This window comes from Phoxinus phoxinus, assembly GCF_949152265.1.
Source record: "Phoxinus phoxinus genome assembly, chromosome: 7".
Taxonomy (NCBI): Eukaryota; Metazoa; Chordata; class Actinopteri; order Cypriniformes; family Leuciscidae; genus Phoxinus; species Phoxinus phoxinus.
In genome coordinates, this window is record NC_136882.1 from 31,984,774 (window position 1) to 32,040,884 (window position 56,111).

At 37.5% G+C, this 56,111-nt stretch overlaps 3 protein-coding genes across 3 annotated transcripts; 1 reads left to right on the forward strand and 2 right to left on the reverse strand.

Annotated features, from left to right (window-relative positions):
• Window positions 1-9,284: 9,284 nt before the first annotated feature.
• On the reverse strand, window positions 9,285-11,105 carry LOC307001232 (general transcription factor II-I repeat domain-containing protein 2-like; the record flags this gene model as incomplete). Its single annotated transcript, XM_079617455.1, has 1 exon — window positions 9,285-11,105. One exon carries the CDS (start codon window positions 11,103-11,105, stop codon window positions 9,285-9,287), a length of 1,821 nt encoding a protein of 606 aa, XP_079473581.1.
• Window positions 11,106-16,023: 4,918 nt separating this feature from the next.
• On the reverse strand, window positions 16,024-26,209 carry pofut2 (protein O-fucosyltransferase 2). Its single transcript, XM_079619620.1, has 9 exons — window positions 25,923-26,209; window positions 24,775-25,025; window positions 23,298-23,442; window positions 21,727-21,837; window positions 21,526-21,592; window positions 21,254-21,379; window positions 20,825-21,005; window positions 18,084-18,207; window positions 16,024-17,410 (listed from the first exon to the last, which is right to left on the reverse strand). The coding sequence occupies exons 1-9, from the start codon at window positions 26,096-26,098 to the stop codon at window positions 17,257-17,259; spliced, it is 1,335 nt and encodes a 444-aa protein (XP_079475746.1). The 5' UTR covers window positions 26,099-26,209; the 3' UTR covers window positions 16,024-17,256.
• Window positions 26,210-26,803: 594 nt separating this feature from the next.
• Window positions 26,804-55,656, forward strand: hibch (3-hydroxyisobutyryl-CoA hydrolase). The gene is made up of 14 exons (XM_079619394.1): window positions 26,804-27,001; window positions 27,541-27,583; window positions 27,926-28,057; window positions 28,153-28,237; window positions 28,342-28,422; window positions 28,504-28,556; window positions 37,954-38,032; window positions 44,184-44,329; window positions 46,913-46,999; window positions 49,467-49,525; window positions 51,046-51,127; window positions 53,589-53,708; window positions 53,862-53,895; window positions 54,534-55,656. The coding sequence occupies exons 1-14, from the start codon at window positions 26,970-26,972 to the stop codon at window positions 54,647-54,649; spliced, it is 1,149 nt and encodes a 382-aa protein (XP_079475520.1). The 5' UTR covers window positions 26,804-26,969; the 3' UTR covers window positions 54,650-55,656.
• Window positions 55,657-56,111: the final 455 nt, after the last annotated feature.

The window sequence follows — 56,111 nt, forward strand, 5'->3', positions numbered from 1 at the left end:
GGCTTTAAATGATATGTGTTCCAGAAGCAGAGAAAGATGTCTGCAGAACAGTGTTTAGTTTAATAAATCCAAACACAATTATGTTAAATTTATGCACAAGTAAAATTGTGCATAAAAAAGGGGGAAATGGTTTAGAATTTGCTGAAAGCCATCGCACAGGTGGACAAAAGTGTGCTTACAAGAAATGTTTTCAACAGGAAACAGGGAAGATGCAGCAGCATAACAACAAAAGAATTAACTATTTGACATTTGTTTTTCTTTACAGAGGATGTCAGGATGGATTGCATCAAACAGAACTGATTCTGTTCCAAATGTATAAATGTTATTTTGTTAACATGAGCAAAGTGGGTTGAGTGTGTTTCAGGGGAAAAGGACTCTGAGAGCAAGAAATTATCTGGTGATAATGTTTCAGGTTGCCGATTTCACAGGTCACATCAAGAGGGACGACCGGCTAGACAAGCAGTAACTAACAAAATCACTTAAGGTCTTCGTTCGCAGGTGACAGCAGAAAGTAAATGTTTTATTCCAGTGGGGGTACGGTCATGATCTAAGGGAAAATCTTGTTAGAATCAGAAAATGATTGGAGAGTGTGAGACCTGAGTCCAAACTTCTCACCTTAGACTAAACGAACAAACACATGACAACGCGAAGAATAAAGTGAGGGATCAAAGGCTTGTGTTAGTAACAGCATCCATTACGTACGAGGGAGAAAGACGATTTGACCAACTAATGGTTTAGCAGAAGAATCTGTTTTGTGATGATGTTGATGATTTTATTTGATTGATTCAAACTAGGTATTGATTTGATTGGTGAATGTAGAAAATCTATTAATTGATGTGTAATAAGCAAAAAAGACGGTCCATAATGGAAATATTAGAGTAAATTTTGGAAAACTACATTGGTTAGAAGGATGAACAAAATTATGCAGACGATTCGAGTAGCGGAAGTTACAGTGAAATGTATTAATTGAGTTAAGATATGTTTTTGTTTTTCTTTGTTTTGTTTTGTTCTGTTTTTGATTTTCTTTTGTTTTTTCTTTCTGAAGACGATGAAATATAAAAAGGGTTAAAAGCAGCAATCATGCGTGTTATGAGATGACGTACAAGGACAGGATTTGAAATGAGGGGTTTTGTTATAATTTTTACTATTTTGTATGTTTATTCAAATCAACCAGGGGTGTTGAATTGATATGGTTTTCATACTATGACAATCTATACAATTTTTTTGTTTATACTGGAGTGAATGCGGGCCCGAATTCGGGAATGTGGTGACAGAGCTTACCCATTTAGCCCTGCTTCAGTTAATATTTAATTGCTTGATACTTCAACAAGGTTCAAGTGATCAATTATATGGAAAATTGTTTGTTTTGTTTTTCACAAAATGTAATGCATAAGATTTTTATTAAGTTTTTAGATCTAGACTGAATGATAACAGTGTATTGCATCCAGTAATTGTTTGTTTTGTTTTTCTTTGGATTTACTTTATCAATGAAGTAATGATTTGTCTGACCAAGTTATTTTGAAATGTATGTCAGTATTTCTCATTTTAACCGAAGTATAACTATTTGTATTATCAATGATGATTTTGAAACTTTTCTGAAACTTATTTGATTTTTGTTTATTTGTATTTTGTCCATTTGGCTTGCAACAATGTTTTGGACATCAATTCAATTGAATCTCTGTGCTTGCACTGAATATTTTGCTGATACTCTTCATGAAATGGTGTTTTAAACCAGCAGTTGTTGTTTGTTGTAATGCAATTTATTTAAATGTTTCCAGAAACAGTGTAAGAACTTGTAAAGATCTTCTTTTATCAATTCCTTGACCATATTTGTAAGTACATCAATTTAAGGGCTTTTTGCCGGAAGACTAATTTCAATCTGACCATATCAATCCTCTGACCAATGACAAATGACATGTGTCTGCTTTTGCTGTTCATTGTGTTAGATTGTCTTTTAAATCACAGGATCACTGCTACCGAAGTTCATATCTTGTGTTCTGGTTCAGAAAGAGACAGCTGCCAGACTGCTGTCCCACTCGTTTGCTCCCAGATTCAGTGCCTGTTCTTGTGCAGGTATTCGATGGATGATTTGCATAACGGTGCAACCCAATTTGATAGAGCCTAATCCTGCAGGGCTGGATGGGGAACAAAGACTGAACAACTGACAAACTGTTTTGCTACAAGCTTGGACGAAAAGTCTGAAGATGTCACTTTTGAACTCCATGTGTGTGGCCAACGGGACCAATGGGAAATTGTAGGATTGAAAATAATCCAAGATATTTGAAATGAACAAAGACATCTGCTTTACTGTTTTTGACAACCTATTTCCATAATGACAATTTGGAGTCTGTAAAGGCACCGAGGTGCTGATAGTTCCAAACTTTGGTACAATGGGGAAGTTATAATTATCTGATTGGTCAGTTTTGAATGTCTAAAAATTTGGGTTTTAGTCACATGGTCACGGAAGGGATAACAGGAAGATTTAAATGAAAGGTAAATATGATGAAATGACTTAAAATTGTTGCATTGATTTGGGTTTTCAGAGAATGAAAAACAGGGAGAAATTGTAGTGGCAATTTTAATCTTTTCTTTGTTTATTTTGTTTTCTCAATGATAATATATGAATGCCATGTGTTCTGTATTTTGAGCTTTATGTTGTAACGCTGATACAGCTGTATGGGTGTGACACTGAGAGGACCCCAGGCTGGGGAGGGGTAAGGCGACCATGGGGGTTCCTTTGTTCCTGCCCCCTGGGGTGGGTGTTTTAAAGAATGCTTTTGATGAGAACATTATAAGACTCCAGAAAAACAGCTATCTGGGTCTCACTCTGCCTGCATACTGGGCTGTTAGGGTTGGTGGGTTTCACCCTCACCCTGCAGCTGGCCTGTGTGGCTAGACTGGGAACTATTCTGCAGAATAAATGTATATTTTCTTTTAAATACAATTTGAATATTGACGTCTCTTTTGCCTGAGAATGCTGCGTTTGTTAAATATTGTTTTGCCACAACACGGCCAAATCCAATATGGCCGCTGCCCGAAAAGGGTTCCGGCTATAACTTTTGAACCACATGAGCTACAAATACAAACTTGATATCTTTTTCAGCTTAATTGATCAAGGGAAACACATAAGAATATTAATATGTATGACCCGGTGCATCTGGACCCCTTATTTCTCCAATTCCAATATGGCCACTGTCCAAAAAAGCAGTTTTGACTGTAGTATGGGGCCTTACACCCCATTGTTCGCACAAATTCATCTACAAGCACCAAATTTGGCACAGATGTAGCTGAGGGAATGCTGAAATGATTTAGCCAGGGCGCTCGAGCCAATGGTCCCTGAGACCAAGATGGCGGCCAAATCCAATATGGCCGCCGCCTGAAAGGGATTCGACTATAGCTTTTGAGCCAGATGAGATACAAATACAAACTTGATGTCTATTTTGCCTTTTTTACCATTGTAAACCCATAGGAATACTTACATTTATGATTGGGTATATCAGGACCCCCCAAATTCCCTAAATCCAATATGGCCGCTGTCTGAAAAAGGGTTTTGGTTAAAAAAATTTAACCAATTTTTCAAATTCGTCAAGTGCGTCAAATTCGCGCCTGCTGCGTCTAGTTATACGCTTGACCACTTTGTGTCCATTCGCGCGTCAAGAGCGAAATTGACGTGCGTAAAAACATAAGTTTGAAGCGAAATTGACGTGCGTGACACCGAAAGTTTCAAAACCCGTTGGCGGCCATCTTTTTACAAGATGTGTGATGTTGATAGATAATTTATCTAGAGAGTCACCGCTCTGTATTTGCTCTGGAGAGCAGAACTGTGGCGTAGGGATCATCGTCGCCGTATTTGTATCCACCAGACCCTTCGGAGGCGAACCCAGTTTGGCGAGTTTTTCACCATTTGCTCCAGGAGCTGCGCCTGGTTGACGGCCGCTTTCAGCGGTACTTCAGCCTGTCCCGCCCCCAGTTTGATGACCTGCTGTCCCGCATCGGAGCAATCATAATCCTATGTCACTTTATGCCACGTGAAGCAAGCAGGCTCCTGATTGGTTAACGCGGCGCGAATTGACGCAGAAGTTCAGATTTTTCAACTCGGGCGGCAGACGCGAATTTGCGTCAAATGCGTGAATGCACAAAAAGCACTATAAAATCATTCCCGCGTAACGCGGCAGACGCTCAATTCACGCATTTGCGCGAACTTGACGCACGAAAGAGGCGTATTCGCGTCTACTGCGCCGCACTCTACGATTTTTTACGCGCGTAATGCGTCTTTGCATTGACTTAACATTGAAATCACTCGTGCCTGACTCGCTATTCGCGTCCGGTGTGAACGCACCATTAAAGGTTTGCTTAGCATAACAAAAAAACAGCAATAACAGTGAATTCTCATGGTCTCTCACATGAATTATCATTATCACTCACAATCACTGGATCTCTCATCGTCTCCACCATCATTGTTTGTACAAGCACCCTCACATGCACATATAAGTGTTACTGGCGTCTCCGAGATTAGTCCAGTAAGGTTCCCAAGTCTTGCTCGTAGAGTCCCGATACCATCCCATGCATTGAACTCTGGGATATCTTGCTGGACAGCGGTTGCCTGATTCCAGTAGAAGCTGGCCTGCAGCAGTGCTCTTTTGATGTGCTGAATCAGTGCAGCTTGGGTGGGAAGCAGGTTATCGAGAAACTTGGTACCACTCGTGACTTCTGGGGACCAAGATCCTTGCTGATTTCATGAGCAGGAATGTCCCTATAGTTTTTTCCACCTGCAAAGCATGTGCAAAATACAGGCCCCATCATGTGCAAAATGCAGGATTATTCTTGTATCTGCTTCTGGATGATTACAAAGCTGAAGGGCAGACATGTCATACTGTCATATGTCTGTTGGAGAGTACAGCATCTTTCTTGGTGGAAAGGAGGAGTTTACCTGACATGCCATGCTTGGTTATCTCTTCACTGATATATCCAAATAGTTTACTTTTTCAGGAAGTCACTGTTCCAGTTACGTTTTGGAATTGGAGTTCTCCAATCTACTTTAGTTCTTGATCCGGTTCCTCTACGTTGGTGAGTTTGTGTTTTGAGTTCTCCTCTCAAACACAATATCCAATAGCGTGACAGATTCATAGCTCATGTATGACCTCACAAACCCAGTAATATTGGTTTTAACGTAGTCATCGAATGTTTTTTCAGTAGTTGGCCGGACCATTTGGACCATTACAGCACCATCAAGTACAACTACAGTTGCATCTCTAGCTGCTACTATATGGGGTTTTTTTTCATCTTCATGCATTCAAGAATGTCTGACTTTGTACCACTGCATAAACGGCCCTGGTTGGAAAAGCTGGGTAGGATTAGTAGGAAGAACAATGGCGTCTTCATTGTGTCGTTTACATACTGCGCGTGCCAGTGACTGCTTCACTTCCATGATTAGTTTATAAGACACAGAGAGCCCTTGTGCATGTGCTTCATCGATGTCCCCTTTCCGGCGTCCACTTTCATGCAATTTGAGGTGACAACAAAGTGGAAATGGCATCTCTGGGTCCTTGCTATGGCGTATTGCATCAGTCTTGGAGAGTTGTCTGTTGCAGATATATGCATTGTACTTCTGACATTGGGTGATGAGGCATGCTATTTTCGTTCCCCTTTTTCGGACAGTAGCCAGATTTTGATTTGGGGACTTTGAGGGTCCACATATACCCAATCATAAATAAAAAAAATTTGTGTGTGTGTTTCGCATAGCCAGAAAAGGTGAAGTATATATAAACTTTACATTAGTATCTCATCTGGTTCAAAATATGCAGCCGAATCCACTTTCAGGTGGCGGCCATATTGGATTTGGCAGCCATCTTGGTCTCAGGGACCATCGGCTTGGGCGCCCTGGCTAAATCATTTCAGTATCCCCTCAGGTACATCTGTGCCAAATTTGGTGCTTGTAGATGAATTTGCGCGAACAATGGGGTGTAAGGCCCCGTACTACAGTCAAAACTGCTTTTTCAGCGACAGGACAGCGGCCATATTGTAATTGGAGGAATAAGGGGTCCAGATGCACCGGGTCATAAATATAAACATTCCTATGTGTTTCCCATGATCAATTAAGCTGAAAAATTTGTAGCTCATGTAAAAAACACCTCAATACACCTACACCCATACATGCAAAGAATAAAATTGTCATTACACTGGTTGTTGTTAGATTTTTAATTATAATATTATAATTAAATTAATTATATTATCCAAAGGTACTTCAGCTGGCAAACCATTAAAGGCTTAATAGTCTATTTAAAGGGAATGATTGTGGTGGGGAGTTTGCTCAAAGCCTCAAACTATGGCAGCAGTAGCGAATAGTTGTTCTAAAAGACGACGCCGTCTGTGGAGTGCTTTCAAAGGACAGTGAAAGCATACTGTCAGTTAAGTCCTATTTGGACGCTAATTGTTTCTCATGGGCTCGTACGGTATTTAAAAAATTTACAGGGGTAAGTCGTTTATTTTATTGCCGTCCGAATCCATGTCAGTGTTTTCTCACCCAACCCATGTAAAAATCCCTGGCAAAATTACCTACTGTTTTTTGACAAACAGTTCATATGGTAATTTAATTACCGTCTGAATGCACATCTCTGAGTTTATTCAAAACTCACTGTTTAAATCCTTTTTGATCACTGCCGAGCACCGTACATAAGATGTAGGCCTACACTTTTATTACTGAAATGCTGGAAAGTATTTACAAGAACAATATTTCATCGCAGCTCCACCTCAGCGAACAAAAATGGGAAAGAGAATAAAGCACGTAAAAAATTGAAATGGTTATTGTGGCAGGAGTATATGATACAATTTTAAAATATGTAGGCTAGGCTATTTCTGAATTGCTTCTATTAGTTGGGGGCACACAAATAGGTAATTTCGCGCAAATTCATCTAAAAGCGCCAAATTTGGCACAGATGTAGCTCAGGTCATACTGAAATTATTTAGTTAGGGCGCCGGAGCCAGCGACCCTCGGGGCCAAGATGGCGGCCAAATCCAATATGGCCGCTGCCCCGAAAAGGGTTCCGGGTATAACTTTTGAACCACATGAGCTACAAATACAACCTTCCAAAATCCGAACGTATGAATTAGCCTAATTGAACACTGTCTGACTGGGTGTATTAAAACTTCAGAATTATATTTGTATATAGACCTGCAACAGTGATAAGGTAAAAAACATGTTGATATTGTTTGTAAATATTTCATTTTTACCAGTATTTTACATTGTTTGTGAATATAATAATAAAATGCGACTGATATAAATGATCTAATGTGTCTGTCGAGATTCGGCCCACATCTGGTACACGTGGATTCCACACGGCCCAGATGTGTGCCGGATCTGGGCCAACACTATGTTGCTGTCTGGGATATTACATGTCACTATACATTTAAAAAAATATATTTTTACGAGCCTGGCCAGCTTTCGCGCCTGACACGTCTATTACAGTGTGTATTACACTATAGTATCCAGCTGCAGACCCGCAGCACCACCATTTTCAGAACCCCAGCGCCAGAACCGGAAGTAAGGGGCGGAGCTTACGTTCTAACCCCAGCGCCAGAACCGGAAGTAAGGGGCGGAGCTTACGTTCTAACCCCAGCGCCAGAACCGGAAGTGAGGTGCTTACGTTCTAAACCGAGTAACGCGTTTTGGAGCATAATTTGCTTAGACACGAAACGGTATACTTTTATTACACACGAAACGTCATACTTAATACGTATGTTATAATGATACAGGTACAGAAACATTGGGCTTCACCATATTTTTAATATCGTGGTCCGTTATATGCATTTATATTTACTATGGTTCTTTTTTTATAATAATTTTTACAATGTATTTACCTACATATTGTAAATACAGTTGTTATGATAACACATTTATTTCTATTTGTATATAGGACAGTTAAGCTGTCATTTGTAACTATACAAGAATATAGAAACTATTTAGCTATTTTAGTAAAATGTTCTTATTAAAGTGGTACTACTTACAAGCAGGAGTATGTTGTTTGTGCACCACAAATTGACACTTACCAATCAGGTATTTCAAATAATTGTAAACTAGCATGAGAGAAAATGCCACAAACTATTGTAAAGTGACACATACCATTGTTAAAGTAATTATGAAAACTGTCACCAATCATTCAGAAGTGTGCTGGACCTTGACACTGGCTTTTCACAATGCAGAGTAGTGTACATCTGTAGATCCTATATTATAATGTGGATACAGCAAGTCAAATATTTGAACAAAACATTCGGGAATCTCCAGAAGGAATATATATATTAAATTAATTTGTAGTTATTGTAGACTAATCCCCAATGTTTAGTCAATGGTAGCTTATAAAATGTATACACCTTTTTCAGTAAGCAGAGACAGAAAAGAGACTCAACAAATATGTAAGTTAAAGTAATGAATATTTAGAATAAAAAAAGGAAAAATTACATAAAAGCAGATCATCATTCATTCAGCGCTGTGTTGTGGTTGCGCTGTGTCACGTGACAAGCAGTGACGCGTCACCATGAAAACCATAAAGTAACAGATTCGAAATAACGGTCGCCTTGAAAAACTCACGCTGGGGGGGTCAATTAGAATATTTTAAACTTACGTGTGAAAGGGAACATTCTTCAAATTAGTGAAAATTCTGTCATCGTTTACATGCTTGTCTCATTGTAAATAACTAAAGCCTATAGCCTATAGGCCAGGGGTGTCAAAGTCAAATGGACGGAGGGCCAAATAAAAAAATTAGCTACAAGCCGAGGGCCGGACTGTTCGAATGTTCATTGAAAAATTTTTAAATGACGCATATAGTCTAGTGAACCTAATTGAACCTACTGAAAACCTAACAAATATATTCCAATATGATCAGATAAATAAAGCAATATTTTCTTATGGCTCTGTCAGTAATCTTTAATTTTCAACAGACACAAAAGACAAATTTCCTTTATATAAAAATCCCCATAACATGAACATTAAATGAAAGAAACCGGTATTCAAGGCACCATCAGTAGCCTATATTTTCTATTTTAGCAAAAGTGGGCTAAATTTACTTCAAAGAAAAAAACAATAATAGCAATTTTCTATCATCCACTCAACTGAAATATTTTTAAAATATAATTGGATTGAAATACAATAAAATAAAGTGCAAAAATCTATTAATCAAAAACAACACTTTGTTTAAGGAGAAGTAACATGCAGTGAAAACAAATATTAAACTTTAACTTTTAAACTTGAACTGAGTAAAAACTCTAAATATGTGATTGCACAGTAATGTTCACTTGTTTGAGGTTGAGGGTGATACTTGGTGGTGTCCCATCTTTTCCACAAGTTCATCAATGTTCGGGGTAAGGCTCTGAGCTGAGGAAATCCTCAGAATTGAGTGGAGGTGTTCAGCAGTAAGTCGACTTCTGTGTGATGTTTTGTTCAGGTTCATCAAAGAAAACAGTTGTTCACACAGGTATGTGCTGCCAAACATAGACAACGTTTGAGCAGCCTGGATGCGCAGCTGGGGCATTGTGTCGGGGAGGAAACGGGCGAACTCCGCAGCACCCACTGCCGCATATTTTGCCCTCAGTGCATCATTGCATTGGAGGTCAATCAACTCCATTTGGAGGTTTGGTGGTGAGCTTTCCACGTCAACAGCAAATGGGTTACCGAGCAGTTCCAACCTGCTTTTTTGTGCTTCAAAGTCAGCAAATCGGCGTCGAAAGTCAGCGGCAAGCATACCTATTTTATCAGCCAACTGTGCGCTCGGGAACGCACTGGTAGAGAGCTTCTCTTTCATGGTCTGGCAGCTGGGAAAGTGGCTCAAATTTTCTTTCCGCATCTGCGTCTCCCACAGAGTCAGTTTGGTTTTAAATGCCTTCACTGTACTGTACATATCAGAGATGACATGATCCCGACCCTGCAGCTGCAAGTTCATTGCATTCAGATGACTCGTAATGTCACACAGAAAAGCCATTTCACACAGAAACATTTCGTCTCGGAGTTGTGTTGTGTCTTTCCCTTTGCTGTCCAAGAACAGACAAATCTCCTCACGAAGCTCGAAACATCTTTGAAGCACCTTTCCCTGGCTTAGCCATCGCACCTCTGTGTGATAAGGCAAATCACGATGCTCCGTTTCTAACTCCGTCAGAAATGCCTTGAACTGGCGGTGATTCAAACCTTTGGCTCTGATAAAGTTAACTGTGCGCGTGATGATGCTCATTACATGCTCCATTTTCAAGGCTTTACCGCACAACGCTTCCTGGTGTATGATACAATGATAAGCTGTCAGCTCACCTGTCGCGTTTTCCTCTTGCATCTTTTCCCGTATCTTCGCCACCAGTCCGTTCCTGTGTCCACACATCGCAGGTGCTCCGTCGGTTGTCAAACCCACGAGTTTTTCCCAAGGCAGCTCCATCTCATTTACACATCTTGACACCTCTTCATACAAATCATGCCCCGTAGTTGTGCCATGCATAGGACGTAAAGCCAAAAACTCCTCTGTCACGCTTAGGCTGGAGTCCACTCCGCGGATGAAAATTGACAACTGGGCAATGTCAGAAATGTCGGTGCTCTCATCCACAGCCAAGGAATATGCAATGAAATCTTTTCCCTTTTTCACAAGCTGCTCTTTTAGATTGATGGAGAACTGGTCTACTCTCTCGGCAATGGTGTTTCTGCTCAGACTCACATTTAAAAAGAGTTGCCTTTTTTCTGGGCAAACTTCGTCACAAACTTTAATCATGCAGTTTTTTATGAAATCCCCCTCCGTAAATGGCCGGGCTGATTTAGCGATCTCTTCTGCCAAAATAAAACTGGCCTTGACAGCAGCCTGGCCTTGTGATTTGGCTTTTTTGAACAGAGCCTGTCGAGATTTGAGGCCTCGTTTTAATTCCTCTGCCTTTTGTAGCCTTTGTTCCATGTCCATATTCTTGTTTTTGTCCGCGTGTTTCGTTTCATAATGTCGTCTCAGATTATACTCTTTCAGTACCGCCACACTTTCTCCACACAGAAGACACACAGGTTTTCCAGCTACCTCCGTGAACATATACTCCGACTCCCACCTTGTTTGAAACCCCCGGTTCTCAGTGTCCACCTTCCGTTTTGCCATTTTTGATGGGTATCTGAAAGTTAATTTTACTGTGATGCTGACGACTGCTGTGCCAATAAATATTGAAATGAAGCAGCCTACTGCTCGGTGCGTCACCGTTGCATTGTGGGAAATGTAGTATTGGTGCGTGTAAAAGATCTGCGGGCTGCCGGCTTGCTGCGGGCCGGTTCTAATAATAAATCAAGATCATCCCAGGGGCCGTAAAAAACCTTCTCGCGGGCCGGATGTGGCCCGCGGGCCTTGACTCTGACATATGTGCTATAGGCTGAGTCCCAGCGCAAGCAGCAGCGCCTCATTCGCTCAAGCTGACCATTCAAATGGGAAACTCACAAATTGAGGAACAGTTATGTTCATGCACAGCAGGGTAAGTGAAATGTTAATATAAATTATAATCCAATAATTATAAATCAAACAGCTTATCCATACATCTTGTGGAATAACACTAACAACGGGAGAGCCGCGATCGGATTGGGGTAACCTTAAAGTTACTGAGGGGTAGTAAGCCGTCGATTAACAAAATGCTTAAATATATTTTAAAGTATGTCAGTGAGTCTCCGTCTTGCCTTTAATCGTCTTATTTTACTTTCAAATATATGCATTATGAACAAAGAACCATCATTATTTCCAAGCAATATTAGGTTAGGTGTTTTTGTTAATCCTGAGGACATTTAGTTGTGAATGGGGCGTCCCACACTGCTTGATCCACGCACGGCATTTCTCCACTTGGCTTTTAGTTTTCGGGAAGGAAAAAAATTCCACCCCACCGTCCAAACTTTTATGATACCGGGTATCAGATTTGCACAATCCATACGCACAACGCCTCGGCATGTTTCCCTCGCTCGAAAGCTTGCCAGACCTCCCGCGCCTAGTTACGGTTGCTAAACCACGATTGGCCAGTGGCGGTTTTCGGGCGTGGCTTAGCGAAGGGTCAATTGTGTGGGAAAAAAATAATATGTATCTGGCAGCAATGTGCCACCATAGAATCGCAGTAGTATATTCCTGCACAACCGGAGGCTGCAGTTTTAGGACCCCAGTTTTAGGACCGCAGTTTTAGGACCCTAGTTTTTTGTGACAGCGCCACCTACCGAACTGGATGATATAGCGGCGGCTGCTGTTTCAGGACCGCAGTTCTAGGATCCAGGTGGTTTAGTTTGTACATCAAGATCCACCTTGATCCTAAGTCTCATTAGAAAAAATATATATATTTTAACAAATAAGATTATGGAATAGAATAGCTCCTGCAGCAGGTGGATTAGAGCAAGTAGCATCAAGCTACACGACACAATTTAAAAGATTAATATTAAACTTTTACTTAAAGCTCACTTTAAACCACCATCGAGTAAGATAGGATATTTGTACCATATTCCGGTCGCGGTTTAAAATGGTTTTAAGTCATAAAAAGATGTTGAAATATGGTATAATAAAGCAATTTATATGCAGCTAATGGCTACACCTTGCTTGGCAATACTGTAAACATTCTTAATTCATATGAAAATACCCAAAATTGCACGAAAATCACACACAAACCACATTTACTCGAAATCGTGCATTTATTAGCTTCTTGTTTCAGGTGAAGAGATGTGTCTTAGCTTTGTTATCACGGATAACAGGACCGCGTCATGCAGAAGGGCAGGATTATTGTCACGTTGAACCACGTGAGATAATTGACAGCTGTACAGCGAATGAGACTTGCGTACATTACTGACGCAAATCAGGAAGAGGAGACCCAGATCTCTCTGTGTTCGCTGTTTGAGTTTTATCATAAACACTATCGAGTCTTAAATCTTTCTAATGATGCTCAGTTTGTCCAGATAAAATAAGTAAGAGTGTGATGTTTTAACGAGTAATGAATGTTGAACAACAATCTGTTGTGATCAACATGTGATCTTTTATCTTTGCCGCGAAAGGGGTTAAATTTGTGTTTTTGGTAATCCAGTTCTGTAGGTGGCGCTGTCACAATAAACTAGGGTCCTAAAACTGCAGTCCTAAAACTGGGGTCCTGAAACTGCAGCCACTCCCGTTGTGCAGGAATACCCTTCTCTAGAATCGGTTTGCGATTCAGTTCGAAACTGCTTGGAACTCTCTCTACAACAGAAACGGGATATAGACACAGTGAACAAAACCACAAGTGGATCAAGGGAAAAAATACCTACAGTGAATTGAAAAACGATATGAGTATTGTTTCTATTGTTTGCCTGTGATAAGGAAGCTCTTTATTTAAAGGTTAAACACCTGTGCAGCACTAACTGCAGGTCAAGACATTTTCCAAACAAAGGAGAAGTCAACATATTAACAATTCACTAAAGCACATAAAGAACTATTGCATTACCAGGATTTTGAAGTAGGTCTACTCTTCCATAAAAATAGCCTAGTAATAGGCCTATATCAAATAATTATATAAATATGAAACCATCAGTGTTGGGTAAGTAAAAAATAAAAAGTAATGAATTACTAGCTATTTTTAGTAAAAAAAAAAAAAATTTAATCAAGTTGCTTAGATTAACTGTAAATTAACATAAATTAACTTGAAGTAATTTAGTAAAGTCACATGTAGCTTTTGCTTCTTCTAATTAGTCAATTTCAGCTGAACTTATTTACTTATTAATATTCCTGTAGAGAGGTGAAAACACTTTAGAATACTGTTTCTGTCATTAACGAATAACTACACTGTAACAAATGTGTAACGCACTATTAACATTCTAGTAACTACTAATAACTAACAATAAACTGATTAACAAATTAGTAAGTTATAGCGCGCAGTTGAAAATGGTAATTCACTATTAGCTAATCAATAACTACTATTTTTTTCACCTCACTGAGGACTACTAAGAATTATAATTAATGTTAATAATGCATAATGTATATTATAAGGTAATGGTAACCCATTAGTAATGAATCAAGTGTTACTACATCCTTTTAAAGGAACTAATAATAATTTGGAGCAGTATTCTAATGTGAAAAGCTTGATAATATTGACTGAAGTTATTGTAAGCTTTTGAGGTTTTTGTAAGGTTTTGGATAGTAATGACTCAAGTGTCACTACATCCTTCTAAAGGAATGACTAATTATTTGGATCAGTATTCTAAAGTGAAGATCATGGTAACCCACTGGTAATGACTCTAGCACTACTAAATCCATCAGAGGGAATTACTATTCAAAATCGTACAAAAAATCTCGAACGCTTACAATGAGTTATCATGTCATTGTCAAGTCATTTCTTGAGTTATCATGCTTTTCACTTTAGAATACTGATCCAAATTATTAAAAGTTCCTTTAGAAGGATGTAGTAACACTTGAGTCATTACTAGTGGGTTACCATTACCTTATATTATAAATTATACATTATTCATGTTAATTATTGACCTGTATAGTTCTTAGTAGTGCTCTGGAAGGTATGAAAAAAATAGTGATTACTGATTAGCTAATAGTGAACTATACCACATTCAACTGCGCGCTATTACTTACTAATTTGTTAATCAGAGTTTCTTGTTAATAGTAGTTACTAGAATGTTAATAGTGTGTTACTCATTTCTTCCTGTAGTTATTCATTATTTCAAGAACGGTCAAGACCACAGCATGCAGGGATATCACTAAATTACCAGCACATTGTCTTATTTGTTAAAATCATTAATGGGATTGAATGTAAAACTTTCTGCTTCAAATGCAAACAATAACTTGTTTATAATTTGATTTCTTTTGTTTCTGTTGCCGGGTCAGTAATCAACAAGGGATTGTGTCAAAAATGTCCAATTTTAAAATGACCAAAATGAATCAAATTCCCACAAAATTCAAGATAATGCTTGCAAAAAAGTACTTGTATGAGATCTGGATTTTTATGTTATAGCATATGATATAATTAAGCAATATCACAAGAGCAAGATAACTGTTTATGTCAAATATGAGCATGACAACAGTTTGGTCTTGACTACAACACTAGTACCGAGCCTGAGAGAGAAAATATACCCAACTAAAAATGTGACAATAAGAATTGGTCTCAGATACACAAATCTGTCTTATCACTGTTGTGCTGTTCACATGCCTATTGTTGTTGAGGAAGTTAATATGGGAAGGTTTCATAAGAAGAGTGAAACCTAAAATTCTAATTAGTTTTGCTATATCTGAGTAAACCAGATTTTTACAGAAAGGTTGAACCATGTTCTCAGGACAAAGGTATTAAATATCAGGTCAGGTCAGGATAACTTTTTCCCAAAACTATGTGCCTACAAAAAAGTCTCCTCTACAATGGTGATCTTCACACAAGTTTGAAATTATTTTTGTCCAGCCTATTCATGTTTACACGAATAGAATGAAGGAGCTAAAACGCATCTTTTATCTTGTTTTATTTAAAATGGAGATCCCATTCTGTGTGTTAACCAAGTCATGATGGTTCAACAGATTGTAAAGTTCATTAAGTTAAACCTTTCTTTAGGTTAGATTCTAATAGGGAAAAGACATAAACGTACATACAGTACATTATATTGTATCAATGTTTTTCAATTCTAAAGCTGATTGTAATGATAAACAGCCGAGGTTTGGATCCACATAGCACGCTATTGTTAAAATTAGACTTGGCTCAGAAAGTTCCAGAAGTTCCGACAACAGAACAAAAGACTGAAAAACACTTCATGCTGCCCCTTTTCTGTGAGAAGTCGTCACAAAGCATTGTCTCCACCCCAAAGTTGAGGTAAAATGATCAGTATAGCTTTGAGCAGAAGATTAGCATCATATGAAACCAGATTCAACCCCCAGGAGAGATTGCAAAAAAACAAAAACAGTCATATAAAAACAAACAAAACCTACAGAAAGTGAACTTATGTATCTGACTGATTTATAATGAATTACAGTCCAAGGCACTGATTATAGTTGAAATCCTTATAAGAAAACACTTTTCACAGAAATAAAGCAAAAAACACTTGATCATGTTCACATCAACTGTTTTGAAAAACTTTTTTTTTTTTTTTACTTTAAGAAAACATGTATAAAGCGAGCACATATACAGTACATGTCCGAATGGTAATGGTAAACAAAAATGACAAAGAAAAGAAATACACAAAACTAAAACCTGCCAAGGAAAAACTCCTTGTCATCAACTGATGCAACAGCTAATGTTGCAATACCAGAAGTTTATCTTTAATCTTTGTGATTTTTACAAACTTGTGATTGAACACCTCCAGTTTATCTTTCTTTATGAAAGTAAAAAGCACACTGTGGTATTTAAATTAATACGAACATGAGAAAGCTTCACTACTGTATAGTGTAAAAATACTGTATGGGTTTTTTTTTCTTCCAAATAGCAGACAGGCACAATACTGACAGAAATACTGGGGACACTTTACAATAAGGTTCATTATTGAACAATAGTTAATGTATTAACTAACAATGAGCAATACATTTGTTACAGTATCTATTAATCTTTGTTAATGTTAGTTGATCAAAAATACAGCTGTTCATTGTTTGTTCATGTTAGTTCACAGTCCATTAACTAAAGGTTAACAAATACAACCTTGGATCTTAATAATGTATTAGTAAATGTTAAAATGAATATTAACTAAGATTAATAAATGATGTAGAAGTATTGTTCATTCTTAGTACATGTTAACTAAGGTAGTTAATTAATGTTAACTAAGGAACCTTATTGTAAAGTGTTACCGAAATATCAAATAAACACTAATACTGTATGTTTATACATGTTATTTGTCAAAGGCAAAAAAATGTAGTGAGACAAAAATACAAATGGCAAGAAGTACAAAATTACACAAAAAGCTAGACTTCAAATACTGGAGCAAAGATGAAAAATCATGTTGAGCATATTCAAACAAGTTTGATCATAGTGTTATACACAGTTCATCTTGAGTATCAACAATCCGAATGAAAGAACTGTGCGAACAGAGCAGCAGCATTCACAAATTCCATATCTGACACGAGATATGAGATAAAAGCCATTTGAAATATTTATCTATAAGGCTCCCCTTATCTAACAAAGGACTAAGCCTACATTTTACACAATTGGAATCCATTGACTCTGCCTTTAAAAGTGTGTATTTTCAAAATTGTCAGCAAAAACATTTAAAAATATAGAGAATACTTTTAAATCTGAGAAATCAGTTGCAGTCTGCGAGACCAGAATCCTGTTTTCTGTGTTTTTCTGTTATTAGTAGACAATTTTCCAGTGTGTTGGTTGTTCACATTCGTTCTCATCGTCACCACAGAATCGGTTATAGGTGGTTTTAGGATCGAAACCTAGGATTTCTCTCTCCTCATGTATTCTGAAAGAGAAGGTTGAAACCGATGTCCCAGTAAAATACCTGACAAGAAAGACAACAGATGTGAGTGGGTGATCCATTGTTGTTTTACAAAAGTTATGTTGATAGGTTGGTTTGTCATATCAAACAATGAGCATTTTTTCCAGTAAAGCAAGTGCTTGAGGTGATTGAAAGTATTGTGGTGCGAGCCATTACGTCATAGGTCACGCTTCTGGTTTTTAATGGAAAGAATCTTTCAGTCACACCCAATTCAATGAAACAGCAAAGGATCTACTTTGTAATGATCCATCATCCTAAATACACTTTTCAAATTAAGCTGATATTTAAATTTAAACTTGAAATAGTTTGCCAAGAGAAAAACAACACATTTTGTGATTATATTACTCGGTTCTCAGGTTTAAATCGAAACAAAATTGTAGGATTTTCTTTAATACTGACACTCCATCAACTTAATCCTCTAGGGACAGGCTTAAAATTAAACTAGACAAAGAAAAATGATAGTCAAATAAAGAGATAAAGGGTAAACGAACTACAAGAAAAAAAATCTTAACTGGTTTGAAAAGCAACTAACTGGAGTAGATGATCTTTACCAGTTGATAAAGCAGGTTGTGTACACCTACAGCATAAATAAATGCAATGTCATTCCATAACTCTTTGTTGCGACAGAAAAAAAAAAAAAAAAAAAAAAATCACAGCAGAGGGTGTGGCTGAATACCTTGCATGGGCACAGATCCACTGGTCTATGATGGCCACCCCTCCATCTTTCAGGAGCTCAAGGTCCTCCCAGGTGGGCTCGTAGCGAACCATCTCAGGAAGCATCCTTTTCAGTTTAGCAAGCTCTAAAAGAAGAAAAGGCCTGATGTCACATACGAGTGTGTGTGTGTGTGTGTGTGTGTGTGTGTGTGTGTGTGTGTGTGTGTGTGTGTGTGTGTGTGTGTGTGTGTGTGTGTGTGCGTGACTGCGTGCGTGCGTGCGTCTTATGCTCACCAAGGCTGCATTTAATTAATACAAAATTAAGTAAAAATGGTTGTGTTGTAGACAAAAAAAAAAAAAATTCTAATATGCTAATTTGCTGCTCAAGAAGCATTTCTTATCAATGTTGAAAACAGTTTATTATACTCTTTTGTATCATTCTTTGATAAATATAAAGTTCAAAGGCATTTTGTTTAAATTTTATTAAAATGTCTTTATGTTGTTATTTTTTTTATCTATTTAATGTGTCCTTGCTGAGTAAAAGTATATAAAAAAAACTAACTACTGACCCCAAACTTTTAAACAGTAGTGTATATGAAGAGAAGTACAGAGCCCTTAAAGGGACATGAAGGAAAAAATATGAGATGGAGAAAAAAAAAATTTCAATGCTTTTGCATTCACTCGCAAAAGTTTTGCTTTCCCAGAGAAACTTTGCGTTCCTTCGCAAAACTTTTGTGTTCTTTGCCAGCAAACGCAAAGTTTCTCTAGGGACCGCAAGACATTTACAAGAAAATGCAAAAGCATTGACAAATATAATTTTTCCTCCCATCTCATATTTTTTGCCCTCACCATGTCCCTTTAAGTACTCCTTATAGAGAAGATTATAAGTGAATACATCCAATTTTGGTCTTTTCCTTATACAAAGCTATCAAATGGCTTCAGAAGACATGTAATATAATGGCACACAAGTCATATTAAAGGTAGGGTATGCAATTTTTTTATAAACACTTTTTGTTATTCTAGTTTAAACTCTTCACATCCTGATAGCAATCAGTAATAAAAGAAGATAAAAAATTCTTTTTTTACATATATCGTCTGTGGAAATGCATTCAAAATGCATTCAGTCCAAATGCAATGACACGACGTCTTATCTGCCTGTGTGTGTGTGTGTGTTTCCACACCTGTGTGTGTGTATTTTTTTTGTTCAGTAATTGTGCGTTCACACCGGACGCGAATAGCGCGTCAGGCGCGAGTCATTTCAATGTTAAGTCAATGCAAAGACGCGTTACGCGCGTAAAACGCGTGTAACGCGTCTTTGCATTGACTTAACATTGAAATCACTCGCGCCTGACGCGCTATTCGCGTCCGGTGTGTGGGTGCAGTTAGGCTATGCAGAGTTGTAGACAGTCACCAAGCACCAAAAGCAAACGGCAGCCATCTTTTACAGTTCCTCCTGAACCAAAACAACGAGCTTATGCTGCGTTCACAGCATGTCTTAACCGTAATTAAGAGATGGCAACCCGTGATGTTCCTCAGACTCGTATTTCTGCATTTCTGCATTATGTATGTAAACACTATCAACGCCGAAATGAACCTGCAGCAGTCAGGTGGTACAAGTTAGAGCTCTTTAAGCTGTTTACATTCATTGTTATTGTAATGTTACGTGCTGAGACATGAGGTAATTTCACATCGCCTCTCGTCTCATGGCGCTTTGCTGAATCTGCTCTGGCGTTTGCGTTCATGTCTGCAATAGTCTGCAACGAAAGTCCCTGCAGCACATAGTGAGGACAGCTGAAAAGATTATAGAGGTCTCCCTACCACCCATCCAAGACATCTTTCAGTCACGCTGTGTGCGCAGAGCTTCTGCCATTATAAAGGACCACTCCCATCCCTCACACAGTGTGTTTGTCCCTTTACCATCTGGTAGGAGGTTATGCAGCATCAGGACTCGCACTGCAAGATTCTGTAATAGTTTTTTTCCTCAAGCTGTCAGAGCCCTGAATACCCGGGTGCCATTCATCGTCTCATTGCCATAAATTGCTGCTTCCCACTCCCCACCCCCCCAATGAAGGACTAAGAGCCCATAAATGACTGTGAACTGTCACCTAAATGAAATGGGCATTAAAAAATGTACCATTATGCACTGTCACTTTAATGGTTTTATGACTTTCTGCTATGCTTGATTTCACTATTTTACTGTTTTATTGAAATTGTTTATTGTTGCTATGTATTGTGTGTATCAGATGTTGTTGTTGTTTATTTTTGTATTGGTTGCACCTCGGTCTGTATGGAACGAAATTTCGTTCGACTGTATACATGTATACAGTAGAATGACAATAAAGTTGACTATGACTATGACTATGTATTTTGGAGGAGGCGTGGCTTTGGAGAACGCTCTGAACCTATTGCTAGCCGCTCTGAAATTGCCAACCCTACCTTTAACTACTTTTATGGTGTTTTTTTGTCCTTTTTGAAACTGGACAGAGATGCATGAATATACTTTCAAATCTTATATTTTGCTGAAAATAAATAAATATCAGCGCATGGTTTTGGAATGACACGAAGTTGAGTAAACAAATACAAATTTGTGAGTAAATATTCCTTAAAATACCACGATGTCATGTATGTTGCTTTTAGGCGGGAAGTATGGCCTCTGCCTCTATTCAGTGCAAGTTTTGTAAAAAAAAAAAAAAAAAAAGTATCTGTACGTAAGCTTAAATGCTTGGTACATTATTGATCTTTTACTATTATTTTAATCTGTACCTTCTTCGTCTGCATCGGTGGCAACAAAGACTTGCTGAAGCTTGTGCTTCTTCATGAGGCTCTGGATCTTCTTTACTGCACCATTAAGGCTAGGCACGTCTTCTCTGTGACCCCAGATGAAGTCCTTTCTACGTAAGTGGACTCCCAGGTAAGGACCTCCCTTAGCACTGCCCAACCTGTTCTGAGACAAAGAGTTTATTAAAGTTCATCAAACAAATATGACTGCTATCATAATGAAATGAGCGTGGGTGTAAAGCACATTGCAAACATTCTAAAAACGCATTGTCATGACATTTGACCTAAAGAGCTCAAATCCTTCATCGTGTTGCATAAATACCAGTTTGACTCTCTATCATGCAGACAGCAGTGACACCAGCACTTCTTGTAGTTGAACAATGAGAAGGGAGCATTACTGTAAGTAAAACATACTTTCATTTGGGTCCAGTCCTCGTTGTATGGTGTCTGGTCCTGTTTATCTGTGGAGTTGAGATACTTGGCCCTAAATTCATCCCCTATGATACGCAAGTGTTTGGCAAACACCATGCTTCGCCGTGTCTGTTGGGCAATATAATCAAATGTTGTATTATAATCAATGGTTTAATTTCAAACTATCAGGTGAGAAATGTTTCAAAAATCTTAATTACTACTATAGTTGAGCTAAGTTATTTCTAAAACATGAAAATATTTGTTAATGGACTTACATCCCAGTAGTCCTTCCCAGCATAGTGATCATGAAGGACAGTCTCAGCTCTGTCCAGCATTACTGACCTGTGGTTGAATGGGTCAGTAATATTGTTGAATGAAAACATTCAAAAACATTTAATTCATTGTTGAATAAAAAATAAAAAAATGGAAAAAAACCCCAGCTATTTTATTGCATTCCTAATTAAAAAGTGACTTACGTGGCTGACAAGTTGTTTTGTAGGAAAGGGGCCAAGATAGAGGCATGTCCCTGAGCAGATAAACAGGTGACATTCAGTGCTCTGGTCTCCTCATAACCCCAAAACCAACCTCTGGAGAAAGAAAAACAATATTTAATTAAATAAATAGTTTGAACATGAAAATTCTGGCATTATATCTTTGTTCCAATCCTATGGATTTCTATCTTCTGTGGAACACAAAAGAAGGACCAGTGTTGTTTTGTTTGGACTTATCTTGTAGACAAAACGGTTGAAAAAATATTCTTTCACATTCAACAGAACAAAGAAAATCAAACACTGGAACAGGGTGAGTAAATGATGACACAAACTATCCTTTATTTCAGTTTGTTCCTCACACAAAGGCATCACATGGCTTCAGAAGCCTTAGAGTATAGCCTACACAAGTTGTATGGACGACCATACGTTGCACTCCAAAGGAATTCATGTTTTTTAAAAATGAATACTTTTATTCAGCAAGGATGCATTAAATTTGTCAAAAGTGACAGTAAAGACTAGCCTGGGAAAACCCAGACCACTCTCAGTTGTAACTGAGTAAGGGTCTGGCAAAGCTCCATAGACAATTCATTTCCACAGGGGCGTCACCAACGGACGTCGGATAGATCTAAAACCAATCAGAGCGATGAATGACATGACGTATGCAGAGCGACGGAGAAACATCTCGAGACTCTCAGCAATTCTCTGTTTGTGTTAACGAAAATGACCATTTTAAATCGCTTGAAACAGACGCGATAGCTGATTCGAACGAGTGATGTTGTGATGTTCCACGGCGGCATCCATCTTTGTAATGTACAAAATCTGCGTCACCGTCTCTGCTCTGTCGTCATCGTGTAAAGCCCGCCCCAACGTTTCTGATTGGTGCCGCGATTTCGACGGATTGGAAATGGGTTTCAATGGGCTCTTTGCCAGACCCACTTGCAGAGCAAATCTAAATTTGCCGGAAGTGGTCTGGGTTTTCCCAGGCTAAGTAAAGACTTTAATAATGTTACAAAAGCTTTCTCTTTCAAATAAGTGCTATTCTTTTGAACTTTGACACGGCCCTGGTTACACCAGAGAGGAAACTGGATCTTAGTGCGAAAGTCATTCATAACAAACTCAAACTAACAGAAATATTCTCAGAATACAACAACAAGGAACAGAACAACCAGGAACTAGCCAAGAGTACACATAAGACAGACTAATGAATATGACTCAACACTTGGCTTAAATACACCACATACAAGAGAGGGTGAATAAAACTAGACACACCTGAACTCAACTAACTTAATCAGTAACCAAGGATACAAACAGGCAGGGGACACATTAGAAGACTAACTAGGAAACACAGACGTGAACAGAGCTGGAAAAGAGATCACAAATATACTCTAAACATGAACAAATTGAAAGATTGGAAGGTGTGCAATAAAACCGTTTAATGCAAAGGTAGTTCCAAGTCGGTTGAATCCCCGTTTTACAAAAGCATTAAACGATTTGAATGCACTTCGCTTCGAGTCGGGCAGGACTTTGCCTCCACGTCGTGCATTAAAATGCGGTACCTGTAATAGCTCTGTTTGTCTTTTGAGTACATCAGTCTTTCAATGCATGGTCGTTCATCCACCTTCTCCTCCCATTTCCCATCTGTCCAGCCCTCTGCATAGCTCTGCAGCACAAGGATCTGGTCAATAAAGGGACCACCAGACTCTGAGACCAATCATAAAGATACAGAATGTGGGAATCATAATTGAGTCTGTTTAATTGTTTATAAATGCAATGTTCCTATTTAAATCAAATATGACTAACTAGACTGTCACGCAAGACCGTCACCATGTGGAATTGCTAAATATTTTAAACCCTTGCGCTGTTGAAAATCCAGTTGAAATTACTGGCCTTTTTTGAATTGCTTGTAAATTGCTTGTTATGCTATATCACCAAATATTGGATTCCATATTTTTGTCGACTTGTTTTTTTTTTTCAATGGATAAGGTTTTGTATTTCTTTTTGGAACTGATTGATCATAGGCCTTATTGATGTGAGCTTCAGCACTTTTGAGTGAAAAAACATTATTTGAGAATAATTTTGTCAATATTCCACAAAATATGGGAAAAGTGTGCACTGTTTATCACACTAGTGTGCTTTAATGATTAACCAGGATTTTTTTTTAATCTGCTTTTATTTTGTGCAAAATGAAGTCACACTTGTTCATGGTCAAAAATGACCGGCCTACAAAAAAATGGTTTATAAATCTCTTTTATGATTTAAATGTTATGTTAATGCATTATGTTATGCTATATTATCACCAAATATTGGATTCAATCTTTTTGTCAACTTGTTTTCTTTCAATAAGGACAGATTTTGTATTTATTTTAAATGATCATAGGCCTCATTGATCTGAGGATACATTTAATCTCTGTGAAAAAGAAAGCCTGTAATACTCAAAATAGTTTGTCTGTGTACATGAACGTGTGTGTGTGTGTGTGTGTGTGTGTGTGTGTGTGTGTGTGTGTGTGTGTGTGTGTGTGTGTGTGTGTGTGTGTGTGTATCCACCCATGCACAGGTCCGAGGCTTTTTTCTTTTCAAGCACACATGTATATATGTGAACATGTACATGATTTTTAATATCCTGCTTTCATTTTCAATGGATGGATATAAGCTCAGATCAATGAAGCCTACAAAACCTGTCCTAATCGAAAGAAATCAAGTTGACAAAAAAACTGAATCAAATATTTGGTGATAATATAGCATAACGAGAGATTTATAAGCTATTTTTTGAAGGTCCGGTATTTTTTGACAGTGAACACCACAAGTGTGACTTTCTTCCATTTTGTACAAAATAAAAGCATTTCAATTAACAGTGCACATTTTTCCAACAACATTTTTTTGTAACAAGGTGGGGGGAAAGTACAAATATTATCCCAAAAAATGTTGGGAATTAGCCTAGTTATACCCTGTGAGAGTGAAGTCAGGAAGTTTTAGTCCAATGCGTCCAATTAACATAAACAACACTTAAACAAAAATAGCAATAGCACAGCTCACCAGCAATAAATTCCTCATACTCGATGACTGGTATCTTAGCCTGCAGGCTGTTCACACTGAAGAATTCTCCCCAGGGGATGCGAACCTGATGTATATCAGGGCTCTGCCAGTGATATAGACGACCCCATGGAGGCAACACTAGCACCCAGTCGCCCTCTTTCCTCAATGTCTTCAGCAAAGAGGCCATGCGAATGTACACATCCCGGCGAAGATTGAAACCCTCAGGTGGATTCACATCATACAGCAGGTATCTGAGCATTACATAAAAACAGGGTCATTCATACAGTGTAGTACAGTTTCAGGTTCCCAACCTATGTGTTGGTTAAAATGTTCACATTTTTTAAGATTATTTTTCTATTATTTCTAAAGTTTAATTAATCAAACTTTCAATACTTTGTAGGTTTAGTATTTTTAGACTACAATTAAAAACTATTTTTAATCAATTTTAGTGTGAAATAATCCATTTGATATTTCTTTTTCGTCCTCTCTCCAATTAAAATGTTTAAAACAAGACATTTTATTGTACACTTGTATTATTTTTCCAACTCCTATCTTTCCAACTAAATAAAAGGATTTATCAGACTTGTCTCATAAATAAGTTAATAAAATTGAATGAATTGAACCATCAATAGTTTGAGCATTTCTGAGGATTTTTTTTTTTTTCATTAAATTTGGTGTGAAATATCCCATGTGCTATTTCAATGTTGTCCTCTCTTCAAATTAAAATGTTTCAAACAAACTATGTTTTTATTATTGAATGTTCATTATGTTCCCCTACTTCTATATTACTGAAAATCAAATCAATACCAAACTAAAAGCATTTATAAAATAGCATATTTACCAGACTGCAATGGTGATAACAATGGTGCAATATAACTGCAATATAACAATGGTGATATCCAATATAATATTCAATATGAAAACATTTCTGGTTTTGTGTCAATAAAGAGGTTCTTGATGGAGACGTTACACGAGACACAAGGGAGAAATGTTTTACTTCTTATAACCTCTTAAACATACTCATTTATTTTAAAATGACGGAGTTCAAAGGGTATTACACAACACGAACAAACCCACACATGTGAATTTAACATCTCTGGACAGCAATGTAAAAGCAGGAAGCATCTTATCCAGTATACGAGTCCTACCGAACTTCCCGTGATGGTGCAGCCACCGGAGACAGCATCGACTGCCCGGCACGAAATGCATCGTCGTCTGAGGCCGAAGTTAATTTGTAGGATAGAACAGAGAGGATTAATACTGAAAAATATCGTAAAATATGATGGAAGAGGAGAGGCACAGCTGTTCCCCTCCTGTTCGCCATGTCTCTCACAGCCACGTATATCCGGCGTCGGTGCAGTTGCCTAGCAACTAAGGGTAGTGTTGGGCGCTTTCCAAAGACGCTTCGTAAAGCTTCGAAACCTCTAGACTGTGAATCATTGTTTCGAACTGGTGATTCGGAGCATATGATTCGGAGCGCGTGATTTCAATGAACGAGGCTTCGTTTCGTCATATTCGCCGCTAGGAGGCGATGATCTTTGTAAGTTCACGAACAACATGTATACACTTGTATACATTTTTAATGGCACATTTGTGTAATAAAAAGAAAGTTTTTTGTTAATAATCTCTTATTGACCTGATTTTCTCCATAAAACAAGCCCCACAATAAATAAATAAAAACATATTATACACACATAACATACAGATACTTCATATTTAATGGTATTAAGATTATTTGTACACAGTTGTGACCTGCAGGAGGCACCAGCGAGTCGCGTTTCGAGCGCTTCGGAACAGTGAATCATTTTGCGAAGCAATTGGTTCAATTGATTCAAAGTTTCGAAAAGCTTCGTTTCTCTCATCACTGTACAGAACCTGTTTATATCGGTGCTTTTCGTTGTTATCAAACCCTTAATTCAAAAATATCAAAATTGAATAATAATCTTAGATAAGACCATTAATTGACCCTTTTTAAGAAAAAAAGAGCATAATATGTACTATAATTCAATGACAAGACGTGGGAAAAACTGTAGTTGGCAGTGTCGAAACTTTTGCTTTGACACATCGCGAGATTTCTTCGCTGGTGTCGCGCCACAATGACATCATGAAGGAGGGCCAATGAACAGTGTCGACAGGGTGAAAGCTCTCTGTGTACAGTGATCCAGAACATCAGCTGAACTGTCTGAGTTTTAGCCATGTCATTAATAATCTTCACATCAGCGCACAGGTGAGTGTTCCTGAAGTGTCACATGTTTGATGATATCATGGATTTGTTCCGCTTATAGAGGTACAATTTTGCATGCAATTTGATGTGCAGGACATCTGCAGACAGTTCAGCAACACTATACTCTTTCCCAGAGAGAGAGAGAGAGAGAGAGGAGAGAGAGAGAGAGAGAGAGAGAGAGAGAGAGAGAGAGAGAGAGAGAGAGAGAGAGAGAGAGAGAGAGAGAGAGAGAGAGAGTCTGTCTGTCTGTCTGTCTGTGTGTGTGTGTGTGTGTGTGTGTGTGTGTGTGTGTGTGTGTGTGTGTGTGTGTGTGTGTGTGTGTGTGTGTGTGTGTGTGTGTGTGTGTGTGTGTGTGTGTGTGTGTGTGTGTGTGTGTGTGTGTGTGTGTGTTTCTACACATAAACATAACCAAGGTTTCAGTTTCAAAATAGTCTGTTGTCTTTATTTTAAGAGATTCATTTTATTAACAATATCCAACAACATGTATAACAATTCGATGTTACAAAAAACAATAACACAAATATTGATTTTATCCCATACAGACTACGATCAATCTTTAGATTGCAGAGAATACAAGGACACATGGTAAGTTTGATCTCTAAGGAGGCATGACGAGTATTCATGGTAAATATTAATATACAGTATATGTGTATTATTCAGCCAGTCAAGAGTATGGACACACTTAATTACATTTATGCTGTTTTTTCATTGATTTTTATGCCCACGAATACCTTTTGAACTGGTGTTTTATGCCTAAATGCCTGAAATTTGTTTGGCTGACAAATATAAATTGTGCATTGTGTTTAAAAATAAATGACATGAATGAGCTGGTCTATGTGTGCAAACCTTGACTGGTAATGTACATGCTAGTGTTTATTCTGGGAACTTCTTTCATTAAGTATTGTTTTACTGTATGTCTCTTTTCAGATGTCCAGTCAAGCTGGGTCTGAAGTTCTGTTTGAGAAAGTAGGGAATGCTGGTGTCATCACACTAAACAGACCCAAAGCTCTCAACGCTCTGAATCTCACCATGATCAGACACATCTACCCTCAGCTCAAGGTTAGAGGAGACTAGAAACCTTTCTCTCAACATCACTAACCACCCTGTATTATTGTTATTCACCCGGTCTAACTCGATCGTTGTGTGTTTTGTAGAAATGGGACAAAGACTCCGAAACAGATATTGTGATCATTAAAGGAGCGGGGGAGAAAGCATTCTGTGCTGGAGGGGATATCAGAGGTAATTATCTAAGATAAACGTGCATTTTGTTTTCTCATCCACTCTTTTATCCATGGATAATGCAGTAATGCCATTCACTTGAAATGCTAAAATGATTTTCCCAGCTGTCACAGAGGCTGGAAAAGCTGGCGATTCCCTTGCTCAAGACTTTTTCCGTGAGGAATATATTCTGAACAACACTATTGGTATGTTTTCACACTTTTGTTGCCAGTTTTTTGGTTTGATGAACAGATTTATCGATTTATTATTTGTTTGAACTTTTTTAGGCACATATCAGAAACCTTATGTGGCCCTAATTGATGGAATTACAATGGGAGGAGTAAGTATTTTTCTAAAGTTGTCATCTTGCTGCACAAGTACACCAGCAGATGGTGCTGTCTGTTCTGAGTTAGCAGAATATGTCATCAGAGGCAATGTGGGCCAGCTTGTCTTTGTGTTTACAAAATAAATAAAAAATAATGAATGACAAAATGTCCTGCTTTGTATAAATAAGTGAGGATAGGAGCAGGCTTCACTCAATGTACCGGTATATGTTTATAAACTTTAAGAGTGCTGGCCTGGATAATTAGAATTTGTAAAGTAGGAAAGAGGCAGCACTATGCAAATTATTGCAAATAAAAGTATTTATGCATAGTGTGGCCTCTTTCCTACTTTACTGCTTTGTATAAAGCAATACATATAGCTGCGCCACTCTTTTCACAGTGTCGATGTGAATTTGTGCAAAACCGTTGGATTCACATTGCCATTGGTTCCTTGCAAAGTCTAGAACCGCATACTAGCTTACTACTCCTACTATTTCTGCCATTGAAAGATATGGCAAATGTAGTAAGAGTAGTATGCTAGTATGCAGTTCCAAATTCAGCATTAGTGTTCTCATTTGTGAACAAATGCATGAAAAATACTAATTTAATGTGTTTTTGGTGCAATTTTCAATATCTTGCACTGCAGTCATGTTTGACTATATGAGCTGCAGGAAAGCTGTGACGCACTATGATTCATAACCCCCTCTTTTAATCCTCTTAATTTCTATCCTGCACTGTGTATTTTATTCAGTAGGTGTCACTAATGAGCTGCTTTTGCAAACAATCTTTGGGTTTCTTGTGCATCCGTTCTCAAGTGTCTTTTGATTGGTTGGTTAGTCTACTGCTTTAGTCTTGGATTGAGTAACACTTAATATCATTTTGTCCATGTTCCACATAATACATGTAGGCTTAAATGTCATTTATTTAATCAGGTAGCAATTAGCAATACATCACAAACAATTCTGGATCAATGCACAAAAATTCATACAGAATTCTGCTTAATAAAAAAATCATTATTTTGAATCATCTGCTGAATATAGTGCTTGAAGGTGCTGTGCGTACTTTTTTGACTGAACTAAAGCATAAAAAATACCATAAAATGTTTGCAGATATTTAGGAAACATGCTAAGGTCACACACTTGTTTCTCTGAAAAACAATGCTACAGTCAGATATGCTCATAATTCCCCACTTAAAAGTTCTATGAGGAGATGATCGCTTTTTACAAGTTGGAATGTAATAACTATGGTTATGACATGGCGTGAACACACCTTTATTCTACTTTGAAATGTGCGTTTATTTGATTAATTAATTATTATTAAACAGCAAGCACAGAAATATGTAAAAGAAGCAGCCCTTCCGGTTCACTCACTCGAACATTCACAGGGCTTAAAGTATTCCGGCACCGTGCCGGATCTCCGGCGTGCGGCCGTGAGGAAGAAAAAAAAAATTGTAACTTGCATGCGGTTTAATATTTTCGAGTCAATTGATTTCATCTACCAATCATATGAAAGGAACGCAGCTCTTACTAACGTTACAAGCCTATCAGAAGCGGAGCAGGGCGGGGCCTGGCAACACAGTGTGATTGAGATTTATATGTTGTCGGTGAAAGGAGCGCTAGTTCATGAAACTTGGGGATGATGTCCTACCCACGGGCGTAATTTCCTATGGGGACACTTTCCAAAATCCCGTTGTCCCCCCCACCCCTACTCAAATTCGTTTGTTATGTTTCACCGCACGCAGTCATTGCCACGGAGGAGCAGGACCGAGCCTGTGTAAAAGCTCACTGAATGTTCTAATGAGCGAGTAGCGGTTGCGGCACAGACAGCGATGAAACGCCAGAAACAACAACAGGTGACTTTAATGTCATCATGGATGAAAAGAAAGAAAGGAGATGTGAGTTGGTTGATTCAGTAAATTAGCTCAGGTCAGGATAATCATATTTTCTGTCTACACCTGTTGATAACTTAGCTAACGCTAACTGCTGCTTGGTAACTTACTAACTTCAGACTTATTTAATTTTAATATTTAATTAAATATTCTGTGTAGCTTACAAAAAAACAAAAACATTCTGTGTAGGCCTACCATGAAAACGAGTCCACTTTAAACCGCAGCATTTTCTGTCAGCAATGTATGACAACGTAAACGCATGCGATTAATTTTTGTCCAGCTTTAACGTGTTTAAATATTTATTGCAGCGTCCGTTCTTTCTGTCATCCTTTGGGTTATATGATCATCATGCTCTCCTTCACGCAAATGTTTTAAACTATCAATGCGCGAGAAGATAAAACAGAACGCGCTGTCAGTGAATGTCCTCCTGAAACACACACTGACACACACACACACACACACACACACACATAGAAAGACGCGCGCCATCGAGTTCTCTTTCGCGCTTGAACGATAACGCACACATTTATGCCAAAATGTCAGTTTTGTCGAGTATCTTCACAAGAACAGTCAAATGAGTTAAATGCAATCTTAAATGGAAGTAAAGAGTAGAGAATGAGATCCTGTCAGCAGCGGCGGGTATTAAAGTGACAGCAATTCTCTCTGTTAGTAAAGTTAACCAAAGAACAATGGGAACAGAGAAAATTACTAACTGCTCAACGCTTAAGGATTAATCTATTTTTCATTTATAATTTATGCAGTGCGAACTGTTTTATAAACGTATTCAATTTCTATATAATTCACATCGGTTAGACAGGAAGGTAAATATGACATATATTATGGGTTTAAGTGAGGATTGTTTTAAGTTCACTTAAATTAAAAGTTGTTATAGTTTTTTAAGCCTAATAAATGTTTCAAATTTTGGAAAAATACATTTTCATCGAGACATAAGTAGCTATATCAGTGATACTGGTCTTCATTCATAAAAATATGCCATTAACATGCTTGAAAATAAATGGTGCCAATGAAGCCCCCCCCCAAGAAAATTTCAGGCTCAGGATTTTTTTTCACTTTAACCCCTGCATTCAGTCCTTCAAGTGGACTATATTAGTGGAGTAATGTGGGGAGAATATTGAATGAGGTTATGGGGGCGATTTCCTATGGCGATTTCCAATTCCAACACATTGCCCAGTATTGTGAATTTGGACTGCAATACCCATTTCAACCACTAGCTGTCAATATTACCGTATAATGCACCTTTAAGCAGCATTCAGTTGGTGTTGTTCATTTGTATTGTAGAACTTTCATTACAACATGAATGTATTCATCTGTACTAACATTTTAGTTCTTAAATGTAAATATATTTTAAACACTTTTACCAGCATAACGGAGCAGTTGAAATGTTACTGTTGTTGTCATAGTTTCGTGGGGTTCTTCTGGCAGTAGGAAAGCAATGTCACGGGGTGAATCTCTCACCTCCTCCTGGTGTTTGATTGATCAGGGATTCTGTTCATGGTCGAGGTACGGTGGGTCGACCTCAGTGCTGTACATTTTTTGGTGTTTGATGCAAAGCTGTGTGTTGTGTGTCAGCTGAGGACTCTGTACTGTTATTTAGGAATATAATGACCATGCAAGTTCACTGAGTCCATGATTACCTCAGATGTCTCTAAGGTTTAAAAATTGATTTTTCCATTTACTCAGATATTTGAGAAAAAGAAATGGGCAGTAGATGCAGAATTACAAATAATGTCATTATAGTGCTTACAGGGCAGCCCTGTATTGATTTTCCACAACCATTCTAGTTTTTTTTATTTATTATTATTCCTCCATCATTAAAGGGATAGTCGAACACAAAAAGGGGTATTTACTTATACTTAATTTTTAAGTAGCAAATTTTATGTCTTTGTTTTCCTTTGTGGAGCATAACAGACATATTTTTGTTTTTGCATTGTTTAATATTTGTTGCTGATTTTCTACTTGGGTTGATAAAATGTTCACCATTTAAAATGTAGCCACTAACAAACATGTAAAACCTTTTTTACTTTTTTGTGATTTATTTTTGGTCAATATTGAAATCAAGATTATTTAACACGATTATTGGTGGGTGATATTATCTTATTTCACGATACGATTTATTTTAAATATCAGTGATATTTACAATTATATTCACAATAATTATTCACATTCACAATAATTATTAATTACAGCAAAAACTAATACTATAGGTTAACTAATGTACTAAAGGTCCTTAAAACAATTACATAAGACAAGTAGGCTAAACCGTCAGCAATACAATAAGAACAAAGAAACCGAATACAAAAAATAGGCAAATAAATACAACAGAAGGAAAATACAAATTAAAGGTGCAGTGTGTGATTATTAGCGGCATCTATTGGTGAGGTTACGAATTCCAAACAACAAAAGTTACGGTGGCCGACAGAAAGAGATGTCAAGCGATAAGAATACTTTTTGTGCGCAAAAATAACAACTTTATTCAACTATTAATTTTCTTCTGTGTGGGCCTCTGACGTGAGTTCACAAGAGCGCCACGACACATGCACGAGGTTATTAACACATTGCGAGGTTACTAACAGTATTCTGACAAGTAATAGCCTTCATCAACAAAAATTGTAATGAACAAATGTAAAATAACACTGCATAGTCTTACTGTACACATTGAATATAGATTTACCTTATTAAAGCTACTTAAGTTATTCAGTCAAGATCATTGAGTGATTTTGTGTACGTTTACTTAAGACATAACCCACTGTGTTTACGTGAATACTCTCCAAAAAGGCGTTTTGACATTTTTGTGTGCACACGTTTAGGTGCGTATCTGAAGCCCATTTTTATTCACGTTCAGCTCTGACTCGGAGTGCATGCACAGATAGTTTACTGGGGAACAGTGTAATCGCTCATCAGTGTTTCAGCGGCGGAAAGACGTCAGTAAAACAGCTTGTAAACAATATCCCACGTAGCATTACATTTACCTCAGGCAATTCATTCAGTGTCCACAACTCTTTCGCTAAACATATGCACTATATTAGCCTATATATTCATTATATTTTACTTAACCTGTTAGTGATGTCTTGATTTATGTTTAAAATATCTGTCATGAAAATGACAGCCAGTGTGTAAATTTATATAAGCGAATTGGAGTAAAAACATATCATTAAATATAGAAGTTAATGCAAAAACTGCCTTATGTGCAGCTTACATGTTTGCATGTGTGTTTATTATTATATCTAAAAATAGCAACTGAATTAAGGCTAATAGTTTGGGCTCTGTGGTTAACCTTTAATATTATAATAATGTGCAAGTAAGGGCTCCCTATAGGTAGCCTATAGTTTACAGCATTAGCATAAATAATGCTTAAACATTTATAATTCTAACTGAATTCATTTAAAGACAGAGACACAATTTGTTCAGTAAAAAAAAAAATATGTTTAGTTTACTTCTGCCTCGTTGTACCGGAGCCGAACCGTTACACCGTTTTTGTGTACCGTTGCACCCCTAATAAATAAATACATATATATATATATATATATATTTCTTACTGACTCCAAATCTTTGAATAGTAGTGTAAATAAGTTTTTAAAACATTTCTTACCTGTAGCTGCCTGTTAAAGTATGACATTGCTCTTTTTAAGTTAACAGGATTTTTTCCCCCACCGCTGGCGTTTTCAGATTCAATGGTTTGCCAAGTACCTGATAAAGCACTTTGCCTGTTTTTGGGATATCTGTGATGAAATGTTCCAGAGCTCTTTCATGTTAGAAAACTACCAGATTAAAGATGGTCTTTGAACATATTTGGCTAGTTTATATTCCATATTTGTCTCCTAAATGGGGGGTAACGCTGTTTTTTTATAGGTACTGTTTTCCATCCTGGAGTTTATTTTTAAATTTAGATGCTGCCTACATTGTCTGCAAGTTTTCTGTCAGATTTCTGCCAAACATTTTGGAGAATGGATGAGAGTTTCCACCGCTTCTGGGTAATTGATTTGATGCCTCCAGCTACACATGTTTCCCGTTTGACTCAGTCAGAATACTTACAAATTTGCCAAACAATTCAGACAGCTTATTCCTACTGCTTCTTCTGCCCTGCCCTGATATTTTGAGATGGTTGTTCACGCTTAATCGTAATCCACCTAATGAGTCTGCATGTAGGGGACACGTGTGCTGCTGAAGTCTGATCACAACATGCTTCTCAAATCCCCCAGGAAAAGATCATTATTATTGTCTTTTAATGAGCAGCCCGTTGAGAATGCAGTCCCCGGGTGGTTTCGTAATAACTGATTTTATGATGTGTATTTTGTTAAACTAGATGAGTCCGTGTCAGTCATGTGCTGTGATCTGATGAGCCACATCAGCTTAATTCATTGAAGTGATGAAGACGATGATGCACTTCTTTATGACAGAATCAGGTCGAGGTTTGCAGTGACACTTTTGGCTAGGTTGTTTTGTATAACAGCAAGTTTTCAAATTTTGTGTCTTGACATTCCAGAATATTTTCATAAGGCGTTTCTAACTTTTTGATGATGATTCATTACCAGTGCTAATTAGAAGCAAAGACTTTAGATATACAAAGGCGGTGAACTCATATTACTTTGAATTGGAGAAAGTGCAACACGGCAATATGGTGGAATAAGTCTCGCCTTCTATATTAAAGAGCTAATCGCTGATTTGTAAAGTCTTTGCGTCACTGCAGCTGCACATGCGCATTGGCGGATCTAGCCTGAAAATAAGCTTTTTAACTAGTGCTGTCAAATTAATTAATTTCATATATATACACAAACTTTTATGTTAGATGCGATTAATCACAAATTAATCGATTAGACAGATCTATTTTTAACACTGTTTGAACATAAGACAACAATATTTTATTGGTGATGAACTTAATCGTAAGCTCGGTGAGTAGCTCTGGAGAATTTGATGTTTCCCCATACAAAGAGATACTTGCAAGAGGTAGTTGCATGACTGAAATAGCTGCCCAAGGGGCATTTCAAATATGGCCGCTGAGTGAAATGACTTGCCTTAAAAGGACTTCTTTAGTTTCTTTTTTTTTTCTGTGGTGATGCCGATATTTAAAGCAAAGTGCTTAATGGTTGATATGATGCTAATATTCACTATCGTTCAAAAGTTTGGGGTCATTTTTTTTTTAAAGCTACACTGTGTAATTTTTTAAGTTGATTCTTAGCAAAAAACACTTTGTTCTTTAAAAATTATGTGCTCATTAATGTATAATTACTACCAACTAATCAAGTATTCTCGTAAGCGTAGAATCTGCCATTTATAATGCATACGGGGGAGCTGCTCAAATGGCAGAAGCCATGTTGCGCCTCCATCTTGAAAATACATTAGCCAAAGAGGGACATACCTGGAAATTCAAGCTTCGCCTTTCGCGTTTTTACACTCAGTGGCACCGTGACGAATTCGAGGGGTAGATTACTCGCGACTGCCGGCAGATTTGAAATAATACGGCCACCGTAGGAGTTAAAACGCCCTCGGAATGGGAGGGGCTAGAAAGTAATATTCAGTTGGTAGTCATAAACAATTTCACCGCTAGATGGGAGAAAATCCTACACAATGTATCTTTAAAGAAATAATTACTTCAGAAGGCTGTCTAGTGATTTTGAATTGATAGACTGAGAGAAAGACAGTCTAAAATCGACCTCATCGATGCGACAGCCAGTGGCACAGATCCTCAAAAAATCCCTGTCTCTTTACAGCCGTGATTAATTCGATCTTCAACCAGATGGAACTGGATTAAATATTTTGAAAGTTCCGATCCCAATCTGACTTCTGACGTGTGATGCCGTCTGAATCATAATCATACATAACGGTTTTCCTGTAGCTCAATCAGTAGAGCGTTGGCGCTAGCAACGCCAAGGACACGGGTTCGATTCCCAGGGAAAGCAAGGACCGATAAAATGTAAAATGTGTACCTTGAATGCAATGTAAGTCGCTTTGGATAAAAGTGTCTGCCAAATGCATAAATGTAAATGTAAATACACTGTTCGTTCATTGGCCAGAGAAGAACTGGCCCCCCCTGACTGAGCCTGGTTTCTCCCAAGGTTTCTTTCTCCATTCTGTCACCTGATGGAGTTTGGGTTTCTTGCCTCGCCTCTGGCTTGCTTAGTTGGGGACACTTAATATACAGTATAACAATATTATTGATCTAACTGCATTGACGACATTGTATGAGAACTGAACTGAACGATGACATCGCTGTTTTCTCCAGTGCTGCTGTTTACATAAATGAACTAAATTATTAACTAATGATTTTTACAACACTGAACTTACTTAAGCTGGACTATGACACTATTTTCTTCTAGATCTGCTGCACAGCCGAAAAAAACTTAGTTCAATTATTTTCCTGTTATCACTGTAAAGCTGCTTTGAAACAATCTGTATTGTAAAAAGCGCTATATATATATTTTAAAAAAAGGTGACTTGACAAAGATATTCGGCCTGTATCGGTAATCTAAAAATGTTGGCCGATTAATTGGCCTGTCGTTACAGCTAAAAGACCTGGTAATCATTTAGCTGTGTCTGTAATGCAAGAGCATCAGCCATGTGCTAGGGTTGCTGTGTTGTACCATTTGTTTCTAATCCTACGTGGTGCGGGAACAATCTGGAGTTTCAGAGCACATAGAGATACGGTGTGCCATACATCAGTGGACTGTTTGTTATTCCATTCCTGCGTCTGCTGCTTAGGCGATACAGTCGTGATGCAGGGTCTCAAACACTACTAAATCACAGAACATGTTGTTGGCGCTTCACTATAGCAACAGTGCTTAGGGAGAGGCTTAAGTTCTGACACTGCATATGGTGCACAATGTTACAAATTGACTTTGTCCACTCTTTTTCCACTGCTATTGTTTTACAGGACAAGCTCAGGAGTAGTTGCTCTTTTCTGTTGTAGAAAACCTTTTTTTTTTTTTTTGGACATCTTCACAGATCTATTCCATAAAATTAAAAGATAAGTTTATAGTAACCATGTGCTGTCTGTCAGTCTTCAAAAGAACACACTAAAATGAGTCTATATGAATTGTGCTCTATATACATACACTACCGTTCAAAAGTTTTGGTGTCAGTAAGATTTAAAGAAATTAATACTTTTATTTAGCGAGGATGCTCTGTAATTTGTGCTTGTGCTAATTATTTAAAACAAACTGCCTTTTATACTTTATCTAATGCAATTAATGTCACCATGAACTGAGCGGTCCACAATTGGCCACAAACTTTTGAACGGAAGTTTTCGTTTCTTCCGTTGCGTTCTTTTCTGTTTTTCACATTATTGTATATATTTACCATAGAAGTCTTGTGCTTGCACACAAGTCATATGGACCACGCATACAGATTTGTTACGACATGAGGATGAGTAATACATTTTCATGTTTGAGTGAACTATTCCTGTATTGTCTTACAGTAGATGGGTGTGAGACATAATCCCTCATCTTTCCATCTGGTCTGTGAACATGGTACACAATTATTGATCTGCACTGTTTTCTCTGTCTCGGCAGGGCGTGGGTCTTTCAGTTCATGGACGGTTTCGTGTGGCCACTGAGAAGACGCTGTTTGCCATGCCAGAGACGGGCATCGGTAAGAGACAGCCAGTGTTCCTCTCTCTCCGTGTGGGCTGTAACTGGGTTATAATCTGAGTTTTCATTAATAATGTAAAATGGCTTTGGTTTCACAGGAATCAATAGTACTTCATCCCAAAAAAATTAATGTAAAAAGTGAATGTGAAGCAGCATTTGCCAAAAAAAATAGTTTTGGCACAAATATTTAAGTAGCATTTATTTCCCTGGGGGGCACTTTTAATTACAGAAAAGTTAAAGGACAAGTTCGGTATTTTACACTTAAAGCCCTGTTTACAGATCGTATCTGATGAAATAGAACGGTTAAGATTAAAATTTGGACACATGCTGCTGTCCTGAGAATTTTAGGTTTATTTCGCGTTTGTGGACCTATTTTGCCAAACGTGTCACACCCGTGATTCTTCCGTTGAGAGCTTGAATAATAGACACTCCAGCGGCGGAGGAATACCGCACCTCACACAGCACATTCAATACAAGTCATGGAGTTGGACAAAAACTACGATAAAACCTGTTGGAATGCATCTTTTTCAGCGATTTTTTTGGGACCGTATCAGTGAACACCCCTGACCACTCGGTGAGTTTCACGTCTTTGTAAACGAAAGTTTAATGTGTTTTAGGAAGGAATCTTCCAGTGCACATAGACTGCCATTTGTGGGGGTGGGGGAGGAAAGCGATATAAACCTAAAATTCTCGCGACAGCAGCATCTGTCCAAAGTTTAATCTTAACCGTTCTATTTCATCAGATACGATCTGTAAACAGGGCTTTAAGTGTAAAATACCGAACTTGTCCTTTAAGTGTTTTGTTTTTTGTTCCAACAAAATTGTACACACTTAAAGGCAGGGTAGGCGATTTGTTCCAGAAATGATTTTTGTTATGCTGGTTGAAAGTCTCTTCACATCCTGACAGCAATCACTAAGTTAAAGGGATAGTTCACTTTAAAATTAAAATTCTGTCATCATTTACTCACCCTCAAGTTGTTTCAAACCTGTATTAATTTATTTCTTCTGCTGAACACAAAGAAAGATATTTTGAAGAATGTCAGTAACCAAACAGTAGTCTGTACCCATTGACTTCCATAGTAGGAAAAAAAAATACTATGGAAGTCAATGGGTACAGACTACTGTTTGGTTACTGACATTCTTCAAAATATCTTTCTTTGTGTTCAGCAGAAGAAATAAATTAATACAGGTTTGAAACAACTTGAGGGTGAGTAAATGATGACAGAATTTTAATTTTAAAGTGAACTATCCCTTTAAGTGGTCTTAATGTTTTTATATGTGTATATATATCGTCTGTGGAAGGCGTAGGACCATAAAATGTTTGTCCAATCATGACCTAGGAGATATTTCCATACCTCCGCGCACACTGCTCGCACAGACATCAGCGTGTTTCATGCTAAACAGTTAGACAGACGTCATTCACCGAGCACCGCACCCGAAACAGCAGCCACCTTTTACAGTTCTCCCTAGACCAAAACAATGAGCTTATGCTGCGTTCACACCATAACTATTGTAAAGGAGATGGAAACCCGTGATGTTATACTCAAATTTATGCATTTCAATGGCAACAACTATCAACGCCGAAATGAATCTGCAGCAGTCAGTTGGTACAGGTCATTATTATTGTAATATTATGTGCTTTTAGACATGAGGTAGTTTAATGCCGTCTATCTTGACACTTTTGTTTGCTCCCTCCTGTACGCATGTTGAGGGTGGCGTGGCTTTTGAGAAACTCTGAAGGGAGGATGGGATCTCATGCTTTCAAAGCTAACTTGCTATTGCTAACCGCCCTGAAAAGTGCCTACCCTACCTAAAATATAACTTTTCATTTTGACTGTTGAATCATTTCCAAACCAGACGTGACATGATGCGATAAAAGGTATTTTTCCCCATGTTCGAGTTTTTGTCCTAACCAGTCGCAACGGGATTTTTTTATGGAAGCAGTTTCTATTTCTGTGAACATGCAAACTATGACAATGATTGTCTCATGTAATGATTTTGTGCTTTATTTAATCTTAAAAGTGTCTAATACTACCATAATGAAAGCGATAGTGGATAATTCACCTCAGAGCTTGAAAATAAATTAGAGGAAACAAGAAAGTTTGAACTGTGTGTGTTTTTAATAATGTTAAAATGGTGTAATATTTATTAATTAGATGTACCTACATTGCTCCACACGCTCTTCTGATTGGCTGTGTGATATTTTATCAATTTTGTCATGTCTTATAGCTGTGTGGACTGACAAATTGCTTGTCACTGGCATCGCGTCTGATTAAGACAGGGTGTTAGATAAACTATATAAATCTTTCAACTCATGGCTAGCCAAATTACAATCAGACCAACGTGAGCTGAAGATGTTACGTCTGCCTAAAAGACACAGCACTCACCTGTAACTATAAAAAAAAAAAAACTTTTGGCCCAAAGTCTTCTCAAAGCAATCTTTCAAAGCAAATTGTTCATGCCAGTGTGTGAAAAGTGCATTGAGAGATGGTGTGGATGCTGTCTGATGCTTGTGCTCTCTGAATGAGCAGCATGTTGAAACGCTTTCGCTCATGGAAGGAATTCTGGCGATGCAGGCGGCGTCCCATCAATCTGCCGCTGATATGTAAGTGAGTGGTTCTTGTTCCAGTCGTGAAGCCAGCAGATGATTCTTGCGCTGCAGAATACAGATTTCATTCCCTAACCTCTCATCTGGTCTAGGTTTGGTGGAACTCAAATGTGGACAGCTGAGTTCATGGTGACATTAATTGCATTAGATAAAGTATAAAAGCCAGTTTGTTTTAAATAACAAGTACAAGCACAAATTGCCAAGCTACACTAAATTACAAACGTTTGGGGTCATTTATTTATTTTTATGGTCACCTAGACTGCATTTATTTCATTGTTTATATGCATTTATTTGAATAAAGTAAAAAGAGTAATATTGTGAACTATTTTGCAATTAAATTGACAGGAATTGCATTTGATCCTGTGATGGCAAAGCTGAATTTCAGCAGCCATCCGGTCTTGATCCTTCAGAAATCATAATATGCGGACTGTAGTCAATGTTGAAAACTTAATATATTTGTGGAAAAAAACGTGATACATTTTTCCCCACGATATTTTGATGAACTGAAAGTTCAAAAGCTTCAACAGCATTTATTTGAAATAGAAATATAAAGCAACATTTAAAATGTCTTTCCTGTCACTTTTGATCAATTGAATGTATCCTTGCTTAATAAAAGTAATGAATTCTTTAGAGAAACTGAACTTGCCCTACATCTTATGTCAGCACCTACCCTAACAATACAGGCTTAGAAGGACATGAGGGTGAGAAAATGAAGACAAAATTACAAATGTTGGGGTCCAAAGTGAATGTTTCCACATCCATTTTATAACCATTCCCTCATATATCCATGTGTGCTGCTGTCTCACTTTTATTGCACATGCTTTAGATTTTTCGTGCTTCTTTTCATTCCATGTTCTAATCAAACCCTGTGAATGGTATGTCGGGAGCCTTGATGCGGTATAAATCAGATTGTTTGTGATGAATACCCTGCCCTTGTCCATATCACATGCTCCTACACATGTTGGCAGAAGTCTGCCTTGGCTATTGTAAATCATTCTAGACTCTTAATGAGAGCGCTTTACAGCATTTCCTCTCGAGCTGCACAGCGTCCTTCACTCTTGCGAGCCTTGGGCAAAGACTCCCTGCAGAACTGTTAGAGTGGCAGGAAGTAGTGCTAATCACGGTCTGTGACACATCTGTTAAGCGTCTGTGCAATTGCGTGCGTGTGTGTGTATTTGATTGAGTGAATGCGCGGAGTCTGTGTGCCATCACTCGCTAATTCCATTAAGAGCCCGTGTTTCCCAACGCCAGATGAATGAATAATCCTCTTTGGGTTAGCACTTGTCTTAATGGTTTATTCTGCGGTAAGGCGGCCAGCCTCATCTGTCTCGTAGCCGATACTTCCTTATAGTTCTTCCTTCTTGACATGAGGTGGTTAAACAAGTAATACATCATCATGTGTGCCTGGGATTAATGTGGATTTTTCCTTTTGCACCTCTGGTTTGAAAAATGCTGTCGAATCCTGATCAGTTTGAAGTGTGACCCAGTTATACTGGTGTATCCCCGCATGCGAACAAGGTGATTGGCCTTGCTGACATGCATCTCCCCCTTCTTGGCTCTAGTCCCACCCATTCATGCACAGGGACAGCATTTGGATAATCTCCAATTATCCTGAATGAGGTACAAGGACGCACACTGTATTTACAGACTTTTCTGCTTTTTTTTTTTTTTTTTTGCATGCTGATTTTAAAAAGAAAACTGCAACAACAAAAATAATAATAAAAAATGCACTCATTAATTTGCCCCTCATTATGTTTTTATATTTAGTTTTACACTTACATTAATTGTACTTTTTGAATAATGTTTAGAATGAACATCTCACAACCTAGAAATACCTATTAAATTTATTTTATATTGTTAATTTTAGATAAGAATAAAGATAGAATACGTTTTTTTTATATATATTCTATTTTATTTCAGGTAAAGTTTATATTGTTTCAAGTAACAAAAAGTTTTTTTTATATATATATAATGTATATATATATATATATATATATATTAGTTAAAGATAATAACCCTGACTTGCTTCCACGGTTGAGGCTGTTTTTCTAAGTAGGGTGACTCAAACAAACAATAATTTGATATTTCTATAGTATATATGCTTTTCGGGGAAAGTTTCACAAATTAGTACTTTTTAAAAAATATGTTTAAAATGAGTCAATTTACTATTTTGAAAAAGTACCTAAACTAAAAGCCATTAATTGCAAATTGCACGCCTACACATACAGTACATACATATTTATCTATATGATGAGACTCCAGTCATAGCAGTGTAATAAAAGTTTTAGTGGAAATCTGAATAAATGTTTTAAGCTGATTTACCCATTTGCCATAAGTTGCACAAACACAGTTGCACCCTGACTCACTCCATTGGTTGAGCCACTGCTACTATGTGGGGTTGCTTACAAAAACAACATTTTATTTGGTTTAAAGAACTTTTTTTTTTTTTTTTCGTGCTTTCTTTTTCATGTTATGCTTTAAATGCTCCAGGCGAAGTGGGATTCCAGAAGGAAAGCACCAAGAACAGCATGTTAGCAGTAGCCTTGAGCCATTTGTGCTGAGCTGTGACATTCACCCATGGTGGCACCTTCTCTGTCAATGTGCCAGCCATCTGTGCGTCGAAAACGCAACCCCCCAACCCAACAACCTGAACCCCTCCTCTTCACCCCCTTCCTCTTATGGATTAAGGGGCTTTTTGGGTCTTAAAACTATGCCAGGCATAAGACAAAGCGACTGGGTGCACGGCAAACGTAATCTGCATTTATGATATTACATTTGCCTCCTGGAATCAGGTCATGGGACTTAATCCTGTCGCGCCTTATTCAGAATTCTACCTCGTGCTGTGTGTTTATGAGGGAAGTGATGTCATTTTCTCAGCCTTGCTATTTAAAAAAAGCACATCAGGTTAATAAGATTGTAGCACAGCACTATGCCATTTTATAATCACATCCTGCAGACTTGAACACTGCATTTGATAACTGGATGGTTATGGCATAATTGGCAACTATTTATGCTAGGGTTTCTCTTCGGGTTTATTATACGTCTAACATAACTCTAATAAAGGGTAGCTAAAGATAGGCTGTCAATTTAATTCTTAATGTAGTATTAAATATTTTCCAGGTATTTTTTTAATCCCATCTTTTGGCTTTAGTGTAATGACAATATAAAATCCTATTATTTAATTTTGTCTTTATACTTTACTATTTTTCTTACACTATAAATGGGTCTTTTACATGGAAATATACAGCTCCCTTTATCATATTTGTTGGGTCATTGGCATCTAAAATTTGCACTACGTCCCCTGTTTTATGTGAGTGACTCTTTAGTGTGTATGTCCTCAATCACAGTTCTGATATTACTTATGAAATCTCTTGAGGAATTGTAATAATTCCCTTACACAAATTTCCCTTATTCCTGTGGCCTGAAAGTAATCTATTTTTTCTCTGGGTCACGGCACCAATTTTCTTTCTTTTTTTCTAAACTCATGTGTAGCAGATTTTTACTTTAGCTCTTACTCTAAATGGATTTTGTTTTGTTTCTATAGGTCTGTTCCCTGATGTTGGCGGTGGCTACTTCCTGCCCAGACTTCGAGGCAAGCTGGGCCTTTTTCTCGCCTTGACAGGGTTTCGCCTCAAAGGAAGAGATGTTCAAAGAGTCGGGGTGGCTACTCACTTTGTGCAGTCCGAAAAGGTAATGTGTGTATACTATAGTTATTGACTGATACATATTGGCTACTTCATATATCAATATATCATGTGTCAATTTGTCTACTGATGACCTTGTGAAATAGATATAGCAAATTTTTCTGTTGTCAAAGATTTTTGTGAATTGAGTAAATATTGTAATGTAAAATATTAGTGTTAATTTCAGCAATGCTGTGCATGTCTGATTTGCTTTCATTCATTTAAAATATTATTTTATATAGTTTTTAAATATATTAAATGTGATTAATATATATAAGCGTGTAGTTTTTAACTTAGTATATGAATGTATTTATTTTAGTATAAAACATTATAGGAAACATTTATATATTAGAATATATATTATAATTAGTTAAATTAGTTTATTTATCAATATAAAACTATATAAAATATTTTACATATATAGTGTGTGCGTGTGCGTGTGCGTGTGTGTGTGTGTGTGTGTGTGTGTGTGTGTGTGTGTGTGTGTGTGTGTGATTGCGATTAAAAACTGCGATTGAATCCTTAATGTGATTATTGGAAATAATCACATTATTGGTGCACATGTACACGTAGTCACGCAGCATTTTCACATCCAGCTCCTGGTTTGGACACAGTAGTAAGAAGAATAAACTATTGTGATTGTAGGACAGTTTTAGTACAGTTTTGAGAGAATGAAACTCAAATTCAAGGTAATGGTGACCGAGCTGTGCTGGTGCTGGCCTCCTGGGCTTTTGGGTAGCAGTTCTTGCATTTGAAGGTACTGAAAGGAGAGGAGTTAGTCAGCATTTCTCAGGCTTGCCAGCGAACTTTCGGCAGCAGGGGGCGACTGAGCACTGACACTACGCCCAGTTCATGTGCCAGAGGTGAAAATGAGTACCAGGGCTTGGCACTGCTGGAGAGAGAGGGGCATTCAAGCCTACACACACACTCACATCCTCTGGCCAAGGACAGATGACCAGCAGGATCTGACATACACGCTACTCACAGAAGTGACTTGTGATAAAAATAACCACAAAAGGGCTCTGAGGACAGTGTGTTTGTTTGTACAGCAGAACTAGTTGGGAGCTGATTCACTTTCATTTATGAGCTACTGCATAAAAAAACAAAAAATTCTAAATTGAGTCAGGCTGTATTATTATTCAACCATGAGCAGTACAGAGTTAGATAATTTATTATTATATTTTTTTCAGGCCTAGAAAGCTTATGGAAATTTAAACATTAAAGAATCATGGAAAAACATGGAATTTCTACAGTGAATATGCATTTTCTAGTCCTCTAAAATCAGCTAGAAACTGTTCTTTCTGAGAATAATCTCTGGAAGATTATTTAATTAATACAGAACAAATATTTTCTTTAATTTGTTTAATAGACGATTGATTTTTCTAATGGCAGGTGCAATGTATGAGGTTGATGTATGCATTATACAAGTCATGACTGCTAAAATGTTATGAACAATATAAAAAAATATATATATTTAAAAACTGAAAAGGTGTTCAAAAGAAAAAATATCCATTGATATTTAATGATACGGTATACCATATCAGAATATTATCACTGAGATGTCTCTCTCTTGCTCTCTATGTGTGCGTTTCTCTCAAGATGCATCCCAATTTGCATAGTTGTCCAAAAATAAAAAGTGCACTTTAAATTCCTGGATTATGCACTTATTTAACCCCAAAAAAGTGTGGATTGCTGGACACTTCATGATCTAAATTGTCACAGATTGCCTTGCTAAGTGGGAAGGAAGGGCTATCTGACTGATGGAGGATGACAAAAAAAACTCATACACTACATGGTAGAGTAGTCATAGTGTATAGTACGTCATTGGGACGCTACGCCAGTTAGTTACAGATTAGCTCTGTTCCAATGAACCTCATAAATGATCTATTTGAAACACTCTACATTGGGAGCAACTCATGACAAAAATAGCGCTCCTGAAGAGACTCCATTCACAATTGAGTCCAGTAGAGATTAGTGTTGGTATGTGGATAAGCTAACAAATGATGCTCTAATATAGGGCACAAATATTGAGTGCCCCAATATTTATGTCCATTTTTAATTAGACAGAATTTGGTCTACCGTATTTGTTATGTGGCCAAAATACATAAACCAATACAACACACTGAACTTTTTTTAATTGATACTCTCCGTTGAATGAAATATTAGTGAGCATTTCTCTCAACTTGTTCGCCATCTTGAAAGGGATTTTTCACAAACTTTGTCACAGAGGTGTGGTCACGTTTACTGTTGCTCTGCAAAATTGTGTGCACAAAATCAGTCCATTAGAAATCCTCGTGAACGGGAGTTTACAAAAAAGTTGACTTGGCCAGAAGGTGGTATCCTCGTGTTGAGAGCTCACTTGTGGTGCCTTAAAAGGCTGTCCTGCAGGCAGCAAACTGTGTTTTGGATCAGAGCTGTTGTTTTATGTTGTTTCACTGTGCCCCTGCAGTTTCCATCAGGAAACACCTTGTAAAAAAAAATCCTGTTGTAAACAAAACATTCCCTCCTCTGCTCTTCAGTATCTGATTTAGACCCACTTTTTTTCTACCTGTAAGGTTGAGAATTTCCCCCTTTTTTTCTCTCTCATCAGATTGCATCTCTTGAGAAAGATCTTGTTGACTTGAAGTCTCCATCGGTCAGCGACGTGGCTCAACTACTGGATACTTATCAAGAACAGGTATGTGGCAGAGACAGATGTGACTTTTTAAAACGGTCTGTGCAGACTTTTACAGCCTCGGTGCTTGCAGTTACTATACACAGTGGTGGGCTTGTATAATCTGTTACCATAGCCACAGTATACAACACTCATGGATTAGCTTTCAGTGCATCTTTATATGGTTCAAATTAAGTTGCATGTGCCGACACAAGTGTGGAAGATTTTCACCCAAAAATGAACAGCCCTGTGTAGATCCAAACTGGTATCACTTTCGACCTCTGTGAAACTCGAAATAAGTTATTTTTAAAAATGTTGAATGGTTTAAACAACATTGAACCCCACTGACTTGCACAGTATGTACAAAACAAAACAAACGAAAAAATATATATATATATATATATATACACACATACAGTATATATATATATAGTACTCATTACACTCGTAATGGCTTGGTGGTATGGATTTATGGCCATCTGTGGTTAATGCTGTGAAGTTGTGTGTGCCGAACAGGAGTGTCTAAATGATAATTATTATGACTCCTCGGAAGGGAAGGACTGATGACACACAACTTTCATGCTCCGGACAAACGTATTCGCTTTCACAGACCCTTCCCAGACCCCTTTTGATAAGTTATTTTACTTTATTCCCTTCTGTCATCAACAAATCTTGATAGTGATAATAAAAAATCTAGACGTTGTGAATTATTTACAGTTAGTCTTTGCATTATGGTATGGCATTAATGGGCCATGCCCTGGATGTTATTTACATCTGGCAATGCTCCTGCTTCAAAGATAGTTTTATCTACAGCAGCTGTCACTAAACCATAAAACCATACACTTATATCAACTTTTTTCATCAAGGCTGCACTTTAAAGCCTGTCGATTGTTTCATACTAAGGATTAGTTAGGGTGTTTCCAGACCTGAGCAGATAAGAGAAGATTATAGACACTTCCATTCTGTATTCAGATTGTACTAATGGTGGATTCTGATTTCATGCCATGGATTCTGTGAGAATGTATTGAAATAGAGATGTCAATGTCTGTGTATCTCTAGAGCAGGCGTAAAATGAAATGTCACTGGGATTCATGTCACAGCTTTTAAGCACTAGGAGGGGAGTATTCGTCCATCCGTACATGCCTACACAAAAGATAAAATGATAAATGGGCTGGATCTGTAACACTCAGTAAACTTTGTAGTTTGTAGTGCATATATATATATATAATACCGCTCTGAGCAGTGCGAGTAGGGCCAGTTACATTGGTGCCATGACCCAGATGGGAGTGAGGTTTAGGGGTGTGTGTGTAATGGAGGCCAGCAAGTAAAGAGCTGTGTAAGTAAACCTCACTCCCCTGGCCTCAAGAGGTGCACTAGCAACTGATGCCTGAGGCTGCAGTCTTTAGCATCCTTGTTAGTGTGCCTGCCTCCCATGCTGGTGCGAATCCCACTCTGAGCAGTGCCAGTTAGATTGGCATAGTTACATAACCTCACTCCCCTGGCCTCAAGGGATGCACTAGCAACTGATGCTAGAGGCTACATATTCTTTAAATTACCATTTCTATGGATATTTTAAGCAGGGGTGAACAACTTTTTTTGGTCTGGTTCTCAAGGGAGCACCTGGAGATGCTGCTCTACACGGCACACTTATCCTACAAGCTGTCATCACCTTCCTCCTGACTGCTCTTTTTTTTTCTCTCGAATATGGTATGATGATGATGTTTTTTTGTTTTTTATTAACATTAATGGCACAGACAACAGCAAGAATATTAGGCTGCTGTCACTTTAAGACCGAATGCATGGACCGAATATAATATCACATATCCGGTGGTTTCTTTCTCAACTGTTGACTTAACTGAGAGAGAATAGGCCTACTTGCAGAGACAGGTTTTGTGTCCGTTCAAGCGCAAGTAAACGCGAAAGAGGAATCAATTCGGTGTTCAAGCGCTGTATGAATCGTGGTCCTCTGCTTCGGGTGTGTGTGAAGCTGTGCATGAGTCACGATTTCCGCCTCTTCTTCTGCATTTAAAATCATTTGAATGTGTAAATTGGCAAGACCAAAGACGTCCAAATGAGAAACTCTATGATGGCCTGGTCCGTACGGATCACGGATCAACTGCCAGCCGTTGCACCCCTAATAATTGACCACACTTATCATCATGATTTCTATCTTACCAAAGATGGAGAAAAAAATCCTACTCCAGAAAGTAAACGTGTCCCTGTCCCCAAAAATGTTGGTATACTCAAAAACGCTTCCCTCCACGTTTTCTGGTTACCAGTTATGTGCACCCCTGATTATAAGCATCTATGTTGCAGCTAAATCAGAAAAAAACTGATCAGATGAAGTCACAGCTAAGGTTTCTGACAGGATAAAAATGTCGTCAAACATACACACAGACAGTTGAGGATTGCAGTTCACTAGGTTGAAATACAGCACTGTATATGTGTTTCAGCTGCTGTCTAAACACAGGCTGCTGTTCTGTCTCCTCAGAGCCGCCTGGACGCTGAGAAACCTTTTGTGCTGCAAGAACAGACCGAGGCCATCGACAGGTAAACCTAAACCTAAAATAGACCATTTGCTTTAACCCAGAATAGAATTAAACTAAAGATCCCCCTCTGAATGGAAAACTAATTATCTTTCTTTCTTTTTTTAAAAAAAAGGGACAGAGGTATTAGGTTTTAAGTATCATTTTCAGCCTGATATTGTTTTGAATTGGCCATGTATGGTCATTAGTGATACTTGCTAAAGTCAATTGACTATTCAAATTGGGGACTAGGAGGTGGATTCTTTTGACTTGGGCCTGTAAACAATTACTGTACCCAGCAACACCCTAGCAACCACCTACAATACTTAATCATAATGCCAGCATGGGCAAACACACATTTTCACTTTCATTTTTTTTTTTTCAGAAGTTGTTAAAAGTAGTTTGTAAGTATTGTATGAATATTTATTTTTTGGAATTTTTATATTTTTTATATTTATCTTTTATTATAAGAAAATTCTGGGTTGAACACAACTTTAGCTCTGTTTAAATGTGCATGTATTCATTAAAATTTCACAGTAAAAACTAATATTATGAAATGCTAATACAATTTAAAACAATTGTTTACTTTTTTAAATATATAAAATAGATTTAATATAAGTATGTATATACCATGTATATTTGTATTTAAATCAAAATGTTTTTAAATAAATATGTAAGTTATTTCTGTGATGACAAAGCTGAATTTTCAGCATCAGTTCAAAAGAACAGCTATTATTTGAAATATAATTTTTTATAACATCATAAATGTCTGAACTGTAACTTTTGATTGATTAATTCCATTTGTGCAGAATAAATCTATTAATTTCAGCAAAAACATTTTTACTGACCTTTATGAACTTTTGAATAGTAGTGGATATTTTTAGCTATATCTCCCAGACTCAAAGCATTGATTTTAACCTGTAAAATGTAAGTATCACGATGCAATAATTATGCATCACACTATTTTGCATACTGAGACTGTGGCTGCAGAAACCGTGCTGGCTTGACATCAGTAGACACACTTTTGGAACCAATTAGTTATACTTGTGGGTTTGTGTCTGTTTCCCTGGATAAGCTTTAGCCTTCAGGTGCTGGTATAACTTTGAGGCTCACAGGCAATGTTTGCCTCTCTGAAAGGCCCTTAATTCTATGTGCAGGAAAAAAGTTGGGTATATTGATCAAAGGTCTGAAATGATAAGACTGATAAACACTGGACACGCTCCAAAACTTAGTTTCCACCGTGACCGGAGGAGTGTGTGCAGCATTGTCTTTGCGTCTCGTCTCTCCTTCTGGGGCTTGAGTGTTTAGTGAAACAAATTATTCATCAGCCTATACACCCCTTGTTTACCTGTTTTTGTGGAGTTTGACTCTGCATTGCATATGAGCCTTATGTAACGTCAGTTGATGTTGCACTAATCTGCTGTTGTAGGATCAAATCTAATGGCTAATTTGGCTTGCCTGTTTGAAAAATATACAAAAAAAACTTCCATGGATGGTGTTTGCAGGACTGACCCTGTATATTTCGTTATTGTTCTATTGTTTCAGGCTCTTTTCAGCTGGAAGTGTGGAGGAGATCATGGAGAACCTTAAGAAAGATGGCTCTGCTTTTGCACTTAAACAGACTGAGGTGAGTTCAGGGATGGTGACTAAACACATTATAAAATAAATATAGAAAAAAGTTCAGCCAAAAGTAAAAATCATTTACTCACCCCAATGTCATTTCCAAAACCTTAAGACTTTCTTTCCTCCGTGCAACACAAATGTTGTGATTAACAATTTATATTCCAGGCTTGTCCTCACGCAAAACTTATGAGTTCAGAAGTCTATGAAATATAGGGCATACTTTTCATTTAGACCACTTTTATGATGTTTTTTGTTACTTCAACATTTTCCTCATTAACTTTAATTATATTTAAAAAAATGATCAGGAACTTGTGAAATTACATGAAAGGTAAATTCATAGATAGATTAGATAGATAGATAGATAGATAGATAGATAGATAGATAGATAGATAGATGGATGGATGGATGGATGGATGGATGGATGGATGGATGGATGGATGGATGGATGGATGGATGGATGGATGGATGGATGGATGGATGGATGGATGGATGGATGGATGGATGGATGGATGGATGGATGGCCAGGCCAGACTCATACCAAACTCAAAAGGTTTTTTAAATTTTTTTCACAAAAAACTTTTGTACTTGAACTTTTTTCAAAGTGTCATAAATGTAATATTAACATCCGTTTTATTGAGCTGAAATGTTTAATATATATTCAACAATGATGCATTACATTAAACACAAGCGATTCCTATTTCATATAAATGCTGTTATTTTGAATGTTCTTATGTATGGTGGATTGATAAGTAGATATTTCATGAAATCTGAATCTTTTTCAACACTGATAATAATAAATGTTACTTGAGCACTGAAGGATCATGTGACACTGAAAACTGGAGTAATGGCAACTGAAAAATTCAGCTTATTCAGAATAAATTACATTTTAAAATAGAAAACAGTCAATTGTAATGATATTTCACAAAATTACTGTTTTTACTGTATTTATGATCAAATAAATTCAGCCTGGATGAATATAAGAGGCTTATTTCAAAAACATAAAAAATCTTACCTGTAAATGGGTGTGTATATACAAATCAATATCAAATAGCTAGTATTTACAATATAATTTTGCATTGTTTATTTTAAAAAAGTATCATCCGAAATAATCACATACTGTATAGTAAGTACTAAATTTGGTTTGAAACTTGCTGCGCGACTGTTAAAAAAGTATGTGCTATATACTATAAATGTGTGTAGTATGAATGAAATTTGGACGTACTACTTCAGCCATGTTGTCATTATCATGAGACCTACAGCATCTGTTGCGTCGCTTCAGTGCCATTCACAAATCCTCTCCCGTGGCCTCATGGGATATTAAAGTGTACATCAGATGTGCACTTCAGAATCTTGACGAATTTAGTATGTCATCCAGGTAACTATTCATCTACTGTTTTATGGATTTGGATATACTACTTGGCACACATACCGTTTAAAGTATAAAAGTAGGCATATTCGGACAATGGGTATATCTTGTATTTCGTCCCTGTATGAAGGCGAGTCGTTTATTCATTCTAAGTCGCAAATTATGTTTTTATGAACTTCATAAAATTACACTGCAATAATGAAGGCTGTGGCAGGGTTTGGCTTGTTGTTTCCACATCCTGCTCCTGCAGCTGGATAAAGAGTATGATGGTTTCCGGGATATTTGGCGAGATAAAGAAAATGAGCGCGTGAGGTCTGCATGCTCTCTGCTTTATGTAAACCCTCTCTCGTATTGCGTAATGGGCCCTGAATCATATTATACCTCATTAGTATTTCAAAGTCATTCTGTTTTTCCTCCCATAGCGCTACTTTGCCATGCATCACTTTGTTTAGAGTGAGCTGTAAAAAGGAAATTGATGTTTGACATTGTGACGTTTCATTGTTGACAATTTACATTTGCTGTTGCTCAGTATGTGTGCTTTACTATTTTTAATTTTTATTTGTCCTATCATGACCTAAACAAAGTAACAATACAATCAAAATACTTAATAATGCAGAATTATACAAAGTGACCGATATAATGCTTTGTATGTTTGGTTTTATGTCAGAGCAGGTCATGCAATGTTCTCTCTAACCACAAGTCTGTTCATGGACTGGTCCTCTGCTCATATAGGGCCTCTTTTTATCAACAGTACACTTGGCCATTATGTAAACAGGGAGGTTTGTACCTTAAGATTTTGTGTGGACCATTTAATGTCCTTCCCGGCTCACTATACATTTTCCCAGCGTTAGTCCCGCTCATTTGCAGGGTCCACTTCATCTGAATTAACCACACACACACATTGGATTTGTCACAGGTTTTATGCCGGATGCCCTTCCTGATGCAACCCACTTACACACACACAAACTGTTTTTTACCTATTTTTATTTTATTGTCCGCTTCAGATTAACTTGCATTTAGATAGCTATATCAGCTATTTTAATTGTCATTTATTTATGTTTCATTAATGAAATATGGATTTTTGTATCGAATTTTACAGATTCTGGCCAAAATGTCACCAACCTCTCTGAAGTTAACTCTCAGGCAGATTCAGGAAGGAGCAAGAATGAGTTTGCAGGAGGTGCTGGTGATGGAGTACAGACTCAGTCAGGCCTGTATGGTATGTAATGTAATTTTATGTAAATGCAAAGCTTTATTATTTCGTTACCTAAATCAAATGAGCTAAAGCTGTTTTTTTCACAGTATGCCACTTATTAGTTTAGAGGAAGTATTTGTGTTATTCATGTCATGAGGTTTTACTCTTGCTTTGCAGAGAGGCCACGATTTTTATGAGGGAGTCAGAGCAGGTAAGATGCACATTTCTTCAGAAATTCACATTTGTTTCTATCGATAATAGTATATAAGGTGTACCGAATCAGAAGTTGGTGTTAATTATAAGAATGGACTCCATAATATTAAAGTTTTGTAATTTACTAAATGTAGTATACTGTACACATATATAGTCTCTATAAATGGCATTTCAATCATTGATCTAATTCCTTTCTGGAAATACCCCATGTGTCCATTATATAATATTATGTTTATGGGTAATTCATATTTGTGTTATACACATGAGAGGGGTTGTTTTTTTTTTACATTGCATTACATTTAACAATTTTAATTCAAATTACAATTCCACATCCTGTTTGCTTCCTCAATTAAATCTAAATTCAGGAACTGAATTGAAATTTGAAAGACATTCCTAAAAATTCTGAATGAATGCTTATGAAAAAATAGAGCATTATATAGCCTAAATAATCTTATAATATCTGTTAAAGGTAATAATACAGGGTATTTTAGAGTGTTACCTAAAATTAAAGTGCTTTATGTGCTCTTACTTGTATGACTTCTTGGCCACCTCCACTCGCCTAACTAGTTTTTTTCCCAGAACAACCCCAGAGTTCAGTGCATAACTAACAGATTTTCCTCCCCTCTCTACTTGCAGTTCTAATCGATAAAGACCAGAGTCCGAAGTGGAAACCTTCTACCCTGTCTGGGGTCTCAGAGCAGGCTGTAGAAGAATGCTTCAGCTCCCTGGCTGAAAGAGATCTCAAACTATAGAAACTCCCCTCAAAAATCCTGCAAGTTGCTTTCATAAACTTCAGAAATGTATCAAAGAAATCAGTATTGTTGTTTCTGTCAGCATAGCTGACGAATGCAAATTCCTCTGAGACTTCTGCACAGATCCGCTGATCCTTGTGTTGAAATGCTGGTTTCTTAAGGAAATTTAGAGGTTTAGGGAGTTTTCTTTTGTCCATTGGGAAATAGCATTTAAAATGAGCTAACAATTTAGAGCAGCCTAGTCACACTTTTTAAAGGAAAAGTTTACCCAAAAATTCTAATTTACGCAACCCCATTTCAGACATGTATGCTTTTACTCTTACTTTTTAATCTTAGAATTTTGAAGAATCTTCATGCATGTTACATAAACTGCACTAGAATAAGGTTCTACAAATATTCTAATTTTGTGTTCCACAGGAAAAATATCAGCATACAGTACCAGGCGAGTAAATAATGAGAGAATTGCCACTTTTGGGTGAACTGCGTGACAATATGAATTTATAGCAGACTTGTCAGAGTGAGGTGCTGGGAATCATATTTTGCATACTTCATTCTTAGAGGTGTCTTTTTCCTTCATACTGTGTAATCATTTGTGTAAACCCTGTGGAAAGAGAATGGCAGACAATTATTTTTGCACATTCTGCAATCCATGATTAACCGTGACAACCTTAACACACACCCTGGCCACGATTCAGTTTGTCAGGATTAAAGTATTGTCATGTGGTGCCTGCAGTATGACTGCTATTAACCACAGTGTTTACTACACAAGCACTTCCACTGGCCTAGACTATAGACATATCAAGCCTCACAGGATAAATCTGACAGATGTCAAAACAACTGTGATGCCTTGAATTCAAATGATTTGGTTCTTCTCTGCTTTGCTCATATATATATAATGTGTGGATGTTCATAAAAAGGGTGTGACCTATATTTGTGCAAAAACATAAAAAGATTTTAAAAATTGAACGTGCCCACAGTAGCCTACCTCTCAATAAAACCAACAGTGTAAAAAAAATCTGGTTTTCTGCATTCATTGAGCTAATTAGCAAATTGACTGACAGACTATAGAGGTCGTAATAAAGTTAGGCACGCCGTTTGTGTATACGGACATGAATGTTACCTCATTTTGCGGAGACGTTTACTATTACTTTTCGAAGCAATCAGACTTACGATTTTCCCCTGGTGGATGCTAAAACAACAACTAAATTCCAATAGACTTGCACTGAAGGAGGGACCAAAGGACCAGATGATAAAGGGCATGTTTTAAAGTTTTTCTGTCTTGTTACAATGTTATATTATGAATACGAAACAAAAGAAACTGAAAGAAGGTAACAGCTGAGTTATTCGAGAAAGGCTGTGGTTTTATTTATTGGCGTAGCAGTGTTTCCCCCCCCCCCCCCCCCCCCCTTTTCTTTAGGTTACAGAACTGAGATTGCACAGATTACAGATAAAACACTTCTGC

Bases quoted from the DNA above. Each gene is read 5' to 3' on its own strand.
- pofut2 (XM_079619620.1), bottom strand. From the start codon at position 26,098: ATGGCGAACAGGAGGGGAACAGCTGTGCCTCTCCTCTTCCATCATATT. The intron at 25,026-25,922 runs GTAGGACTCGTA...TGTAATGCTCAG, and splicing joins GCACCATCACGGGAAGTTCG to ATACCTGCTGTATGATGTGA. The intron at 21,006-21,253 runs GTATGTTTTACT...TCTTTGTCTCAG, and splicing joins AGGACTGGACCCAAATGAAA to AACAGGTTGGGCAGTGCTAA.
- hibch (XM_079619394.1), top strand. From the start codon at position 26,970: ATGTCATTAATAATCTTCACATCAGCGCACAG. The intron at 49,526-51,045 runs GTAAACCTAAAC...CTATTGTTTCAG, and splicing joins CAGACCGAGGCCATCGACAG to GCTCTTTTCAGCTGGAAGTG. The intron at 53,896-54,533 runs GTAAGATGCACA...CTCTACTTGCAG, and splicing joins TTATGAGGGAGTCAGAGCAG to TTCTAATCGATAAAGACCAG.